Source organism: Coturnix japonica, chromosome 17, assembly GCF_054131305.1.
Source record: "Coturnix japonica strain WE chromosome 17, WE-NBRP24, whole genome shotgun sequence".
Classification (NCBI taxonomy): Eukaryota; Metazoa; Chordata; class Aves; order Galliformes; family Phasianidae; genus Coturnix; species Coturnix japonica.
The window spans coordinates 2155992-2226460 of NC_140679.1; the positions used below are offsets into that span (position 1 = coordinate 2155992).

Sequence of the window (70469 nt, forward strand, 5' to 3'; positions counted from 1 at the left end):
CCATTTCAGACTTGTCCATTATTCCTTTTGAGGCTGTTCTCTAATTTATTTAGTTCAAGATCAGTCCCCGTCCTTTGTTCTCCCTGCTTTTCTGTCCTGTCTGTATTTATTTGTTTTTCTCTTCAGCCTGCTTTCCTTCCAGTGCTGACAGTCATGGGGAACTCCTAGTTGTGTCAAGGAAAATGAATGCCACAGCACACATTCCTTCTTGATGTATAGCGGGTGCTGGTGATAGCAGAGCCCCTGTTCTCTGTGAGCAACTTGTGCTTAGCCTGCATTCGTTGATCTCTGATCTGCTAACCTTGTGAGAAGATGAAACAGAGCATCCAGCTACTTCACTGGGATTGTGGTTTGCACTGCTTTGACTTTAGTCCTGCAGGCCAGTGATGGACAAGGCAGAGGTGTTGGGATACTGAGAGAAGTGTTTGTGTTTGGAACTCTGCATTTTTTTATTTTTATTTTTTTCTTAACCATCACTGGGGACTGCTTCAGTTTAGCAGAGGAGCCTTAGTGGCGTGGTTGCCTCAGGTGTACCTGATCTCATGATGGTATGTGGCCTTTTGGCAGAGTTTGGGAACTGACCCCTCAAAACAGTGTTTAGAACTAGTTGCAGGTGATAGCAAGGCTAATCCAGTAAGGTTTTGATGAATCTGTCACAGAAGAGTTACCTGTCCTTATGAGCATGGCTGGTGTGTGGTGTATGTTGCTGCGACCTTCCTCCTTCTGTGTTTGATGAAGTAGATGCTTTTTGGTAGGGACGTTAAGGCTTTGGATGTGATAAGTTGGAATCCTATTGTGAGCCCAAATTCAGCAAACAGTTACTGCTTAACAGGGGCCTCAGGCATATGTTTTAAGTTTCTCTGTTTCCTGTAGGACTTAAAAACATGTTTATAGCTTTGCGGAGTATATATGGCACAAGGTGTGCTTGAGTATCTTGTGTTCTCTTTGGCAAGGACGTAATAAAAACCAGTCCTGGATGTTTGGTGAGGGAGCAGTGTTGAGAGGGGCGAGCCAAGTGGTGGTAGGAGTCCTGAGCCACCTAGTTTCTGTGCCTCTGTGTGGAGCTTTGTGCTTTGGAAATGTCCAGATTAGCTTTGGCTAAGCCTCTGAGCTTCTGGATGCTTCTCATAACCAGCTCAAACCTCTCAAAAGCTTGAGGATTGTCCATCGCTAATTTTCAAATGAATTGCATGGGGAAATGAAGATAAAAACCAAAACCCTCAAGTAGAAGTACTTGTTATTTTAAGAATAGAAAGGATAATGAATATGCCAGTAGTGTTTGATTGTTATGGAGGAGCACAAAGTAGTGGCCAGGAGATAGGAGAAATAAGGAGGAATGTCTCTTGGTTCTTTTCTCTAGGATCTTCAGGAACTGTTGATAAACGTAAAGATGGGTAATACACACATAAAGAATGATAGTGGTTTTAAGGGTTGGAAAAATATTGTGAAGCACCCGTGTTTCGCCCCAGATTAAAAGATTTGGAACTCTCCCAGAGTAGAGAACAGTTTGTCTGATTTCCATTTTGCTGAGCAGTTCAGGCCATCAGAGAGGACTTGCTGGCCTCTGGACAAAGGGAGAGTGTGAAGGAGAGGAGGAAATAAAGATGTTAAGATCTGTGAAGAAGGATGAATGGCAATGGTTGTTTGTCACCTTACTGCCCTTCTTGTCTCCCTAGAGCCCAGCTGACTTCCTGGGATTGCTGAATAGCTGCCTCTCGCTGCCTTTTGCTGCCTCCTACCTATCAGACTAAAAACCAGTGGTGTAAAACTGAGTGTGAATTTAGTGGGGTAAGTCCTTGAGTAATCGTTATTTCCGTAAAAGGCATTGGATGTCTCAGGATGGAAGTCCAGGTACCTGCCCAAGTGTATTACAGCAGTCATGGAATTTCTATTTCAGAGACTTTTTCAAAGCCCTTCAGATGAAAAGGCAAAGGGATGTGCAACTTTGGAGTAGTAAATGGTGCATATCAAAATGTAAAGAGGGCTAATTAATGTAAACAGACTCCAGTCATGTCGGTGTATAGCTTTCTTTAGGAGAGTACTCAGGAATTCTTTTCTGACAATGAGTGATAGTGTCCCAACTCCAGATGCGTGCTCAGCTTGGAAATGCATGCACATAGCTTTTGCTTGGCCAGCTGCTTTGAATGCATCGCACTACATCATCTTGTCTTGACCTCTTTGCTCCCTCCATCAAAAGTTTTGCTCGGTCTAGACTCGTTGCAGGTGCTCACTGTGTTATCTTGACCCACGTGAGATCAATACAGAGATGAATACAGAAAATTAAGTAGGGTTGTGCAGCACTAATTTGAACGTCGTAGGGGAATGATCGTGCTTAGGATAGGGTATCTTCCACACTGCTGATTGTCATCGTCGCCCACCCTTTGTGGGACTCAGACTTGTAGAACTAGCTCTTTGAAGAGAGGGCTCCCAAGGTATTAACCCATGTAAACTTCAGAGTACCAGGTTGTGTGATGGCATTTATGGGGCAGAGCCCACAGGGAATATGCCTCTGTGTCACTCAGTCTTGTGATGACACAGCGCCCGCTGCAGCCTGGGGTCAGTGGGACTGCAGGCACAGCGGCATGGAAGCTGAGCCAGCCACAGCCTGGTGCGTGCTGTGCAAGTTGCCCTGCCTGGTGCTGGGCTTAGTGCTGCCCTGTGCTGATGAAGGCAGCCTCGGAGTGGTGTGGGGCAGCACTTTTTGCAGCTCCCTGCCAATCAGGACCCCAACCAGCAGCAGGTTACTTGTGTGAGCAGGGGCGTGGGGGGGAGCCCATTTCACTTGCTGTTACAGCCTCAGAGAAATGTGGTTATTTTTAAAATGAAGCTTCTGACTGCCGGAGGACTCGTGTCATTCTCGCATCCCACTTTAGTGGATCCTGTCATGTGACTTGAAAGCACAGGCTGAGAGTGCAGGCTTATTGGATTTCATTTGATCTTTCCTGACGACAGGAACCAATGGGTGGCTTCCAGAATAGTTCAAGATGTCTCTGTTAAGAGCGAGTTTTACTACACGTAACTGGAACACCAAGCTCTTGATATTGTGCTGGTGATTAAAGCATTCTTTCCAATCAGCTGAAGAAATAGGCTTAGGAACACAGAGCATAATTCCTAGCTGCAGTAGATGATAGTGTAGCTTGAAGAAGTGTTCCCGTGGCGGCTCAGGTAGTTTAGATCTTAGTAGCATCTGGTAGTCTAAAGTGTGACTAATTCAGCTGATGTACTTCTCTTTGTATTTTTGGCTCTTCATTGTTGGTGGGTAATTTCAGCAACCAGCCCAGCAAAACTACTGGTTGGCAGATAGGCTTCTGTACTTAGCCTTGGAAGGCAGAAGGATGCAGAGAGTAACATTTTGCAGAGTGCAGAGTGATTATAGAAACTGCAGAAGGTCAGCTTTGATAGGGATCATAGAGTCATAGAATTGCTCAGGTTGGAAAAGACCTTAAAGATGGTCAAGTCCAACCATAACCTGACCAAACGTACCCTAAACCTGACAACCTGCTGCCAAATCATGTCCCTGAGCACCACATCCAAATGGTTCTTAAACACATGCAGGGGTGGTGACTCAACCACCTGCTTGGTTTTTCCTTTGAGGAGCAAGCTGTCAGAGATGTCACTGCAGGAGCTGGTGCGGAAGCTGGACAGAGGTGTGTACTTGGTTTTCAAGAAGTTGCAGGGCCTAAGAATCTGCCTGGAGAAAGTGATTGTGGGGAAGCCAGAGACACTGCAAGTTCCATCACAGCTGCCACAAGGACTGTGGTGTTAAATCTCATAGAATCATAGAATTGCTCAGGTTGGAAAAGGCATTAAGGATCATCAAGTCCACCCACAACCTAACCATACTAGCCTAACTCTAACAGCCCTCCACTACACTTTGTCTCTGAGCACCCCATCAAAATGATTTTGATGATACCTTTTGCATACCCCTTTTACCTTTGCCTTTTCTTCTATGTCACTTACCTTTTGCCTTTCCTCTGTTGAATTTGCCCTCAGGTTTTTGCTTTTCGCACTGCCATTTGCTTTTGCCCTTTGCCTTTGAATTTTGCATTTTGCTTTTGGTGTTTTCCTTTTGTCCTATGTCATTTGCCGTTTTCCTTTACCTTTGGCATTAGCTTTTTCACTTTACCTTTTGCATTTCCCTTTTGCCTTTGTCTTTTGTCCTCTGCAATTTTCCTTTTGCCTTTGCCTTTTGCTTTTTCTTTTGCCTTTGTTGTTATGCACTGTCTTTAGCCATAGCCATTTGCATTGACAAGTTGCCTTTGCATTTTCAGTTTTCCTTTTGGCTTTTGCCTTTGCCTTCTCTCCTGTGCCATTTGCCTTTTTCCTTTGCTTTGTCATTTTGCCATTTTCAGTTCCCTTTTGCCTTTGCCTTTTGTACTAACTGTCCCACTTAGCTTTTGCCTTTGCCTTTTGGAATCTGCCACTTACCTTTTGTCTGTGCATTTTTCTTTTGCCTTTCGCCTTTTCCTTTATGCTTTGTCTTTTGCTCTTTCCATTAGCTTTTACCCGTTGTCTTTGCATTTTCAGTTTTTATTTTGTCATTTCCCGTTGCCTTCTGTCGTATGCAATTTGCCTTTTCCTTTACTCTTTCAATTTTCCTTTTTCATTTCCCTATTGCCTTGGCCTTTTGATCTATGCCACGTACCATTTTCCTTTTGTTTATTGCCTTTTACCTATTGCATTTTACATTTGTCTTTGCCTTTTGCATACATATTACATTTTCCCGTTGGCCTTGGTGGGTGCATCTGCCCTTGTGTTTTGTATTTTCCCTTTGCCTTTTGCCTCAGCCCTTGGCTTTTGACCTTCCGTTTGCCCGTTGCCTTTTTCTTTTGCCCTTGCCTTATAGCTTTGCCGTTGCATTTTGTCTTTTCCCTCTGCCATTTGCTTTGGCCTGTTGCATTTGCCTGTTGCCTTTGCCTTTGGCAGTTTGCTTTTGCTTTTGCCTTTGCCTTTGCCTTGTGTCCTATGCCATTTTGTTTTGCCATTGCCTTTACCGTTGCCTTTTGCCCTTTTTATTTTTCATGTCTTGCTTTGCTGCTCCGTCTATGTTGCCATGGATTGCTTTTGAGTTTTGGTTTTTTTTTTTCATATCTGTGGATTCCTTTATTTTTTTTTCCTTTTCCAGTCTTGGCATTCTTTTATCCTTCACTATGCGGTATTCCTTTTTGTTACTCAGTATTTCAAGCCATTTTGCTTTCTTTACCTTGGCTTCTTAGTTCTTCAGCTTTCATTTCTCTTTTTTGTTTTATCTTTGCTCTTTAGTTTTTCTTTTGAATCTTTACCTGCCCTTGTTTTTGAGTGTTCTTTGTTTCTTTCCAGTGCTCAGCACTGGTGAGCTTTTTTATTGTTTCTTTGATATGGACTCTTTGCTTTGACATGATCTTGTGTTCAGGTGATTTGCTTTACTCTTGCATTTCTAGACCTTGTTTTGCTTTGCTCTGTTTTCCTTCCATGTTTCGTTTTCCCCTGTTTGATTTTTTATAGTGCTCCTTTTACTTTACTTTCCATGGTCCTTGTTTCATTATTGTTGCCTCTTTGTCTTTCCTGTTCCTTTATTTTCCTTAGTGATTTTTGATATTGTTTTTCTTTCGTTTCCTCTTTGTGTGTCCTGCCATTCTGTCTCCTGCCAGTGTGTGTTTCCTGCTATTGCGTGTTTGTCTCCTGCCAGTGTGTTTTTTCTTTCTGTCTTATAATACTTCTCTGTTTACTCTCATGGCTGCTTAAATCCATCCCTTACCTCCTTCTTGGCATGACTGCAGATGCTTTGCATTCCTACAAAGATATGTTTTGTTCTAAATGTCATCCGGAGACCCAATCTGGGCTTGTCACCCTGATGTAGCATCTCTGGTTGAGGCAGCAGCATGCCCTGTAGCTACCCATTCCTCCTCCATGGCATGGATGTATTACTTTTTGTGTCCTCGAGACTCTGTTTGCATGTCTGCATTCTGTCTTTGATACTACTTTTCCCTAGTGCTTTCCCTTCGTACATTTCCTCAGAGTTTTTCCTCATTGATTTTTCTTAGTGTTGTTGCTTATTGTTTTTCCGTACTGTTGTGTTTTTTTTATTTTATTTTTTCTTTTTTTTTTTGTTTGTGTTTGTTACCTGCCAGTGTATGCCTCCGGTCAGTTCGTGTCTCCTGCCAGTGCTTGTGTCCTGCTACTTTATGTTTCCTGCCTGTGTTCCTCTCCTTCCAGTCTGTTTTTTTTTTTTTTCTTTCTTTCTTTCTCTCTTTTCTTTTTCTTTTCCTCTTGTCACTTCTGAGATTCATTTCCCAGTATCTAGCCTTACCTTCTCTGGTGGAGGTAGCAGCATGCCCTGTAGCTACCTATTCCTCTTCCCTTGTATTGTTGGTGATATCTTAGCCTTTTTCTGGCTCTGTTGTCATCTCTGCATCACCATGGGAGTGCATTCTTTTCCTTATCCTTTGTTTGATCTGTATTCCTTTGTTTGTTTCAGTTGTTGTTGAATTGTTATTTTGTTGTTGTTGTTTTTTACTTATGCTGTTTTTTTCATTTCTCTTAATCTCTGAATTTTATCTCATTATCACTTAGCCTAATTTATAGCCTGCAGTTCTTTTCCCCGTGTCACGTTCAGGTTTGGAACCAGTCAGCCTGGGGTTACACCTCCCCATGTTGCATCTTTGTTGTTGCTAGGGAAAAGGAGTGGTTCCTTTTCTACAAGATACTCTGAAAACATCTGTACTAAATGCACGGGGTTTGATTTTGGTTGGGGAAAACAAACTGCTTCCCGTCTTACTCCCCCGTCACTTCCTTGGAGCCTTTCCTACTGCTCGCATTTGCAGTTCGTCTTGTAGACATGTAGTTAGATAAGAGCATCTCTGCTTTCCTCGTCCCTTTCCAGCTTGCCCTGATTCTTCTGCTGCTGTCCTGCCTCTTCTGCTTCTTTCTCTGGTTCTCCTTGTTAAATAAATTGCAGCCCAACCTTCAAAAAGGAAAGAAGAATTTAACTGCAGTGACCCATGTCCTTATCCCACTGTGGTCTGTGCTGAAATGGCTATTGACTGAATTGGGAACAAGGCTGCCTTCCCCCTGCTTTCACATAGCCTCTCTATGGCATACAATAAGTGGGGTTTCACAGGTTGCGTGAGGAGCAGCCAGGTCCAAACCTTCCCTCCTTGTCAATGCAGTGGCTGGGGAGGTTTCAAAGCTCCTTGGAGCCAGGGAGCTCTTTGGTGGAGCTGACGGAGGAAGGTCCCACCTCCATCAGGGGAAATAAGAAGGAACTCTGCCATGCAAAATAAGGAATAACATACCAAGTGGGGATTGTACAGTGAAGCAGGAAACTGATGCTCTGTTGGAATATGGAGTAAAGGGGGACTAAAAGAGGGAAACTTAAAGCTAGTTTATAGAAACAAGTAAAGGATAGTTAAATTTTACAAGTAAAAGAAACAAGGGGCATAGGAGAGCAAAGAGGATGCAGCTAAGGAGTGAGACCTCACGGACGACATCAGGCAAGGAGGAGAATAACTACTTGTAAACTACCAGAAGAGGAGTTTCATCCCCCTGATAAGAACAAGAGGGGGTCTTCATGCTAAAGACCTACTGAATATGTATCAGAATTCCGAGAACTACTGACTATGTATTAGAATTCTGAGAAATCATTGACTATGTATTAGATGTACCTATATCTGTGTCACGATTTTACAAGTTGGTGTGCAAGTTTGGTGGAGCTATCCCCCTTGCACCCGGCACTGGAATAAACATACCTGCTTTATAACCCATCTCTGGATTATAGAGTTTTATTCCGTAAGTCAGGATGAAATGCATTCATTTGGCTATGGCTTTTTGGATGCAGCACTGCTCAGTAGCCCTGGGCTGTGGGAGCACTGACATGATGCAGCGGGATGCCACTGGGATGCAGGGACAATTCCTGCTTTTCCGCAACCCAAACTCAGGTCTTGTGGAGGCCCCGGAAGGAAGAGTGCGGTGCTGTGCAGTGTTACTGGGCTGGGGATGAAGGCTGAGGATGACTCATCCCCACTCAAGGGAAGTGCTGTGTGTGGCTGGTCTCATGCGTGTGCCATGGACTCTTTCCTTACCGGAACACACAGGAGTTTTGAGGCACAGCACTGAATGACTGTGCTGGGTTTTCCAGAGCCCCCAGGGCTTTGGGGACATTACTGCCACCATGTCGCTGTGCCCTGGCTGCTGGTGGGTCTCAGTTCATTGCTGTCCCTTTACCCCCCACCGCTGCCATCCCTAGAATTGATCCCTAGCTTGATGCCTTGTTCCATCCTCTTCCTGGTGACTCTTTAGGACAAATAGGGACAGAGCCACTGGTGTCTCCCTGCCTTGTAGGCCTGGGGATTGTCCTGAGTACCCAGCATCACTCTGCTGATGAGAACCAGTTTCTAGAGTCTGTCCCCTGTCCTCAGCTTGGCTGGGGTCCACCCGTATGGAATCACCTGTAAATAAGGGATAATAGGGACAGCAGCAGGACTGGGGGCTGCTGCAGCACCCATGTGCATCCAACCCCTCAGCATCACATAGGAGACCCCCTCTACTTGCTCAGTGAAGAAATAGCCCCACCCCCCCCCAAAAAAAAATCCCCGAGTGACTCATTTGGGGCTAAAAAGGCAGCAAAAAGCAGAAGCTTGGGAAGTGTGGGAGGGGCATGGGAGGCCTTTGCTCCTGTCCCCATTTGGGGTAAGAAAAGGGGCTAAAGGGTTGCAGAGTGGGACCCCCTCAGCTGTCTGCCCCCAGAAGCTGGAGGGGGAGGAAAGGAGAGGGAGAAGTGGAAGATGAGGGGGGAAATGAGGACACTTTGAGTTTGACAAAAAGCCTTTCATTCCAGGAAAGAAACGCTTGGCTTTGACTCAGCAGCACTCAGAGCAAAAGCCATCCCCGTGCCTGCTGTGACATCCTGCCAAACTTCTGCCCTGCAGCGCTTGGCTCACCTTGTTGCCTCTGTTTCCCCTCGTGCGACGTGCAGTGGTGCCACCCCCAGCCATCCTCAGGACCCACAGTGAGTCTGTTGGTGGCCAGTGTGTCACTGAGTGACAGCATCAGGTGGGAATGCATCAACATAGAGCCAGGGGAGAGCTGAGCAGCGCTGGGGTGGGGGGGAAGTCAGCCCCAAGGGGAAAGTCTCCCCCGTGAAAAAAGTGGGTCATTTAATACCTTGCGTGAGATGCTGGAGAACAGGAAATGAATGAGCTTAATATGTGCCACCTGGGTACTTCCTGAACGTCCTCCAACACCACAAGTGCTGTCCAGAGCTCTCCAGTGTCCGCTCGTGCTCCTTGCAGTTCCCCAGTAAGCTCCCATTGCTTCCCAGTATTGTCTAGACTCTCTTTGTGCAAACTCTGTATCCCCCAGTACTGCCTGGAGCCACCACAGTGCTGTCTGCGTCCTTCAATAGCCTCCCAGTGGCACCAGTACTGCCCAGTGCCCCCAGTTAACACAGCCATTGTACAGTACATGACCATCTCCTTCCACGAGAACAACACAAGGCCACAGAGACGTTGACAGCAACGATGGTGCTGGAGACATTCAGTCTGGAGGAGCTGCAGCTCTTGGTTCACTGCAACCACTCCAGCATCCCCAGAGGTGGGCATGGAGGTCTGGGTGGCCTTTGGTGCTGCAGGAATGACTGCAGGCAGAGATGTACCCAAGTGAGCACCAAACATTTAACACATTAACAGTCTAAACAGTAAAGAAATGACAATATTCCCAACCATTTCCAGGTAAAGGCAGAAATCTTCCTTTTACACTTTGTACCTATTAAACAAAGAAACAAACACGTGCTGAAATCACAAGTGATAACCTTGCTGCCAGTACTGGTTGACCTGAGTGATCTCTCCAGAGGTGCTTTGAAGTGGTTGTTCCCTTGGCAGAGGAGAGAAGTAAGCTTCGTGCTTGGGTACTTAAAATAAAGTTCAGTGTTCTGGGTCTTCCAGTGCGCCTGCCTGGGGAAGCAAGCAATTCTTTGGGAGAAACCATCACATTTCTCTTTCATTTGACAGAACTCGGTGCAGTATCAGCTTAATGTGAACACTGAGGTCCATCTGCAATTATTTTAGAGAGTTTTGTGCCACACAACCCGACTGTTTGTTTCATCTTGCTTCAGATGGAATGGCTGACTTCCTGACTGGCATCCTCACTCGAGCAGAGAGCCACTTGGGCTCCTGTCCCCGTGACCTGGATGCTGAAAAGAAGCTGTGGGACTCAGCCAGGAGGGATCTGTCATTTCATTTGCTGGGAGGAACCAGCAGGCCTACCTTGCCAGTGTCCAGAGTGCCTGCCTCATTTTTGGCCAAAGTCAGCAGTAGATGGACTCAGAGCTCTGTGCATGTGCCTCTTCACTGTCCTGCTTGGCTGGTGGCACTCAGGGGGGATTTTGTGAGGTGAGGTCTCTGCTGGGCGATTCAAGCCCAACACATTTGAAGTTGAGTGGCAGACAGTATGTATTTTGATTTCCAGGCTTGTGACTTGGTCACAGGGACTGGCAAGTAGGATGGAGAGGGCTCTCTGGAGATTTTGCCCTGTTGCTGCACATTGCTGCCAGCACCACAGCAGGAGGCAGATGGCCATACATCAGTGGTGGGATGCACAGAGAATGAACACCTGCCTGCCCATCAATAATTCCCCAGAGACCACAGTCTGCAACTAAGGAGACAGAGTGACAGAAAGCATGCTGTAGGTTTGCAGTCCACTTTATGTCTAGCACTTAGAGGTATGTTTTGTCTGAACTGTCTGATACTTTGGTCAGTTAGTGCTACAGAACAGAAGCAGACAGTGACTTCTGTATGGGCAATTGATTCTAACAAAGAGAAAAGCACTGCAGGAAGCCTTACCTCCACCTGCAGAGAAATCAGTTCCCAGCCCTATGTCAGTTCAGTTAAGCATCACTGCTCCTTCCCCAAGGAGGATCCTCTATGAAATGCAACAGGACAAAATGTGAACCTTTCACAATGTATCAATCCTTTCAAACCAAGGCATCTAGCATCTCAAAATGACTACTGCTCGACTACCAGGTCGTTTCAGATCACATAGGCTTCAACATCTGGGAAGCCTCTGTTATTAAAGGAGAAAAGGGCTCATGCACTTGAATAAGGGCCACAACTTTGGGGACAGCAGCTACTCCCATTCTTTTCCATCTAAAGCTGTAATTTAGCTTTCACTGCATCTACTTCATGCAGCCATTCATTAGTTCTGCAGTGCACTGAATGGTGCAAAGACTGTGGATCAAGGGAACCAATCTAACCAGTCCTTAATTTCCTGATGAGAAATCTCTCTCAGTCTCTTGGAATAGCACTGATCACTTGGAGCACATTAAAGTAAAGCACCCAGGAAAAAGTTCCTCCGGTGGCAAAAGTTGAATCACAGCGCCGCCTGCTGGAGACCGACATCTCGAGGGAAGCAGGATGGATGTTGCAGCCAAATGTGCTCCTCCACCACTGGTTTTCTGAGACGTACCCGTGAGCACCACACATTTGTATGGTCTGTCTGTCCGTAGAGCTACAAAGGCAGAAGCAGAACATCTATATGGTTTGTTGCAGCTGTGGGTTGTGACTGATATCAGTCCTTGGATCTGTTACACTTCACAATTGCGTTCAGAGTTTTTTCAGGTCATCCTGGCTTTCTGGTGCTCCCTGCACAGTGACACCATCTCTTCTGTCACCCCATTTAGTCAAACTGACTGTGATTTGCATGTAGCTCCTCCACGGTGCTTCCAAATTCCTAACAAAGTGGGAAATGAGCCAAGGGACCCATCTGATATCTGATAGATGCTGACACAAAAGCAATCTGTCATAAAGCCCTTTGCACTGATGCGATTCAGTGTAATACCTAGCATGGGTTTGTTTACCTTTCCTTGAGACTGCAGGTCATTTCTAGCAGTAACAATGCTTACTGCAGGTCACTCAACACCACGTTATGACTATGAGTCTTACTTGAAATCCATTCCTAGCCATGAGAGCTGGGCAGTATTTAAATAGCGCTTCTTTGGAGCTCAGGATTGGTTCATCCCTAAAGGTAGGAAATAGGGAAGGGGGGTGTCCTGGAAATGGGTGATGCTGAGATGGTGGAGATGCTGAACGCCTTCTTTACTTTGGTTTTCACTTCAAAGACTGCCCCTTGGGACTCCTGGACCCTGGAGGGAAGAGAGAAAGCCTGGGAAATGGAGAGCTTTCCTCTGGGTGAGGACGGGGTGATCTGGGAGCATCTGGGTGGGATCAGTGTGCACAAATCCATAGACTCTGATGGGATGCATCCACATGTGCGGAGGGAGCTGGCAGAGGTAATTGCCAAACTCTGTCATCTTTGACAGGTCTTGGAGAAGAGAAGTGCCTGAAAGCTGGAGGAGAGCCTGTGACTCTGCAGTCTTCAGAAAGGAGCAGGAGGAGGATCTGGTAAACTGCACGGCAGTCAGTTTCACCTCTGTCCCTGGAAAGGTGCTGGAACAGTTTGGTCTGGATGCCTTCTGCGAGCAATTGGAAAGGAAGAAGTTTATCAGCAGTATGCAGCTTGGATTCACCGAGGAAAAGTCATGCTCAACCAACCCTGCAGCCTTCTATAATGGCATCACAGCACAGAGTCCATTTGGAGACCTGTGGCCTGCAGTGTTCCCCAGGGCTTGGTGCTGTGTCTGATCTTGTTCAGTATCTTCACTGATGACCTTGAGGAGGGGATAGTGTCCATGCTCTGTAAGTACGCCTATGATACAAAGCTGGGAAGAATGGCTGGCACACCTGAAGTCTGTGCTGCCATTCAGCAAGACCTGGACAGACTGGAGAGCTGGGCACCAATAAACGTGAAGAGGTTTAACAAAAGCAAGTGCAGAATCTTCAGCCTGGGAAGGAGTAGCAGCAAGTATCAGTACAAGGGCATGGAATGTTGTGTGGGCACCTGGGTGTGCAAAGGAGGCATGGTGGCACACATAGATGCCCATGCACATGGGTAGACAGAAGGACAGGGTTGCACATCAATGTGTGTGCACAGTGTTATTCAAATGGCTGGGGTCATACAAGTATGAGCAGGCATGTGGCTGTGTGCAAGAGAGGAGCTGCCCATGTTTGTGTGCAGGGCTGTGCAATGGAGTGGGGTTGTACAGCTGTGTGCGGGGGCCAGGTCCTGTGTGCCATGGGGCTCCATGGGAAACCTCTATGAGTGCTAGCAACAGCAGGAGCACTTGGAGCACTGCCTGGAAGAACGGTGCTGGGATGGGCTGTGGTGGGCCGAAGATGCATAGTGGACCGAAGATGCGTAGATGCTACTCTGGACCAAATGTCGGGCAGCTGCTCATGGAATGCCACTGGACAAATCAGGCTGTGCAGTCTTTGTGAATATGTAATTATGATAGTTTATTGATTGAATGCATTAAAGAAAAAAAAAAAAGGAAAAAAAAAATAAAAAAATAAAAATAAATAAATAAATAAATAAATAAAAGAAATCCCAGAATGTAGTAAAACATGGAATGCTGAGTTGGGCTGCAACTGAAATGCTGTGCACTGCAGCCGCTGCCTTGTGACGCTTTTCCTCTCAGTCCTTCATGTGCACCTTCTGCATCATCTCTGCAAGGCTGTTCATCTCTGTGAAGAACTGGAAAGAAACAAAGCAAGCGTAGAAGTAGGACAGAAACAATCTAGGGAGATCTCATGAAGAAAGCCTGACCAGTAAACATCCAGAATGGCCCCGTGTGGAACAGCATGTTCCTTTCATTCAGGTCACTGACACTACTTCCCATGACACGTTGTCTATGGTAAGATTCATGCTCTGTCATGGGAAGGTCGTTTCAAAGGTTGCAGTGCCCAACATGGCAAGCTTCTTTATCACAGCAAAACCTTCTGGCTGTTACCAACCACATTGTTCTCAAGCCAGAGGAAGGCGTCCAAGCTCCCCATGGCAGCTCTCACTGACAGTGTCATTTCCTCAAACACACAATTTTTCTATTCCATCGCTTCTCTCAGGATTTTGCCATCTCTTTTATGTCTGACAGATGTAGGCACTGAGACCAACAAGAGAATGCGTGTCTGTGTTCACCAAGGACTCACCTCTGCACGTGCAGCTCTCAAAGAAGCCTTTCTCATTTCCCTTTTCCTTTCTTTTTGTTGTTGTCTTCTTGCTGGAAAGCAAGAATACCAATGAATTCATTTTGTCTACAGCAAAGCTGCAGAAATATGGGTGCCGAGAAAACAAATGGCAGTCCAAAGACAAAGCAAATGGGACTAGGAAGCCTCTCAGTGAGTAACATTTCCAGGGGGAAATACGGAAGAGCATAATGATGTTAATGGAAAGAGATGCGTTTAGGTATTCTGGCACCTCGCTGCCTTTGGACTTTGTAGCCTTCAACTCCTTTCCCCTCCACAGAGAAGGAAAAGGTAAAGCAAGCCCTAAGCAAACTCAATGTGTTTGATAAGGACAGCACTTCACCGGGACGGTGCCACAGCACCTTCTTACCTCTTTGCTTGGAGCTCCGTGGTGGGGTTGGGGCCGGCACACTGCCGGTGCTCTGGCCCCTGGCTCTTTTGTTAGCAGGCAACTGCGCTGCTGCCTGTTGCTCTTCGTCCAAGCCCTTGCGTTTCCCTCCAGCCAGGGTCTTGGAGACAGAGCGGGGGCACACAGCCAGGGAAGGTCTTCTCCCTGAGCTGGGACCTGCTGTTACTGGAAGCCCTCCAGCCTGGAGATGATCTCTCCCAGAAAGCACTTCCTGCACTGCTTTCACATAGATCATTCCATTTGGCTCACATTGTACATCTGTTATAATCAAGAAAGGAGAAGCAGTTAGACTTCAAGGGAGCCCAAGGCTACTTTCAGTCTGCAGAATGGGCCACAATACTAGGAAATCTCATCTTGAGTGTTCACAGCAGCAGATCTTGGGTGAAGTGTGGGTTTGCATTTCAAATCTGGACAGGGAAGGTACTTGTAAATCCCAGGGACAAAGACCTCAAGCAACATGCAGCAACAACACTCCCAGGAAAGAACAGACAGAAAGCCTGACTAGAACGACATTGAATCAAACCCCGATGCCTGTTGTGCCTCTGTACCTCTCTTGGGTGCCACGTCACAGGCTGCAGTCCTACCCAGACCTGCTGCAAGGCTGCGCTTTGCTGGAAGGCCGCTTGCGTCATCTTCTGGCAGAAAGAAACAAGAAATACTTGAAGAGCATCTCTTGGGAGGAAGATTTGAGCACAGCCAACCACCAACTTCAACTCTCCAAGTGTAGTTCCTACCATTTTCCTTTTTGCTGCTACAGCATGGTGCCATTTCTGCAGTCAGCACAGATCTGCAGTGGGCTTTCTTCACTCTTCCATCACACATGCACCCCTTCATGCAGCCCTATTTAGTGGCAGGTACCCACACCACAGCTCTTACCTGCATGGGCTTTCCGTTTCCCACCTTGCCCAGAACCATTGCATGGACGCACGGGCTCTGTCCCTAAAAGAAGAGATCGTGTGTTGATTTCACAGATGACAGTAGCAGTATTGTCCTGTTAGCCCGTGTCCACCCCCCACTAAAGAAAGACCCTGTTTTACAGACAGAAGAGAAACTCACTTTTGCGTGGCAGTAAAGACAGTCCATCCCCATTGCGTCCCTCTGCGCGCTGAAAGGTGCAGCTGGATGTCTGGCAGCTGCGCCGCCTCTGAAGAGAGAAAGGAAGAAACTCAGGTCGGAACGGGCAGCTGAGAGCTTCCAGATCGTGCCAGAGATGGGATATCAGAGTGCTGAGACATCATTGATCTCTAAGGGAAAATACAGCCTGAGCCCTGCCCGTGCCATTAGCCCAGGCTGTCAGCAGTGAGCTCAGGATCCAACCGCTTACTGAGGTCCCAAAGGACCAGCAGGGCTCCCCCTGCTCCACTCCTTCCCTTTACAAATGGGAACAAAGAAGAAAAGTCAAGCCAAAGGAACCCAGCCATACCTTTCCGCTCACAGAGCAGGCATTGGATCCGCACTTGTCTCCTTGCTGAGACATGATCGCTCAAGTGTCAGAGGAAGCACAAGTTCTCTCACAAGCTCTCTCCACAGGAACTTTCCCTGCTCTTGGAAAGAGCTGGCTTCACTCTTCCTAAGACTGCCTCGATCCTCCAAATCTCCCTGCAAACAGGAACCCTGCAGAAATCATCCACAAGAGAAAAGTCAATGGGAGAAGTATATTCCCAGCTTTGTTCTGCCATGCAATTGAGTCTCTTGTGGAGGAAAAGGTCTGGGAATCAGCTGGCTGCAAGAACGTCCCAACGCTAGCTGCAGCTTGTGTCTGACTGCCATGGCTTGTGTCAGCAAGTGCTCTTCTCCATCTCCTCAGGAGCTCTGCACCCAGCCATCCGTGTGGTAGTGAGGCACAAGTTGCGCTCTGTTTCCTTATGAATGGTGTTTCATCATCCTCACCAAAACACGGGTTGGAATCTCCACAAGAACCTCTTTCCCCTGGGAACAGCCATGTGGAGGGGCACTGCTGGAGCTGGGGACTTCTCCCCGGCCTAGCATTTCATGTCTGTAGAGACACCTCCCAGCAGCCAGCCAGCACCAAACCCAGCTCACCTGTTGGGCCTGTTCAGCCTAAGCTGCGCTCAGCTCACCAACACAGCACAGCAGTCCTTCGGACAGGCTCTGCCAGGGTGATCTGTTCCACGAAATGCACAGAGCTCAGTCTCCGCGTGCAGCACGCTCGCCAGAGCACCAGCTCTGCTCACCACCTGTGGGACACGTGCTCCTCCCACCGTGCCAACCATTGAGACCTCAGCAATGCTCGCATGACTTCTGCGCTTTCATCATAATGGAAGTGGACGCCTCCTAGATCCGAATTTAAGGAAACCAACGCCAGGGTCAGCCCATGGGGTGATCTGAAGTCAAACAACAGGGAAGTGAAGGTGACTCTTGCGCAGCTGTCATGGTTTTGTAATTTTCATTAAAAACCAGTCAAGACTAATGTGGCCTCATAGTGCTCAATGGAGTCCCAGGGGAGATCGTGGGAAGGAATAGGGGTGCACATCTGTATGCCCCGAGGCTGGTGCTCACCTCTCTGATTGTGGCTTTAGGCTCCAGAGCCGATGTTGACTTCCCTTACTGTGGCTTTATGGCCCAGGGCCAGTGCCGGCCTCATGGGCTGGGGTTTGAGGCCCTTGGACCATTGCTGGCCTCACTGAGTGGGGCTTCTGCCAGTTGGATACAGCTGCTGGCTGAACTGGCCAGGATGGAGCCTTCCCTGTGCAGCTTCCCATGTGCATATCCACCCCAAGAATGGAAGTCCTCCTTCTATATGTACCCCTTTCAACCACAATGTGGAAAGCAAACCATTTAGGCACCTGAAATGCTTCTGCTCCTGCAGTCTGGCAGAAAGCAATGCCCTCTGTTTCATGCCACCTCTGCACAAACTGGAAGGGAATGGGGAGACGTATGTCAGAACCAATGGGACAGGACTTCACTGGATGCAGTTTAAAAGCAAATCACCCCAGCTCTTGGTTGGGCTGTTGCCCTCTATTGCTGGGGATCCCTGACCCCTGGCCACTGGCTTTCCACCCATGCATCCTTCCTTGGAGCCAAGTGTGCCTTTCCCAGCAGCAAGCACCAGGCTGGAGTCAGCACCAAAACCAAAACCTCCTTGCACCTTTCCCGTCCTTCTTTCACACATCGTCTTTTAGTTTCAGAAAATAGGGCCAGACCCCAGTGAAACAAGAGCTCTAGGACAAAGCAGCTGCTTTATTTTCCTCTTTCCCTTTCCTCATCTACACCCCACAGAAAGACCATTTGCCAAGTAAGGGATGCAGTGATCAGGTGTATGAGGGGCAAAGCAAATCAAGCTTAATTTCAAAGGCTTGCCTCTTCCATGTGACTTCCCTGAGGTCTGATACAATCATAGACTCATCTGATACAGTCATAGATTCATAGAATAGCCTGGGTTGAAAAGGACCACAGCGTGCAGGGTCATAAACCACCAGACCAGGCTGCTCAGAGTCACATCCTCCCTGGCCTGGTCCTATCACTATCCACCCTCAGGAGTGGGGACAGAGATGGTTTCAGGGCTGGCTCTGGGAACAGGCCTGATTGCTGCTAGTGAGCGAGCCAAAGGCTTGATGGCGAATCTCCTCTTCCTTCCCAACTGCAGTGAGATTTGACATGACTCCAACCTACACCAGAAGCCTGAGCACTGCAAGTGTTGACAGCGGGCAGTTGCGAAGGAGACGGAGCTCTCTGCAGAGGGAGAGCATTGCCTACAGGTGAGGCTGGAGGCTGTGGGCTGGGATGTGCATGGGGGTGACCCAACGAGAGCCCATTCCCTAACGCCAAAGGGTCGCTGCTTGTTTGTGGCTGCCCGAGAGAGGGATGGGGAGGCCAGGAGCCCCCCAGTTCACAGGGCTGGTCCCTCTCCACGTCTCCAGAGAGCCATGGGACAGCCCATCAGCTGTCTGTGGGGAAGGCTGCATTACAGCCCAGGCTCCTGGCTCAGGCTGGCGGGATGCGGCCCCAAAGCCATCAGCCACTCAGGCAGACCCCTCCCGCTCTGTCCTTTCAGTCTTCTGCCACCCATCGGGGCTGTGCTTGAAGCCCCAAAGCAGCCGATGAGCTGCCAGCTGCAAGGCCAGGAGGGAACAGAGAGCCAAGAGCTGGGCCCAACAGGATGGGTGGACGTATCCAATCTGTTCAATCTGTTCAGACGTGTCCAATCTGTTGATGTTGTTGCTGCAGCCCCTTTGCTGTGTCTGCGGCGGTCTGTAGGGAAAAGGGGGATCAGGTCAGATGAAAGCCCCTTTAGGGCTCATGGCGGGGGCAGTCCCGCTTTGGGTTGGGGGTTGTTGTTGATTATGGGACGGGGGTCTGCTCACATCCCCTGTGAGCCCCTCCCCCCCCAACCCCATCCCATAACCCCTGTGACCCCCCCAACCCCATCCCATTCCAGCTCCCTGCAGGTCACACAATGGAGCTGCTGCTGCTGGTCCTGTAGGAGGATGGTCCTATGCCCACATCCCCAACATCCTCAGCTTCACCCCGTGAGGTTTTTGGGGTCCACATCCTCAGCTTCACCCCAAGGTTTTGGGGTCCACATCCCCACCGGGTGTCCCCAATGTGTCCACAAGGATTTGGGGTCTCATGTCCCCATAGAACCCCAAGTGTCCCCCCAAGGTTTTGGGGCTCACAACCCTGTTGGATATTGGGGAGGTGGTGCCTGCATGCAGCAGGGCTGGAGTCAGGGAGGTCACAAGTGTCTGACAGGGGTGGTCACCTGTACCACAATATAGGGTTATACACCCCCCATAACCCCCCACCCTTCTTTTGTGTATATGTTGATGTTATTTAATGGGGGGGTGGGGGTCTTCACTCACCACTCCCCCCCCCACCCCCCCGAGCAGCACTTCCTCCAGCTCCGCTTTGAATCGCACTTTGGCCGCCCGTTTCCCCACACGCTGCAGCCGTTTCCACACCGAAGCCATCGCAAACCCCCCAAAATAAAGCCCCCCCCCCCCCCCTTCAATATATACTCATTAATAACACACACACACACACACCCTTTATATAGAAACCCAGAACGCAGCGTTGGGTGCGGCACAGCCCCGGGGCAGGAAGCGCTGATGATGGGAGGGGGCTGGGCCATATACACTCATATGGGCCCACCCCTAAGCTCTGCCCCCCTGCACGGAAGGACACGAAGTTCCCCTGTCGTGGCTGTGGGTGACCACTAGGGGGAGCCGTAGGCATAAAGATTGCCCCCCACGCCCCTTCCCCTTCAACCCAATTTGGTTCCAAAGAGACCCCCCCGCCCCCCGCATTAAACTGGGGTCTTAGAGTGCCCCCACTGACTCCAAATACCTCCCCCAACCCACCCTATAGACCCCAAACCCACCCCACTGCACCCTAATCCCACCCCACAGCCCCCAAAACCCCCCCCAAGCCCACCTTAAAACCCCCAAAGGCCACCCCATAACCCCCAGATACCCCCCAAACCCACCCTATGGACCCCAAATCCACCCCTCAGCCCCCAAATACACCCAAAACCCACCCTATGGACCCCAAATCCACCCCTTAGCCCCAAAATACCCCCTTAAACCATGCTGGGGCCTTGGGGGCGGCTGTTGGCGGCCCTCAGCCCACAAACCTCTTCCGCTCCCTCTGCCGTTCTCCCCCCTCCGCCCCACGCAACCAGGTCAGGCCTCTCCGGTCTCCACTCCCCCTTCCCCCCATTATCCGCAATGGGTCCGTGCCGTAACCCGCTCCCCCGGAGGGAACGCGTGCTCTGCGGAAATGAGTCCCCTGGGAAACGCGATCTGCTTCACTGGCGTTCCGCCCTCGCTTTGGTTCCTACGGTCTACAGAGCCGGAGGAAGGCGATCCCGGGGAGGGGGGGGGGGTGTCCTCAGAGGGGTGGGGACGTGTCAGCTGTGTCTCCACGGAGGGCTGTGTGTCCCCCCCCTACAGGTGGAGCTGCTGCTGCTGCTGCTCGTGTACCCCCGTGGGCGCCCCCACCACCACCACCCAAAACGAAGGGGGGCTGCGGGGATACCTGAGAGTATTGGCTCGGGCGCCCGGCCCCCCCCGGCCCAAAGCGTGCAGCCGCTACCTGCGGCGTTTGGCCGCCCGGAGCCTGGGGGGGTTACGGGAGGGCTTTGGCACGATGGGGAGCCCTGGAGGGGGGTTACGGCTTTGCCTCCGTTTGGAGCCCGACGACGCGACCCCCCCTCATCGCCTCCACATCCTGGCGCTGCTGCTGCAGGTGGGGGGGGGGGCTCAGGGCTGATCGGTGCGGTTGGAGTCGGGGGGAGCAGAATTAAGGCTCACCCTGCGCCCCTCCCGCTTTCCACCCCCCCCCCCCCCCCCCCCCCCACTCACCATGTGGGAAACGCTGGGGGTGGGACCTGAAAGCCGGTTGGTGTGGGAAGGGGCTCGGCCCCCCACCGCCATCACCCCCTTCGTGTTGGATGAAGGGGAAGGAGATGGGGGGTGGGTGGCGGCCGCCTCGTTGCCCCCCCGCGGTCTGGCCATAGGAAATAATTTAGCTCAATTGTTTTCTTATGGATTCATTTGCTTCCTCGAGGTTGTCCTGACATTCGGCAATTTCCTTCAGTAGCGTTTCGAGCCTTTTCACTTCTGCATCCTTCTGCTGTAGAAATATCACATTCAAAACAGGACGAACCAGATCATTTTAGAAACAATTACAAGCCAAGTTGCATTTTGGTGTTAAAAACAGCCATAGACTCATAGAATAGCCTGGGTTGAAAAGGACCACAGTGTGCAGGGTTTCCAACCAGCAGACCGGGCTGCCCAGAGCCACATCCAGCCTGGCCTGAAATGCCTCCAGGGATGGAGCATCCACAACCTCCCTGGGCAACCTGTTCCAGTGCGTCACCACCCTCTGTGTGAAAAACATCAACCTAATATCCAACCTAAACGTCCCCGTATCACTTTAAAACCATTCCCCTTGTCCTATCACTGTCCACCCTTGTAAACAGCCATTCCCCTGCCTGTTTATATGCTCCTTTCAAATACTAGAAGCCAACAGTGAGGTTTCCCTGGAACCTTCTCTTCTCCAAGCACAAGCCCAGTTCCCTCAACCTGTCCTCATAGGAAAGGTGCTCCAGCCCTCTGATCATCTTACTGGCCCCCCTTAGCAATATTTGCAATTCTCTTTTGCCTTCCTGCAAGCACACCTGCTTCAGGGCACATTTCATCCCACTGTTAGGCCTTGTAAGAAGCACTATGGCAAGTCCATATGCAGAAAACACTGGCATTCCATTCACTATCAGAGAAACTATTCTGCCCTTGCTCCTGACTCTTGTCCCTGCCTCCTCCTGCACTGGGCAGTGTTTGTGGGCAATGAAAGAAATACCCACATTCTGGAAAATACAGACAAAAAAGAAACAGGCAGAAAAGCGGCACTAATACTTTGTCACTGGTGGGAATCTCCACAGAAAGTGCTGTGCTAAAGGTGTGAGGTTAAGGGATCATCACTGTCACGATAAAAGTCATAGCATGGAAGATTTAGCGATGGCGTGCTGACTAGAAGGAAAAAACAACACTTACCTTGGAGCTTGTTCATTTTCTCTCCTATCATCGGATATCTTCTCATCATCTACGTAGCTCTGAGGTTGGCCAAAGCCTGTTGCCATGAGCTTTGCTAAACGCAACAGTGCTGTGGCTCAGAGGTATTACACCAGCACATAGCATAGGAGAACTCTATAACCCAAGTGTCATGGGAAGAAGAAAGGGGAACTGTTACAATTAATTACGTTCACTAAATTGATAATTGTAGGCTTCTTGTCACACACTACTGCCTACAGCAAAACAGCACAGATGTTGACAACTGTGATTTCTGCATACAAGCAACCACTCAAGGCTGAGCACTCTCTCCTGTCTCTTTGCCATGCCTAGAAAGACCCAGAAGAGCTCAGTGTTCTCTTGCTGTTAGTTTACATCCTCCAAGCACTTCCAAAGGCACGCTGCTCTGTAGAAAAAGCTGAGCTGCCCAGAAAGTTTGTGCAGGAAGAAGGCAGCAGTGTCAGTGCACGTCATCCTGGGGGATCTGAATGCATTTGTGAAGAGAACAGGGAAAGAAGAGGGAAGAGAGCAAAACCAACAGGCACTAGCACTGCTGCCCACAGGGGGCGGGGCTTGAGGCAGGGCCTGTGCCAGAGGGGGGCCTGGCACAGTTAGGGCCAGCTCAGGGCCCAGAGCAGAGGGGGAGCAGGCAGAGGCAGGGCCTTGGGGCCCAGGATGGAGGAGGACCAGGCACAGCTGGGGCCAGCTCAGGGCCCAGAGCAGAGGGGGACCAGGCACAGCTGAGGCCACTGCAGGGCCCAGGTGAGAGGGGAACCCAGCACAGTCGGGGCTGCTTTGGGGCCCGGCACAGCCAGGGCCTATCCCCCTTTTTTGCACATATGAAATGCTCCCAGCTGTGCTGCACAGCAGAACATCTTTCAATGGAGATGAAAGCCTGTGAAATGAGAGAATCCTTTCTTATTTCTTTCACATTTGTGTTTGTTGACTGCAGTTCCAACCAGGTGGACTCGCAGTGTCTTGCAAGTGACACCTGGAAGCAGGTACAGACTGGAGACACAGCACCCTCAATGTCCAGGTGAGTAACAGCAGCCAAGGAGGCCTCTGGGCTCTGCAGGGTCCAAGTGTGGAGCATTACACACAGGAACAGCTGAGTAGAAAGACAGTGGCAGAGCTGCAGAGCTTGCCATAGTAGGGAGGCACAGTGGCTCAGCTCATTTCCCACAGTAACACAGGAAATAAGAGCCATGAGGGAAATGCAGATGCCTTCTGCCCCCATCAGAGGGGAGGAATGAGCTGCACTTCCACAGAGACATTCCTCTCACAGCCACTCACACCTCAGGTGTGGAGGGACGAGCTGGGGCTGCTGGTGGCAGCTGTGGAACACTGCCATCTGTGGTGCTCCATCCTACCCTGGAGGTGGGCATGTAGAGCTGAGGACCTTTGACACTGCACAAATGACTGCAAGCAGAGATGTAGCAGAGGGAACATAAAGCATTTAATAACTTATCATACAAAGCAACAAGTAATAGAAATGACAGTATTTCCAACCAAATATCCCCCATCCTAACAGTCATGCCTGATCTCTACAGTCCCACCCAAACAATTTCCCAGCCCCCTCCAATTCCTCCTCACTATCCCACCCCTGAATTTCCCTCCCCCAATTCCCACACAGTAATTGCCCACACTAATTACCAGCATGCAGGGCATGGGGAACACCTGTTCCTTGTGTGCAAACACCTGAAAAAAAGAAGTGGCAGGGAACTGCAGGTCTGTAGTAGGTTGTGGAGGCTCTGCATAGAACATAACCCCAGACCACAACCCCATCAGCTGCTGGGGCAGCATCATCCCTGTCATTGGGGGATGTTGCCAGTGGTGGACAGGGACACAGGGAGAAGCCACACCTTGGTGTAGCTCTGATCTGCTCATGTCCAGTCCAGTCCTCTATAGCACTTTCCATCTTCTGTCCTTTGTTCTTAACCGTATCCTTCCTTCTCTTCTGCTCTTTTTCTTTCTTTTAGGTGTCTTACCTGTATCTGCTTTTCCCCTCTTCTGTTCCTTTACTGCTCTGGTCAGCATCCAGTGTCTGCACCGCAACTCTAGGTTTTGGGATCGAGAAAGGTACACAGGGCATAGATTTGTACAAGAAAAGCTCTCTTGCTATGCCCAACCGGTGACAAAAAGGGGCCCTCAGGACCACAAAGGCAGCTTGTTTCTCCAAAAAAAAACACAACTTAATGCTTTTCTTTATAAGAAGCATTAGAATCTTACAGAGGAGATGAAAATCATCTTCACTATGCTTTTAGACTGTGCATAGACTAGACCAAGATGTGTGGTGTTGCTTTGATACCTTATGAGGAGCACTGGTATCAGTGGATGAAGCTAACATTGTCTCAGAAGCACAATAATGGAGTACTTTTGTTTATAGTTGGCCTGAATGCAGTACAGGAGTGTGTTGCAGTAGTACTTGTTCTGAAATTCTAGGCTCTGACAAAGAAGTTTAGCAGGGTCCAAAGCACTTGTGAAAACAGTAAAATATTATTACTTCCTGTGTTAACAAATGAGTCTGTTACAATAGGATGATGAAAATAATGCTGCTTTAATGTGCTAATCATCAAACAGAGGATCTAGTCAGATTTCTAACTTCCAGCTCTTTAATTTTAGAGGTCTAGTTTGGAGCCTAGGGGACGCATACAAGTTTGCCTGCGTATTAAACCCTTTACGGCATGGGAGAGAGCAAATGGATCGCAGGTAAGGCATTTATTTAATCATAAACAAAAAAACAACCCTTAAAGTATATATGTTTTCTTTCCTGTAAGATGACCTTTTAAAACTTTTTTCATGCCTGCATTACTTGTGCTTCCTTGTAATAGGGATGTGTTTCACTTGAGGACTCAACAAGCATTATACTGAAGTCCCCTAAGAGCTCATTGGGAAGAATGAGCGGTAAAACTTTAGGACAGACAACACAGAAGTTCACCTTTTCACGGGTAAATTAATTGTCTTTAAATGATTTTAAGTTATTTGTGGAAAAAGTTGCTTGTCTTCTGTTACTTCATATAAAGCAAACGAGTTTTTCTTAACTGTCTTTAGAATTATCAACGTGTATCTGACTCCTTACAAGTACCTAAATATTGCTTAAACAAAATAAAGAGATTAACCAGCTTCTTGGTAACATTCAGGTGTTTGGACCTGAAGCAACTCAAGAAGAATTCTTTGAAGGTACTGTGAAGCAACCAGTGAAAGAGTTCTTAGAAGGATGTAATTGCCTTGTTTTTACATATGGCGTTACAAATGCTGGGAAAACTTACACATTCCAAGGTATGAGCAGAAATGCTTTTCTTTGAATTAATTTCTTAAAGTGAGAACTACTTCTAGAAGAGAGAGATGTTATGACTTCTTACCTAGTTACTCAACAGGCCTTGTACGTTGCCTTCTTTTGAATACTAGTAGCCTTGAAAAGTCGTCTTCTTCCATAACAAATATTACTAAATTTACAAGTGTGTAAGACAGCATACACTACAATAACTTTGGTTTTTGTTCCTACTATAAATGCGTGCATCTTAAATGCTGTTCTTTATTTGAAGGCAAAGTATGTCTGAGTTTGTTTGATTTATTGTAGGCAGAAATTAAACATTCTGAAACATTTGATCAAGGTATTTCAATCTTTTTTTCAAATTTCTGATTTTAGTAATAACAGCAGCATAGAAGATTGTGTTCCCTGAGCTTTAGTAGTACAGAAATAATACATCAATCTCCTTTCTGGCTGGGAGCAGTTGTTTTTTATGTTTAATATTGTCATAACAAATGAAACGATTGGGTTCACAGGAAACAAATTCCCCTTATTTCTGTTATTTAGTGTTCTGTTACTATGTATTTCCAATAGTTTTATATGCGTGGAGCTGAAGACTTTTCCATAGTAATACCTTTTTAGGACTTAAATATTAAGAATCAACAGGGTAGTATGTTCAAAAATTATCTTTCTATGCACCTTCCATACAGCACTATAGAAATTCTTCTGCGTATTGTCCTCTCTTGTGTTCATGACTGACTTTAAAACACTGAAGCTTGCTTGGTATTTAGTGACAGTGGAAAAACTAAGGCGTGAAGTAGGCAAGATGTGGAGGTAGTTGTGTGCTCCAAGAAAAGGCAATGGGAAAGGAGCTGAGTTACTTTAACAGTTTTTATGAGACTTGTAGATATTTCTAAATAGGGTTTGTGGGACGAACGGAATGTTGTAGCAGAGACATCACTCTGGTTGTTATTTCAGGGTTGTTTCAGAGCGGGAAGGGAGCCTGGTAAGCAGTTGAAAATCTGCACGTCTGTTAAATGTGGGAGTTTGCTGTGGGTTATTTTTTCTTCTTAAGGCTAAGCTTATGCAGAATATTCTGGCTGTTTTAAAGTGATGCCCTGTAATGTCTAAGGAATGGGATGTGAGCTGTTGCTTAAAGCCAGTATTTTTCAGGGAACAGTCTAGTAACACTGCAAACATTGCTTCAGACTGTAACTGGCCTCTAAATTCTTTGTGTATACTTTGAGATTAGAATCAGTTATCTTTGTCTTCATTTATGTTTATATGTTGCTTACAATAGTAACCTGGCCCTTCTTTTGTGTATTGCTTACAGGGACAGAAGATGATGTTGGTATTTTGCCAAGGACGATGGATATGTTGTTTAAAACTGTTGGAGGAAGGCTATACACAAAAATGGATCTGAAACCTATTCGGTGGAGAGATTACGTAAAACTGACTAATGACGAAGTGAGAGAAGAAATTGCTCTTAAAAATTCATTGCTTCGTCTGACAAAAGAGGTAGGAAACTACTTTATAAAGAAATGATGAGTACATGCATCTTGTGATAGTTCAGTGTTATCCTTTCCATTCTGTAATGAAAGAGGGTTCTGTATTTACACACAGTTTTCTATTTGTCTTTCTGTTCCTGCTGAAAAAGAATGAAGCATCTTATTAGTGGTGTGCTACACCGCACTGGGGTATTTTAGTTGTGGAGTATGTTAACTTGATCTTACTGATGAGTTGGTTAAGTGTGGACTTCACAGTGTGAAAGGCAGGTGGCAGTAAAATTCCTTCTGAATTATTTCAAGAGCACAGCTGAGTATGAAGTCTGGCTCCAATGATATTTAAGTATTTCGGGGAAAAACAACACCTGTCTTCTACATGAACCAAAGATGTGTAAAACTGTTCTAGGTTTAGTGAGTATGTGGAAAGAAAATGCAGTGAACAGCTATATGCTGATCTCATCCTACTCCATTAGAGAGTTAAGATGTGATCGTGCGATATAGGTGCCTCCTCTAGTTTCAAGACCCGTGTTCCTAGGTAAAATACTTGACCTTATAAGCTAAGTAGGTACAAGCTTTGCTGACTATACAAAGCCAGATCTGGGTGAGTGTCATGTAGATGAAAACTTCTATGTTAAAAGTTTTACTTCTAAGCATACTGTATCTGGTAGGTGAGATTCCTCCTCTTCAGTAGATGAGAATTTCTTTCTACTTTTGTGCTCTATAAAAAAGCAACACAACCTGAAGCCTGGGAACTGAGTATACATCTATGAACATCATGAGATCTACATGTTGGGAGCTATTCTGTATTTTCTATGACCAAACTACTTAAAAATAGTATATTTACAAAATTTAGTCATAACTTCATTTGTGTAACACTTTGATAGCCTGAGTTAAGAAATAATAAGCTGCTTATCTACGTTAAGTGATCAAGTATTCTACCTTAACTTCCTTTTCTGAGAGTTGACCTAATAAGCCATAGGATATGGAAGTCCTGAATTAAGAAAATCCCAATAAGAAAAATATTTCAGGAGTCCAAGATTCATGAAGGGTAAAATGCAGATTATAAATGGGCTATTGAAAATCATCTTATTAAATAACTCCTTTTCCTGTTGGGGATTCTCTCCCTATTTGTTCTTTTTCTTTCTGAATCAGGAAGCTGAAATGCATCAGATCTTATAGTAAAGGAATTGTCAGAAATGAGTAGTAAGGTGAAACCAGTCAAAATGTGTAGCCAGGATTTTTGTGTTGGCACCTTGGAACTATACTGTATTGTTTTCTGGTAGAGCAATACAGCTGCTTTTAAAATAAATAAATAAATAAATAAATAAATAAAAGCAACCAGTGGTGTATTGGTGCTGTACATCAATAATAAATCCTAAAGTCTCTGTTTTCTTTCGTAGGTAGACCATCACAACAGCACTAATGACAAATCCCCAGCTGATTCTAAGGGTATGTTTTATATTAAACAGTAGCAATTAGAAAAGCTTCTGTAAGGTCAACGACTGGCTTTTTTGGCTAATGCTGATAATAAAAGGATTATTTAGCTTTTATTTGTAACAGAACGTAATAATGGGCAGGACATCTGGGCAGAAAACAGAAGGAATAAAATGGCTAGGACACTACTGGGACATCTATCATAACCTGGTTTTATGAGGTGAAAGTAAAACAAAGAAAAAGAGTATGATTTCTGATAAGATCCCTAGTGGTTTTCCGACAGGCCTTTAGGGCACTTAAGAACTCACTAAATACTTTTTTTTCCCTAAAAAGTCAGAACGAAGTGTCCTTACTAGTTCAGTTCTCTATATTGTAAAGACTGAAGAGTTCTGAATATTTCTAACCCAACTATAGATGTTAGATTGGGTTTTGGAAGTGAAAAAGCAAGCTTTATAGCAGGCGTGTCTTTGCAAATGTGTAGGGCAAGCGTCTTGACTTCCAGATACTTGGTGTTTGTATGAGAGGTGGGGATTCTCTGTGTTTATGTTCTGGGAAAAGTTTTAAGCTGTAAGCTTAACTATTACTTATTTTTAAATGCAGCTAGTTTTACTGTCTCTACATTGACTTGTAATATTTTCTACTTTGCAGGTGCAGAAAATCTCTCAGAAGGATCAGACCAACTTAGCAGATTATCTATAGATGATTTTGTGAAGTTCTCTGGGTTTCATTTTTTGAGATTTACAATGAATGTTTTTATGATTTACTGGCTCCTTTATCAAATGACAGAAAAAAAAGGACACTTTGCCTTGCTCAAGACATCAAGGGATATTCTTACGTAAAAGGTAACTAGAATACTTTGCAAACTGCCAAGCTTGTCATGGAATAGTGTAACATGTTTCTTCTGAGATAGAAAACTCTTAAATGTGTTCAGTGTAGCTTTAGAAGTGTCTGCGTGAAGGCAACAAGCTACATGTACGTATCTGCATCTTCAACAGTATTCTCCTTATTCCTGTACTTTGCCCATAAAGCCTGTGTGAACTCCACTGCCTTCATCATCCTTGAAAATGAGAGCCATACAGTCGTTGTAATGCAGACAAAATCCAGATAACCCATCCCCAATAAAAACTACAAGCTAAAACAAAAAACTTCTCAAATTGACTTCTGCACCAATGAATACAAACTTTCGGCTTCTGTAGTTTAAGAACTTAGCTTTTGTACTTTCAGTACTAAGGCTGCTTGCTTAATTTGGATGGAACATACTTTAGTATACTGGTAGGATAAACTGTTGTGCTATCCTATACCTTGCCCTTTTCTGTGGGAGGAAGAATCTTAGTCTTATCTGCCATCAGCTTGTCGTATGTTTGAGGCAGAGTTAATGAAGTATTTTATTGTCTTAACTAAATGTTCTTAGTTTGTATACCTTATTTCTTGTTCACTTTCTCTTTTGCTAGCGAAGCTTGCAAAAATCACTTTTCCTTCTTTTGAAAGGTTTGCAGTGGGTTCAGATTTCTGATTCTAAAGAAGCTTTCAGACTTTTTAAACTGGGACAGAAACACCAGAGTTTTGCAAGCACAAAGCTAAATACTTGCTCCAGCTGAAGGTGGGAAACTTTCACTAACATTGGGTGTAACATAGTGTGGGGAAGAGGGATGAATGAAAATATTGTTTATGGCTTTTTTTCGGGGAAGAGGCTTTAAAAAGGCTTGATATCTAGTGTTCCATGTGATATTTTGTGACAGTTTGTGATTCTAGTGCTTTGAACTAGAAGGATTAGTCCTTCAAGCAGATAAGTGCATACAAAAGCTAAGTGTTTTATCAAAAACTCTCAACAAAATAACTAAGCCTTCTTCCATGTAAGTAATGGTGGTTCATAAGGGGGAAGAAAAGCAAAATAAACCAAGATGGAATGTCTCTTTAAAAGGTTTAATGCATCTAGTAGAATTATTGTTAATTGAATCTGGAATAAATCCAGCAGTGTTTTGAACAGATGTTACAGATTTTAGAAAATGTGTGTATTTCTGGCTATTGACCTTGCTTCATTTCTCCTTTTAGCCACAGTATATTTACAATTAAGGTACTAAGAATTGAAGACCTTGAAATGCCACGAGTGACACGAGTCAATGAGTAAGTTCAGAGCAGAGTTCCCTTCTTCTTTTAGGATGAAATTGTCAGTTACTTTCAGTATTGATGTATTGATATTGGGCTACGGACACTAGGTTCCCTGATACAGCCTCCTGTATGAGTGGTGGTTCCCCATTTCCTGTCATTATGCAGTACTAAACCATCAAGTTGTAATGCTGTTCTATATCTTGTGCCCACTGTTCCACACAGTGTTCCTTTATCCTTCTCACTCAACTTCTGAACTAATGTAAATCCTCAGAAGGAAGAATATGGCAGAAAAATGGAAGCTGTGTTGGAAAAGAGTTTGGCAGGAAGTAGTGTGCAACTTCACTAGGAAAGCAACATTAAAAAGCATGAAAGGGTTCAAGAAATTGTTCCTCTAGGAGGAGTGGTTGTGTTGGAAATGATAAATAATCAATGTACATTCAAAGGCAAGAAAACTTAATTTTCCTTATCTGCCTTCAGATTATCACTGTGTGATCTTGCTGGTTCAGAAAGGAATACCAAGACGTGCAATGAAGGTGACAGACTGAAAGAGAGTGGAAATATCAATGCATCTCTCCTAACTCTAAGCAAGTGTATTAGTGCACTCAAGATCAGTCAGCAGTCAAAGTAAGTCCTTGTACAAACTGTAAACTAGTTGTAGATTTCAGATATCATGTACAATGTTTAAACTATTGTTTAAAATGCAGAGTACGAAACTATGTTATGAGTGAAAACTATCTGTAGGCTTCTGCAGATGTGTGAAGACTTAATGATCTAAGAAAGTGATCTATAAACTTGCCTTCTTTTTGTTGTTGTTTTTTGTTTGTTTGTTTGTTTGTTTTTTCAAATAAAACCATTCCAGTTCTAAATTTCTGAATGTGTTATCATAGACTTAAGCAAATTAGCGTTGTGGTTTTTTGGTTTTTTTTCTGGCCTTGCCTTCTCAAACAAGTCCTGGGGCAGATTATAAAATTTGTTTTCACTATTTTCACTTTAAATGTGTGAAATGTTAGACCTTTTCCTCCTTTGTTAGTTAGTTGCATTTATCATTTAGTTCTGCTGTAACAGTTTTCCTCAGGGATATTGCTGTGCTTTGTCCTAGCCAAGAGACATGGTCAGAATATATATATATATATATAATTTGGAAAAGAAAAATAATATATAGATATATATAATTACATATATACATATAGATATATATAATTACATATATACATATATATATATATATATTTTTCCAAACCTTGATGCAACTTCATCATTCTTTCTGATCTAGCTAACCAAATTCAGAGAGAAGAAAGCCTGCTTGCTACTTCTGTCTGAGGTTGTGCTCTAAATGAGTGCAGACAGAGCTTTCTGTATTTTAAACAATGTAGTATTTATTTACAGTCACAGCTGGATATAATTGCAGAAATCTCTGCTGATTCTCATTTGAAGGTGTCTTTCTGTCCCAAAGATTAGGTGAGCTCTGTGTTCATGAAATGCCACACTGTGCCTGGTAGCCTATTCAAATTCTGTTATGCTTAAAAGTAGATGAAAATAGGCCTTGCTACTGGATTAGTCTCTTATCTGTCTGTCCTTTCTAGGGAAGAAGGATTCCTTAAAATTAGCTGCTGCTTAAAGTGCTTTGATTTATTCAGATCTGTTTTATTTGTTGGTCCTGATCACTTGAAATTTTAACAATATGGGGGAAATGTAGTGATGACTTTGATAGTAATTTTCTTTAAAATAAGAACTCATTTACCACTCCTGCACTTAAGCTACTTATGGGTCACGTGTGTGACAGGAGCGTAGCTATGTGAAGCTTTTAGCTCTGTTTGCAGAATTCAGTAGCTGTAGAGAGTCCAGCAGGTAACCTCACTAGAGAACAGTGTGTTTAGTCACGCTTTAGGAGTTCTCTCCTAATTTTCTGTACATCACCAGCTGTTTGATTCAGTGGCTTAACCTTGGTTTAGGAAACACCAGAGATGTTGTGATAAGTATATGCTTCTTTATTTCCAAAGTATTTACTATTGTCCTTTCCTAGAGACAATATACTGAGAGAGTGGTTATCTCTGATTTTGTTGGGTACTGTTTTCTTAGAAGTAGATAGGTCAGTTTGCCAGATGTGGTAAGGGAAAGAGAAAGGTGAGAGAGAATTTAAGCTAACGTGAGGCTGTATGACCTATCTTAGGCTGGATGTTGAATGTACTTTTTGTTTTAAATGTTCTCGTGGGTTGTCTAAGAAGATAATGGCTGCACAGTAGCTGGAACAATCATACAACCTGTCTGCAAACTAGCAAAAAGATTAAATTCAAAACAACCCACAACTCAAAATGATTTAAAGACTAGTGCAGTTATTAATGTGTTGTCTTCCACTTGGATAGCTCTCACATTGAAATGAAGCTGTTAACTTCTGCTAATGGGATTTGTTGTGGTTTTTGTCTTCAAAGGGTGCAGCAGCACATACCGTTTCGTGAAAGTAAGTTAACACACTTTCTTCAGGGATTCTTCAGTGGAAAAGGGAAGATACAAATGTTAGCAAACATTAGCCAGTGTGCTTCAACCTATGAAGAAACACTCAATGTGCTAAGATTCTCAGCTATTGCACAAAAAGTGAGTATGTTGTAGTCTATTTTGTTGATCAGTACTTATGATTTGCATTTAAAGAAAGAATTCTGTTCTTCTAAGAATATGAATCTATTTGTGTAGTATCTGTAGTGAATCTGGGTGTTTGTCTCCATGCAGCAGTCAGGTTTTTTAATTTAGTGTTTTAGTTGAGCTTAATTTTCCTACAGTGTTTTCTAAAAATCTCTACTGGGGTCTTTGTGTTTCTTTGGGGTTTGAGGGCAGAAGCATCTTCTGAGAATCTCATTCCTAAAAAGTATTCAACCTAACAAGAAGCAACTTGTTACATCTGGAGGAGATTTTATGCTATTTACTTAATTTTTCTCTCTTCTCAAAATATGATCCCATGTAGGAAAGCAAATCCAGCTACCCCATATGTTGCTGCTGTTGTAATTTTGAATATTGTCCAGTTCAAGTGTTGACAAAAGAAGTGGAGCAGTAAAGAGTTTGAAAAGCTGTGTTATGGCCATCAGATGCTTCAGTGGGAAAGTGGGGGTTAAGCGGAATGGGTAGGAGTGAGTGCTATGATATAACACTGAAGAAGTTAAGCTGTCAGATCAGTGCTACAGTCTTGATGGAAAACTTTGAAGTGCTGAGAGTTTGTGTTTGAAGCACAATTGATGGATGTGTGCCCTTGGATTGTGGCCTTATCTGAAAGAGGTTAAGTGTGAAAGTAGAGGGAGCAGCCTATGAGGGTGATGTGGCGCTGCAAGACAAAGAACTGAAAAGATGATGATCAGTTGCATTGAATGCAACTGGAAACTCAAAACATAAAAAAAGCAGAAATCTATGGCTGCATGAAGTGGCAGTTCTTGTACATTGTTTGCCTAGTGAAACTCTTGAGGTTAAAAGCAGGATTGGAGTCTGCAATAACTCCTTTGTACTTTCTTGAAAACTGGTTTAAGTAGTGACCAAACATCAAATACTATAAAATATATTAGCTGTTACTAGAATGCCACTTGTCTTCCCCCCATATGAATCACTGTCATGTTGTATGTGAATTTGTGAGGTGGGTTTTGAAGCTGAAATTAAAAACTTCTTGTATGGCTGTCTTCATAGTGGCTATCCAGACTATCTGTAGAAATAACAGCTATTATGTAGTCAGCTATTCACCAGTTTTAACTGATTATAAATTACGTTTCAGGGTGGAGAACATAGCATAGTGCCTGTCACCTGTGTTGATCCTGAGGGCATTCTTGATTCTGTGCATTATGATGTCATGGATATTAAAGAGCAAGCTGAGGCAGCACATAGTTCCATTGTATCCCTGGAGGACCCGAAGGAAGATATTGGCTGGTTTGAAAAGCAGCTGGAGAAAACTAACTTTGAACTGATGGAGACCAAAGAAGAGCTACCAGAGAAAAACACCAAACTACTTAAAACTGAAGAAGAGCTGATGCAGAAGAACAAAGGTGAGTTATGCGATGTGAAAGGTAGAAGACAGAAATAGTTCATTAATCTAAAAGAGAAATAACCAGTTTGAGTAGGAATTAGAGGAGATGTTCTACCTTTAGAACCATAGCCTGTAGATAAGTGATAGTTTGTTCCTTGTGTATATTCAGGTTCAGCAATTCCACGGTTTTTGGTTATTTCTTTTCTTTTTTTCCCCCTCTCCTTTAAACTGCAACTAGCAGCTTTACGCTTTCGTAAGTATGGGGTTAAATGTCTATATCTTGATTTTTACTTTTATATTGCAATCTCTACTCTTCTTTATGTCTTGTTGATGCAATGTTTTCGTTCCAAGAAATATAGAAAACTTTTGAATCACTCCCAATAAGTGAAGACCACACGCAAATTAATTAATCTGTTCAAAAGCTACCTAAACATTAGAATATCTGGAAAAATTGATTACTTAATAAACTATCTATTGGCTACTTATGTAACACAACCTTTTCTGTGTCTTACAGACTTTGAAATGCAGGTGATTAAATTGGATGAGTCTGTTGAGCAACTTAAAGAAGCAACTGAGGTAACTTTATCAAGAAGATGTTGTGTAAAATTGTTTTAATACCAACTTGTGGTAGCTTAAAATGCTATTCCAGTAGGCTCCATTAATAGATTTCTTATCGAGCTTAGCTTAACTGAATTTGCCTTTAATGCACTGTGTAATTCAGCTACTTAACACTACATTAGAAACTGATGACTGATTTTTTTTTATTTTTTATTTCCAAGAAAATGAATGCACAAAATGAAAGGATTCGAGAGCTAATGGACATCGTGGTGCGGAAAGATGACATTATTACAGAGCTACAAGACTTAAAATCTCATTTAGAAGAAAAAGTAAAAGATTATGTGAGCTTTACACATTTCCGTATCCTTATACAAAAAAAGAGTATTGCACTTGTCATTATCTGAAGGTGTACTTGTTCTGTCTGCTATTGAAATTTGTAACTGATGTCTATAGAGTCACTGGGTAAATATTTTAGCTGTATGGTTTTGTGTAAATATTTGCCTACAGAAGATTACTGAGACTTAAGTGCTCCTTTTGTTAAGCTTCAATGTAACTGATCTTATATCAATACAGGAAAAGACTACCTACCATTTAACTACCATTAAAGCAGAACCGGCAGAAGAGAACACTAATAAAGGAACTGAAAGCAGCCAATTTTCAGTGCTTTCAGTTAAAGCACTGAAACAAGAGAAAACTGAGTTGGAAGTGAGAAGAAAGCGCAGTACTGATGAAGATAAGCCTACTGTGGAAGAGCCACCTCCAAAGAAAGGTACAGTTTCTTCCATCGTTGAACAGGGTGTCTTCCAAAACAATAAATTGCTTCCTATTCCGGATAGGAAGCAAAAGGCTATGAAGCGCGTACCTTATGGTATAAGGAGAAAAGCCACTGTGTTAAACTGTAAATAGAAGTAACTGTTATGTAAATATCCCTTTTTCAGAAGGTCCTATGCTGCTCATTTTTGAATGCTTAAGAAAAAAAGTTTTTTGCACTATTTTTTTCCTTTTTGCTGCTTTTTCCTCATCTGTTGATGCACTTGCAGATTTGGTAATAGTTTTAAAGCAGTTTCTTTAGGATTGTTTCAACTGCTGTTGCTGATCTTCTGGGTAGCATCAGCTGTTCAAGTGCTTTTTTTTGTTTGTTTGTTTTGTTTTTCCTGAAGCAACTATCAAAATTGTTGACGACCTGCTAATTGCTCGCTCATGGGCAATATTTGAGCAAAATGGTTTGGATAAGCTCTGATGCATTTAACTTCACTTCTGGGCACAGCTGAGCATCAGTGTTCCTAGAATTACGGAAGGCATATACAATGTAGAAGGGAAAATCTAAAACTTAGCTGTAGTCCCTTCCTTTCTTGTATTCCTCTTGCAAAATATGTGCAAGGGAGAAAGTCAAGGCCTTCTTCGGATGAGATGCTGTTCTTGGATGATTTGTCCCTGCTGCCTTTATTTGGCATAAATATTGAATCCTAATGTGACTACTGAATGGCATCACATATAAGCATCTTACCAGAGACTGAGGGAGGGATGTGGACTCCTCCATACTCCAAATAGTAGTGGGTTTGTTCTAATCATATGACCAAAGCTCTCATTTAAAAATTAATGACAGCAATGCTCCACATAGGAATTAAAATGGGTAGCTGATAGTCACAATGTCAGCATGAAGTTTTCTGTTAAGAAGTACTGAGTATTCAATCATGTTAAAATTTTCTTCTATTTGTGAGTATTAATAGCATCCAATTTCAAAAACCGCATAATATATATTCTTTAGCTATGTTAATATACACAGTAGAACAATGAGCACAGGTATGTTGTGCTGGTTCTTTTGTAGAATTAGTTATATAAGTAGCACGAGCAAAAGTGTTTTAGGAGATGCTAGGTTATCTCAGCTTCAAGTTCAGGGTATTTACACCATTCTCTGAGCTTTTAGGTCTTGTTTCCTATGCTCTGTAATAATGCTTTTTCCCTACTTCTTGTGTAAGGAGTTTCTAGACTGAACATTACACATCTTCTCCCTAGTCTTATTTATCTTGCTTTAGTGCTTGCTTGTTGTTTTCAGCATAAAGTGTTTAGATTACTTATAAATCGTATTCCCCTCACTAGTGTTGCTGGGAGCAGCAATCAAAACCCAAAACCTGGTTTGGGGTGGAATATGCCACTGCTGTTTCTTCAGTATGACTTTTAAATCAGTTGAGGGCTGTATATAAAACTCCTTAGATGAGTTAAGAGGCTGTTTCCATGCAGTACATATGAATCTGTATGTAATGCAGGCTGCACATGGGCGCTATAAAATTCTGCATTTCTGTGGTTGTAGTAATAAAAGAACTGTACAAGAATCACCATGGAATATATTGTTGTGGTGACACAATCCCTAGTAAGTCTTGACTTACATTTATTTTTCTAATACTTAAAGTATGCATATTATGGAATGGACGTAGCTGGATTCTAAAGCAGTGATGAAATACAGCAGAAGTCACTTTTGATAGAAAGAAAATGCATGTGATTTTAGCTAATTGCTCACCAGTTAAAGAAAAAAACAGCCCCAAGCTAATGGAATATTTATGGAAACTTGAATCTGCAAATTTGTACAACTTTATGAGTGAACTTTATATGCAAAAGAGTAAGTGTGGACAGAAGTAGGAATCCTCATATTTTGTTTAGAGATCAACTGAATAAGAGAGACAGATATCAACACTTAAGTGATCAACTTGTCCAGGGTTTTATCTTTCTTTTGAAAGTAAGAGGACTGTGAGTTGGAATGAAATTTCTTAGAGAACTGTTTATCTACCATTTAGATGTAGATGGAGTGATTCCTGGCTGCCTTATAGGGATTGCTGAAGCACGGAAGATAGAAAGAATATAGCTGTGAATTATCTATCTCGTTCCCATGTTTCTTAAATCTAATTAGATTTTCTACTGGTGTGGAGTGGAAGGTTTGAGTAGTGCCATGGTAAAAGTGTTCTTCCAGACTGAAAACCTTTTGCTGTTAATTCTGTATAGAAATCTGAGGCACCTGATTACATGTTCAGAGGACTTTAATTCCTTCACTAGTATCAAATACTATGTGATGTGAGGGCATGGCTTGCATATTACGACAGTTTTTCACTTAGAAGTTGCTACTTGGTGTTGTGAACTGCTATGTAATAATGATTTTAATCAATCTGAGCTACATTCCTTTTCCCTTTTTTTTTTTTTGTTTCTTTGTTTTCCAGTAGTTGTAAATGAGAGAAAGAAAAAGAACACTGTAGATCAAAAGACAATTGAACACATGAAACAAAAGTGCTCCGCGTACCGAAAGGAAGTACTAGCACTGAGGGAAAGAACTGAAATCTTGGAACATCATTTAGCTGTGCTTGAAGAACAATGCGGAAGAGAAAAAAATAAAAAAGAAGATTTCAGTAAGCAGGTAACAAGCCTGCGTATTCAGCTTTCTTTTTCTGAAGAAACAGCTGATGTCCTCCGTGAACAAATTCTGCAGGGTCAAGCTGACTATCGGGAAATTGCTTCTGAACTGGATGAACAGAAATCTATAAATATGACACTAGAAGACAAAAATGCCCAACTAACTAACAACATAGAAGTTGCCAAAGAATGTATAATTGATAAAGTGTCACAAGTAAAAGAAATGCGGACCAAATTAGATGAATTATACAAATGTCACATACTGCACCAACCGTGCCCCTGTGCCAAGGAACTGACCCAATCAATTGACCCAGTGCAGCCTTCAGCCGCTGCAGCGTGCACAGGCATGATGTTGCAGGTGTGAGGCAACACCTGGAATCGCATCATCGCCCTCTGAAAGGCAGCAGGGCTGAGCTCCGCAGACCGAGTGCAGCACTGACCTGTAGTGAGGAGCGGGCAGCTGCTGGATGGCGTCCTTCATTCTCTGCACCCTCTCCTCCTCTGCAGCAGCGCAAACAGCGTCCTGGAAAAAGGCAGGAAGGGATTCAGACACCAGTCAGGCTGGAGAGCTGCCACAGGTTTGGGAACAATGGGGACAGCGCGCTGGTGGTCAGCACCGAGGCAGACTAAATGCCTTCCAAGAGGCATCAGGGGAACACAGCAGCACGCAGCCTGTGCCATCAAGGCCAAGCAGTGCAAGCTCTGGGGGGCTTTACAGCCTGATTACACAGGCAGCAGGCATTTGCCTCCAAGATGCTATTAACCCCATTCTACCAATAGCTGGGGAACAGCAAAGGAAAGGGAATTCTCACAGCCATTGTGAATAGCTTAAATAAGCACCTCCTGGCACCACAAGTGCCATCAGTGAGAGGTAGGATGTGGCAAAGACATGCCTCATGGGGCTAACAGAAAGAAGACCTCAGAGCTGGGGCACTGCTGCAACCACTAGCCAGGACGCCCAGGGAACAGGTACGTGTCATTTCCAAGACATTGCCCTGAGCTTACCAAGAACTTGTCATACAGCTGGTCGGTCAGCAGAGGGTTTGGGAGCCCCCTGAAATACATCTTACACAGGGAGCTCACGCTGTGAATGTCTCGGACGCTGAGCTCTGGCACCTGCTCCGTATCGAATTCATGGCTGCAGAGAAGGACACAGAATTGGGCAGAGGGCTTTGAGAAAGACGAAAACAAGTCCACAGCCACACAAAATACAGTCAGGAAAAGGAAGGGGTTCCTCTGAATGCCCGCAGCATGGCATTGGCTCCTACTGCCAGCTGTGTCAGTCGCAGCAGTCTTACCGCAGTTGCTGGATCTTGGACAGGACACCGGACAGGCGGTATATCCCGCGCACTACGCTATGCTGCTCAATGAATTCCGAGCAGGTCTGGAGGACCTGGGGGACTACAGAACAAGAGCCAGCGGTTAGCTCAGCTTCTTACTCAAGTCCTGGTTCAGGCCGTGCCCTTCTCACATCCCATCCACTAAGTCCAGCCAGGCTACCGCTTGCTTCCTCCTTAGAGGAGAAAGCTGGCAGAGACAGCTGTGAGGAAACCGCACAGAGATGTGTTCTTGGCTTTCCAGAAATGCCATGATGTCACGGAGTTCTCTCTAGAGCTCACTCCGGGACAGTGGGCACAAACCCGGGGCAGCAGGAACAAAAGCCCCCCCCCCTTTTCTCTATCGGCACAGCGCGGCGCAGCCCGGCCTGGCCATGTGCGTTTCGGGAGAGGGGAAGGGAAGGGAGATTGCGATTAGGTCTAACAAAAAATAAGGGAGAAAAAAGGTGATCTGAGAACGAATGGCAGTTTAATAACCTAATAACACTAAACAACAACAAGAGAGTTTCAACAAAGAGAATACCAAGTCCCCAATCTCACTGATGGAGCTGTGGAAGGCAGGAAGCTCTGACCACGTTGTCTCCTCGCAGGGAGCCGGGCCAGCAATCCCGTCCCCTTCCTCACTTCCCTTCCGGTGCCCCACCCCACATGCCCATCAAGGCAGCCCACAGAAAAAAAAACTTGTCCCCTTTACTCCCATTATGAGGCATGGTGTTCTGATGTGGAATACCAACACCAACCAAATTGCAAAACCATAACACATGACCTATTAACAGCCTGGAGAAAGTAATTCTGGCAAAGCCACAGACACTTCAAGTCCCATCACAGCTCCCTAGAAAATCTAAAGACTAGAAAAGCTAGGAAAAGAATCCAGGATGTTCTCTGTTGCCAGAAGGCTTCCTGCAATTTCAGGCTGAAACAATTGCTAAATATGATCTCCCTTTCTCATTTAGATACACAACAGAGGAAGATCTCAGGAATGGGCTGTTCCTTACCATCACGGCCAGAGCGGAGAAGGTGCTCCCCCAGGTCACACCCAAACACCCCTTCCTACTTTGGCTCCGGCTCCGTCGCTCTCCTGGGGCGGGCCTTCACCAAGGAGCAAAGGAAGGGGAGGAGCTTGCCCCGTCTCCTTGGCACTGCGCAACAAAACAAAGAAACCAGTTCATTTCAGGCTTGGCTAAGTTGGACGAGGCCAAACATAATGCATTCGACAAAGCATGTAATAACGGGAAGAACATTCCCAACAAGGACACGCAAGAACAGATTTTCCCTATCCCTGGAGGTGCCCAAGGAGCTTAATGCAGTCAGCTTGCTAAGCTTGCTGAACTTAGGCATTAACGAACCCCCTTAAAGCCACATTCTGACCCCATTTTACTAACCCGCATTATCAAATGTAACATATGTACCTGGCTTTGGCAAGGAATTCAGGAGGGACTCAGGAACTTTTCCACTGATGAGTTCCACGCACTCACCAGGGAAGAATCCAACCTGTAATAAGAACAAAAAGACAGGTGGGAATTAGCTCGAGCCCAGAGCCAAAGGGAAGGTCCTCTGACACCGACACAGGGCAACTGTTTGCATCCAGAAGCCATCCTGTGCAAGCAGAGCAGCTCCAACCAGAGATTCCCGACTCTACTCAAGTTGTGCTCTCTAGTCGGAAACGTGTGCCTACCTCAAAGCCACGCTTGCCTCTCCAACAGGGGCTCAGCTCCTTTGGTGGCATATCAACAATGCTCACCAGATCTCCGACCTGCAAGAGATTGAAACGTCAATCCCACATTCAGCAAATCTGGTTGGAAAACACAGCTCAAACGACTGCCTTCTTCTATGCACGACAACAAGGAACGCCTGTAACTGCTTACCTCAAGGGAGAGCTCATCTGGCCCCTGGGCGACGTGGCTCTTAATAACATGGGCCGCCGCAATCGCTGGAACGTTGAGAGATGACACAGCACGCTCCAGCTGCGGCTTCCGCATGTTATGAGTATGCAAAACAGAGCACAGGCCATGGTCAAGATCTGAGGACAAACCAGGAGGATTTCAAGGTGAGGAGCACATCTTCTGAGAAAGGTGCAGCAAATGCGCTCCGTTCTTATCAGGAGCACTTCAGAAGGAGCTGCATGTCTCATAACAATCGTTTCTCTTCCTGGTGTGCATTGCCAGGCCATGCAAAGATGCATCTCTCTCTACCCAGACTAATCAGCAATGGCACTGGCGCAGACAGCTGGCCAGGCCCTTTTTGGCCCATTCTTTCCTGCAGGAGAGTACATCTGCAGCTCCCTCTGCTGGCTCAACACAGGGAACAAAGACCAGCCAGAGCTTCATACTGTACCTCCGTCGCCGCCACCTCAGGCTCACGGCTGATCCCACTGCATGCGACACCCATCATAGCAAGTGTGAAGTGCTGGAACAGAGCAGAAACACACTTCTGTTTTCTCTATTCACACAGCACAGTATGGACAGACTTCTTCAGAGCTACCCGCGCATACCCTACGGCAAAACCATGTGGGGGGACAAAACATGGCACGTACCTGGCAGTGAGATCACCTCAAGCTATCTGCAGCAGTTCCTTGTCGCTTTGCTCAGATGGAATGAGAGCAAAAGCTGCACCGAGGCAGCGGGTGGAGGGTGAGGAGAGGAGAGAGAAAGAGCAGGTCAGTGAGCAGGGCTAAGACAGTCATGGAATAACACACACAGCACAACCGTTCCATCCACTTCCTGCAAGACATGCTGAGTCTCAGGCTACGTGATGCCTGTTCACCTAGCAACTTTACAATGCTTCCACAACTGAGCAAAGAAGACAACGGAAGAAGCACGGGACGGGTGCCACCTTTACAGATATCCCCTTCGGAACATGTGTACCGGGGGAAAATTACATCTGATGGTCAAGAGTAAGCAATACAGTGCTGTGAGCTCCGACAGCCAGCAGTTCCCAACACCTCACTGCCCACCCATCCATCCCACGCTGGTTCAGCTTACCTACAAGCTGCTGCGCACGACGGTGTGAAGAAAAAGGCACTAAATGCACTAAAGGCACAAGAACAACAAAACAACCAACCACTCTGACCACTAGCTCACCCACAAAGGAACACAGAACGCACCGCTCCTCCCCTCATTCCAGCCGCTTCTGACATCGCCAACGGCCAACAGCCTGGTCCACCATGACCCCCCACAAGGCGGGGAGGCAAGACCACGTGGTCACATCTGATTCCAACACGGCTGATTCCACAACATTCCAGAACTCAGTGTGGGCTTGGAATTCTATCCTGGTGTGGCAGCGCAATGGGAGGTGTTAGGGCACAGCTGAAGAGCTGACAGACACAGGTTTCCAAAGGAGGGTGCCAGATTAACTCTGAGCATTCTTTTGCAGGGCTCTTCGGGATTCATCAAACAGATTTCACAGCCTAGGTTATTTCTAGAAAGTCCAGTTGACAAATGCTCACTTTGTCTGGGTAACGCCTTTATGCATCATGAATTAAAAATAAAATAAAATGAGCACGTGACCCTATGAAACTTACCTCTCTGCTCTTGTTGTCAGCCAGACACCTACGATGAGCGCTACATTTCCCTGCTCCTGATTGAATTCTGTGTTCCACTCTGCTCCATCTCAGGGTCTAAAAGAAACACAGACAGAAATGATGAGAAGATCCTTTTCGCAGACGAAAGCAGAGGCTGCACGCATATTCTCTTTAGCAAGAAACACTACTTGAGAATGCACAGATAGTTTTTTGAGAGGTAATGTGAAAGATAACAGAAAGCAAATAGATTACAGAATCACAGAATCACACAGAATGACCCGGGTTGGAAGGGACCTCAAGGATCATGTAGTTCCAACCCCCCTGCCTGGCAGGGCCACCAAACATACGCCTTTACTAGATCAGGTTGCCCAGGGCCCCGTCCAACCTGGTCTTGAACACCTCCAAGGACGGGGCATCCACAACCTCCCTGGGCAGCCTGTTCCAGGACCTAACCACTCTCCTAGTGAAGAACTTCCCCCTAACATCCAACCTAAATCTTCCCTCTTTTAACTTAAAACCATTTCCCCTAATTCTTCTATTGTCAGCCCTTTAGAAGAGTTTACTCCCCTCCTGGGAGTAAGTTCCCTTCAGGTATTGAAAGGCTGCAATGAGGTCACCCCGCAACCTTCTCTTCTCCAGGCTGAACAAACCCAACTCCCTCAGCCTGTCCTCATAGGGGAGGTGCTCCAGCCCCCTGATCATCTTCGTGGCCCTCCTCTGGACCCTTTCCAAAATCTCCATGTCTTTTTTGTACTGAGGGCTCCACACCTGGACACAATACTCCAGATGGGGCCTCACAAGAGCAGAGTGGAGAGAGGGACAATCACCTCCCTATCCCTGCTGACCACCCCTCTCCTGATGGAGCCCAGGATCCCTTTTGCTTCCCGGGCAGCCAGAGCGCACTGCTGGCTCATGTTGAGTCTCTCGTCCATCAGGATCCCCAGGTCCTTCTCTGCCGAGCTGCTCTCAAGGACCACTCCTCCCAGCCTGTACAGGTGCCTGGGGTTCCCCTGGACCAAGTGCAAAATCTTGCACTTTGCCGTGTTGAACCTCATTAGGTTCACGTGAGCCAGCTTTCCAGCCTGTCGAGGTCCTCCTAAATGGCATCCCTTCCTTCCACCGTATCGACTGCACCACTCAGCATGGTATTGTCAGCAAACTTGCTGACGGTGCACAAGAAGTTGATCAGATCCAACCCCAAGCAAGCACCAAGCCTCCTCAGGAAACACTTTGCCATCAGCTCTGTCATCACCTTTCCTTTCCTCCACACCTCAATCCCAAAGTGGTTTCCACATCTGCCAGCAAGAGTTACATCCCAACTTCTCATCTCACAGTGCTTCAACAGCACCAAATGTTGTTTGTGAATCACCAAATGTGAATCATGGTGCTCATGATTCAAATTACACAGAAATCCTAGCAGAAGTTCTCAGTGAGAACTGCACCTAACATTCCTCCTTCTACAAGCAAACAGGCCCAACACGTGGTCATGAAAATGCTTTCATCAAAAAGAAGCAGAGATGGCACGGCAGGACAGACGTACTCGGTGTGCATGTCTGAAGCCATTTGAGAACCTAGTCGTTCTTGCTGCAGGACCCCTGTCTTCTGTTAAAAGCTGAACGGTCCCCAGAGCACCTGTTTCCATCAGCTACCACCATCCAAAGCAGCCAGCCTTCTTACAGTCACCTGGCCCAAACATCCCTTTTGCTCTACACTTGATTCCTGCAAGAGATGGGAGCTTGGCACGCAGACCATCCTTCCAACACCCCATCCCTGCAGCAAGGGATCACAGCGCTGGCACAGCTGAAACAAAAAGGGTGTGTGAGTTTCCTGTTAGCACTCAGTGTGAACCAATCTACCACTGAGCAACACCGTGAGCCCCCACTCACCTCAGCACAGGTCAACCTGTAACCCCAGCCTTCCCCTATCCACGTGCACACGCATACTCATGCGCCACCCTCCCTGCTCAGCACACCCCCACGCACGCACCGCATCGTGTGCCCTCCTTTGCATTCACAGACGTGTTGGAACCACCCCTGGGAACACGTACGTGCCTACACCTTCCAGAAACTAAGAAGCTGAAGGCATTGCAAACTACACCTTGCCAGGGCACAGAAGCTGCTAGAAAATAACCAAAGAATAATGGAAAAGACTACTGACCATCAAGAGGCAGGAAAACCAATCCTCAGCAACAACCTGTGACACCAGCAACAACCTGTGCAGCAGCAAGAATGACTGGAATTTATGCAGGAGATGGGAATTGTATAAATACAGAGGCAATCCTTTGTTCAAATCCCAACCTTGGTGGAGTGTAGACTCCCCTCAGGCGCCCAGCGCTGTTTTGCTCACTTTACTGCCTTGCTTAATTAAATAAAGCTCTCCCTTTATGTATCACACTGGACTTTGTCTGGTTTTGTCATGAGAATCTATAACAGTAACCTCCTGGGCAGTGGTCCCTCTGAGCAGGGACAGCACAGAGCCTTCTCCACGTGCCTCCCTCATCTGGCTGTGGTCTCCCTGTTTCTCAGCACTGTCCTTTATGCCTACCGGAAGCCCCCCACAAGCAATAGCTTTCCTTTCTCACAACTAAATTTATTTTCATCCTTTTATATTTCACAACAGCTGTAGGAAACTGCAAAGCTCCTCAGCACAGCTCTCCCCTTTCTGAGTCAGGCATGCCTTACAGCACCTCAGCACCTCTAATGAGGGGAGCAATGTAGATTGGGCTGAACCAGGGCAGCCACAGCCACTACTGGAGAACTGAGACATGGTCCGATTGTTTGTCCTTAGTGGGCTGATTGGAACAATTTGGGTTTCCGTCCGTGTCATCATAGGAATTCCATGTTGTAGATGTCAGGAATGTATTCACAACAATCACTGCTGATGATGGCACAGGTACCCTCCTGGATAGCTGTCCATTTTTCCAGTGCTACATGATTCTCCAAGACAACTTTTCTCATGAGTGGTGCTATCATTCAGTGGAGAGATGTGCAGCTTGTGGCGAGAAGACAGCCATAGCACAGAACCACCAAGCAGTCCATTTATATCGATGTCTGGTGAGAAAAGTACGGCAGTCAGTTGATGTCTGTGGCTATTTGGAATGTATTGCACTGGGTACGTAGGGTCATCCCCAAGTACACTGCCTGGCACTGCCATACCCCAGGCGGGACCTTGGTCCCAGCTCCAGCTCCTGCCCAGTGCAGCAGGTTTACTGGGCCAGACGGGCTGCAACCAGGGGAGCAGCGGTTCCCAGGCGTGTTGCAGCCCGGGTTGGGCTCCGAGGGGCACAGGAAGGGGTTGCAGCTGGGACAGCGAGGAAGGGAGTAGAGGTTAGCATTCTCTGCTGCCCGGTTGGCTCTCTGTTTTAGAGTGCAGCTGGGACTGCTTTACTTGCTCTGGGCCACGGGAGACACGAGATGACCTCACTCCGCAGCTCTACATACATGGACTGTATTGTAGCTTTAAACTCCCCAATGCCTCCTTTTGAGTGTCTTAATGTGAAGTCTCCAAGGGGGGAATTTTCACTCCCCTGCCCACCCCCCGCCCCAGCAGCTCCCAGTTTCCCCTTGGGGACCCCGTGGGCAACATCTGCATTTGTAATCCGCATTAGCCAGAGTGTTATCAGTGTTGCTGCTCATTGTGTTCCTGTGCAGGGCCTGCTGTGCCACCCCCTGCAGAAGGGCTGGGGAGGGCTGGGCTGGCACATTGACTGCTGTGTTCCCTCACAGCTTCCCTGCCATTTCTCTTGTCCCTGCAGGCTCCAGTTCACCTTCTGCCTTCCAGCCATGATCATCCCAGCCTTCAGGAGAGCAGAAAAATCAAACAAAATGAGAGAGAGAAGAGTACCCAAAGTAGGAGTCAAACCATGATAGTGCGAGAGCAGCACGTGCTTTTCTCTGTGGGGAGCTGAGAAGGCCACAGGCAGAGAGCAGCTGAGGTCTAGTCCGGAGTCTCACCCCACTTCCTTTTAACGCCAAGTCCTCTGGGGATGATCCCCCCCCCTCCCTCCCTGACTATGGGAACCCAAAATGCCGAAAATGGTGGTAACACGGAATGAGAACATGAACTCTTTAACTTCCACTGGTCTGTATGATGTTCTGATGTGGAATACAGACAACAGAAATCATAAACCCACAACACAGAGGCACTGACAGATGTGAGCCTGAAAGCACAGATGCCAGCCAGGAGCCCAGGGATGGTCCATAAGCTGCTGCAGGCTGTAGTCACTGCACAATCTGATGAACAGCTGTGTGCTTCCTGCTGGACTGTAAGTTTCTGAGAACATCTGACCCCAACAGCTCCAGAAATGTCTCAGAAGATGCAGGACAGACAGAGTCACTGCATGTTCTTTATTTTGTTAAGGTTCACGGAGAGGCTAGTTCATAATGTACAGTGTGGCTACGCTACAAAGGTGCAAGCTGAAAAGGAATAGATTTCAATCCTAAGGTTTTAGTGAAAAACATTACAGTATTAAAAAAAATGAATAAGATTTAATAAATTACACTTATAAAATTGCACAAAACATACAAAAAGGAGAGTTTGATTCAGTAAAAAGCTCAATACAAGTCATGAATTCAAAGAGACGTGCAGTTCACTGCTTGTGAAACATTTAATAATCACTTTCCTCACTGCATCCTTGACCTCCATGTTCCTCATGCTGTAGATGAGGGGGTTCACTGCTGGAGGCACCACTGAGTACAGAACTGCCACCATCAGGTCCATAGATGGAGAGGAGATGGAGGGGGGCTTCAGGTAGGCATAAAGGCAGAAGGCCCCACTGTCCAATAGCACTGAAGGTCACTGCCCCGCCCTCCATTATGAGCTGGGCCAGCACACAGCACAGAAGGTGCTGGCGCAGCACCCCCAAGGCATTCACTGTCTGCACACCCTTGCGACAGGGACGAGAGGCAGTGGGCGCTACGGGGTCAGGGGCATCTGTCCTTGCAGATCCCACGAGTGAGAGTGAGAGTGATTGTTGGTGGCCTTTGGCTACAGCTTTTGGAAGCCGAAGGTCTATTCAGATTCCCATGGCCATGCTGCGAGGCAGTGCTGGACGGGGACAAGCCAAGTGCAGCCGGCCCTCTCCCCGCCGGGGCTCGGCACAGCCCCCAGCCTGCGCTGTGCAGCAGGAGGAGAACAGCTGGGAGCTGGAGGTGCTGCAGGCCCAGCTGGAGGGCGAGCGGCTCCACTGCCAGGAGCTGCAGCGCCGCTGGGCTGCCGAGAGATGTGAACTGCAGAAAGCGGCAGAGCGGGAGCGGCAGCTGCTGACCGACCAACTGCGCTGTGCCTGGGAGAAGCAGCAGGCCCAGGAAGAGCAGCAGCTGAAGGAGTGGGTGCAGCGGCAGCGGGCGACAGGGACCCGGCAGCTGCTGCTCTGGAAGGAGGCCGAGCTGCGCGCGACAAAGGAGCAGCTGCAGCGTGATTGCGATGCAGCCCTGCGCCAGGCTCGGGAGCTGCAGCAGCAGCTGGCCAAGGTGCTGAGGAACCCCCCCAGCAGCGAGGCGGCCCATGCCCAGCTGCAGTACGTCCTCAGCAAGCTGCGATGGGAGATGGATGGTGAGCAGCCCGCCTGCATCCGCCACCTCCAGCGTCAGCTGGAGCTGGAGAGGAGGCTCTTCATCTTTTACATCGTGGGGAGCTGGGCAGACGTGCTTCGTAACACAATGTCCTGCTCCCAGGAAAAAGAGGGAGCTCTGCACCGCCACCGTGCAGAGCAGGGCTCCAGTTAACCGGCCGTGAAGGATGCTCAGGTCCAGGTAAGATGACACACTGAGAGAGTGGGGATTGTTCAGCCTGGGGAGGGGAGGCTCTGGGGACACCACAGAGCGGCCCTCCAGTGCCTGAAGGAGAACTGGGGAAAGCTGGAGATGTACTGGTTGTAAGGGAGGGTAGTGATACAACAAAAGACAACACCCTGAAAGTAGAAGAGGGGAGATCTGGATGAGATATAAGAAGACAGGACACCATGAGGGGGCAGAGGTGCTGGCACAGGCTGCCCAGAGAGGCTGTGGTTGCCACACGCCTGGCAGTGCCCCAGGCCAGGCTGGACGCACCTTTGGGACACCTGACCAAGTGGAAGTTGTCCCTGCCCTTGGCATGGGCTTGGAACGGGAGAGTCTTGAAGGCCCCTTCCTACACAAACCATTCTGTTATTCTATGATTTTCTGGTTCTAGGTTCCAGAGACAGCCAAGGAAGACCTGGGGGTCCCGGGCAGCCGGCCCTCTCCCCGCCGGGGTCCGGCACAGCCCCCCACCTGCCCTGCGCAGCGGGAGGAGAAGAGGCAGGAGCTGAAGGCACTGCAGGCCCAGCTGGAGGGCGAGCGGCTCCGCTCCCAGGAGCTGCAGCGCCGCTGCGCTGCTGAGAGACATGAGCGGCAGGAGGCGGCAGAGCGGGAGCGGCAGCTGCTGGCCGACAAACTGCGCTCCAAGTGGGAGCGGGTGCGGGTGTCAAAGCTGCAGCGCCTGTGGGAGCAGAGCCTGAGGCAGTGGCAAGCAGAGATCTGCCAACTGCTGCAGGAGAAGGAGGCCCAGCTGTGCCAGATGCAGGAGCTGCTGCAGAAGCGGCGCAACGACACCATCCGCCAGGCATGGCAACTGCAGCGGCAGCTGGTGGAGGCGCTGCTGAGGAGCGACAGCAGCAGAGCGGACCGCAGAATGCAGCAGGAAGTCCAGCGGCAGCTCTGCTGGAAGTCCCGTGCAGAGCAGGCCGTGGAGAGCAAGCGCCTCCAGTGTGAGCTGCAGGAGCAGAGAAGACGCTTCCTGCAGTACATCCTGGAGCACGTGGAGGGGCAGCCACGCGTCTTCTTCAACAGGGCCAGGGCCTGCCATCGGGCTGTAGCAGAGGTGGGTGTTCAGGCTACAGAGCAAGAAGAGGCCTGCCCACCTGAGCGCAGGGAGCAGCAGGAGCAGAACACCCATCTGCTGAGTAAGCTGAAGGAGCTGCAGAGACGGTGCAGCCTCCTTGAAGAGAAGAGCAGAAGCTCTCAGCAGATGTGGGAGGAGGTGGAGTGGCTCAAGGACAAGATGCGTACGCTCTGCCTCCGTACCCAGCAGCTGCTGGAAATAGTCCAGCAGCTCAAGGAGGCCTCTTCTGCATCCAAAGAGGCCACAGAGAAGGCAGAGAAGGTCAACCAGCTGCAGGGACAGCATCTGGAAAAGGAGAATGAGATGGCCAAGGAAGACCCGGGGTTCCCAGGCAGCACCAGCAGCAAGCTGCTGGAGCAGTGCAGCTACCTCCAACAAGCCCTGAGGAACCTGGAGAAGCAGTGCCAGGCCCTGAAGGCCCAGAACCACCTGCTGAGAGAGGGACGCTCTCCAGAAGCGTGCCAGAAGCTGCAGAGTCTCCAGCAGGCTGACATCAAGCTTGGAGCGCTCAGCAAGCGTCTGGAGGAAAAATGCACACAGCTCCAGGAGATGGGGAAGAAGCTGAGGCCACACAGAAATCCCAAACAGGAATGCCCCAATCCCCAGGAAAAGCCAGGGGAGTCAGAAGAGTGGCCAGTGGCAGTCTGCATCTACATTTTCGCAGACCATCACCACCAAAACGAAGATTCTTAGCTCGTCACAGCTACAAAATCCTTATGAGGGCCCTAATGAGGACCCAGAAAACGAGCTTCCACTGACAGCTGGACAATACGTTTACATCTGTGGAGACATGGATGAGGATGGCTGGTTTCTGGGAGAGCTGACGGACGGCACAAGAGGACTGGTCCCTTCCAATCTGGTGGAAGAAGTTTCAGATGATGACCTGGATACCACCGTGCCTCCAGGGCTTCGTGATCTCCTGCTGGATACCGATGACGAAGAGAGACCAGGCAGCAGGAGCAGGGGCAGAAAGTGATGGTCACCATCCAGAAATCTGTGTCCGTGTGTTGGCTCAGCCTGGGGGATGCCGAGATTCCTCTCCATAAGACAGCAACATCCCATCAAGATTCCACCTTTCTGGATGAAGGCTACCTCATGCTCCACTTGATGTTCAAGTGGAGTGTGGTCCATCAGCAGGAAGGCCTTAAAAATTCATCCCTTGTAAGACTGAGAATTTATTACATTGGACTGGACTAAAACAACAAAAAACAACAAAAAAACCCAAAAACACCAAAACAACTTTACAAAATTTATATATTATATATTATTTATATATTATATATATTATAATATATAATTATAAAATATATATATTATAATATACATAATATACATTAAATACATAATATATATAATATAATAAATACAATAATAGTATTATATTATATTATATATATTATAATATTAAAAAAATACTAATAAAAATAACCAAACCCAAAATGTGTGTCCAGTCTTCTTGTTTTTAGACAGTCTGCTTTTGTAAAGGTACAAGGAAAGGTAGAGGCTGAGGAAAGCCTCCAAAGTCTTTCTCAAGCGCTCTACCTACAAGTATTGGAATCAAGAGAGAAAGGAATCATCACTGCTTGCCTCTGTTCTTTGGGACACCTGAAGTACCTTGGAAGGCCACACTTCCTGAGCCCTACAGACAGTCTGTCCCAAAGCAGCTGTTTGATCATTTCCATTGGGTGACAATGCATAGCGCTTGCATCGTCTGTGGGCACGGACTCAGATGCAAATCCACATCCTTAACTGTAGGTCCGTACATCCTTTATATACATGCTCCAGCTCCCCCTTGAAATTTTCTTTCTGTCCCTACATGTCAGCAGAGCACTTAACAAGTCTCCTTCACGTCTAGACACCAACTGCCCATACAAGTGTGTGTGATAATGCACACGACTGCGGCCAGCACTCTGTGTAAAGAGAAACTGTCAGAGAGCTGCACATCAGGGAGGGGTTTCTTGGTCTCTGCCTCTGCTTGCTTTTCTGGTTGGCTATGAGGGACGCTCACGACCAGGTGAGATGGCACACAGAGGGCGTGGATCTCTGGGAGATAGGAGAGTTACATTCCTTGGAGCCAGATGTGCGTTCTTCATTCTCGAGTGTTGAAATCTCTTCTGGTGACAAAGCTGGTGAGGCTCAGACAGAGGGATGAGAAGGCCAAAAAGACAGCAAGAGCTGGAACAGTGCCTGTGGGAGCTGCTGATGAGCATGGACTTGATCAGCCTGGTTCTCCAGGGAAGGTTTTGGAGAAGGCAAGGGGCAAGAGATGGGAGCGCAGGGAGACAGCGAGATGCTCTCAGCCAGCATTTGTGTGCCGGGGACAGAAAAGCCACTGGCACTGGAGTTTCTTGCTTGCTTGCAGGAGACTCGAGCTTTGTGGAGGTGGCCGTGTATTTCAGCAGGGAGGAGCAGGCGCAGTGAGTGCTCTGCTGAGATGTGATGCCGTAGACATACGATTCCATGGCCCTGCTGGCAGAGGGCTTTGCTGCCTTTCCTTCTCATGAAGGCATCTTGGGCACTGCAGAGTGAGCCTGCACAAGCAGCAGAATAAGTGCAGTGCATTTCCTTCCTGATGAATGCAACAGCAACTACAAAAGAAACACGAATGAGTGTGAGTATCAGAAGAGATTAATGTGCTCTGGACTCTGAGGAAAGACCCACAGTCACCGCTGGCAAGCAGGTGTCAGTCAGCCTTTCAATGAGGTCAGGGAGGGATGAAACAAGGCTCCAAGTATTTGTTGCACAGTTGAGTTACTTCCTGCTGTGCTTCACAGCACAACGTGTTTTTATAAAGATGAATGCCTGGGAAACGGAAAGACTACTTTCATACATCTTGTTTGTGTTAGTTGACTGCAGTTCCAACCAGCTGGACATACAGGGTCTGGCAAATGACAACTGGAAGGAGGTACAGGCAGGAGGCCCAGCACCCTGCAACCTCCAGGTGAGGGAGAGCAGCCAAGGATTCCTTTGGGACCTGCAGGTTCACTGTGTGCAGCATTACATGCAGGAGCATCTGAGTATAGAGATGATGGCAGAGGTACAGAGCTAAGCATCACAGAGAGGGAGAGTTGCTCATCTTGTTTCCCACGGTAAGACAGGAACTAGGAGCCACGAGGAAAATGTGGCCGCATTCTGCTTTCCTCTTCTGTCCCACACCAGCCCCGTCAGAGGGGAGGAACAGCCACGCTTCCACTGAGACGTTCCTCTTCATGCACAAATGAGCGTGCACGGAGCTGTGGGCAGTGCTGGGGCTGCACACACGTGGGTGTGCACAGGTGTGTCCATGCACTGCAGAGATTTGTGCACGCATGTGGGAGGGTGTGCAAGGACGAGGTGGTACGTGTGTGTGTGTTTGTGTGTGTGTGTGCAGGGATGGGGTGGTACGTGTGTGTGTGTGTGTGTGTGTGTGTGTGCAGGGATGGGGTGGTACGTGTGTGTGTGTGTGTGTGTGTGTGTGTGCGTGTGTGCAGGGATGGGGTGGTACGTGTGTGTGTGTGTGTGTGTGTGTGTGCGTGTGTGCAGGGATGGGGTGGTACGTGTGTGTGTGTGTGTGTGTGTGTGTGTGTGCAGGGATGGGGTGGTACGTATGTGTGTGTGTGTGTGTGTGTGTGTGTGTGTGTGCAAGGATGAGGTGGTGTGTGTGTGTGTGTGTGTGTGTGTGCAGGGATGGGGTGGTACGTGTGTGTGTGTGTGTGTGTGCAGGGATGGGGTGGTGGCCATTTGCACGAGCACAGAGGTGTGCAAAGCGGTGGGCGATTGCTCCGTTGAAGCAAGAAGCAAGCGTGACAGTGCTCCAGTTGTAAGGAAGTGCATTGCTGGAACAGGGCAGAGCTGAGCCTGCAACTGCAGCCTCCTTTGCACAGCCCAGCTCTCAGAGGGTGAGACAGTTGTGCTTCCTGAGCAGCTCAGGGACGTTGTGGACAGAAGCAGCCGAGTCCAAAGTTCCTGGTGTGAAGTGGTCCGAACATCGGGCTCTCTGGGCGAGCTCCCGGCTGACAGCACTCCTCCCCTCTGCCCTCGCCCGGGCCTGCTGGGAGCTGCAGGGCCTGCTGGGAGCTGCAGGCCCCGCAGGAACTACCACTCCCAGGATGCTGTGCGGCAGCACCGGGCGCCGCCATGACAGTGCTGTGTGCAGTGCTGTGCAGGGCTGGGCCTGTGGGCTCAGGGCACCGGGTGCTCCTTCCCTGAGCCTGCCAGGAGGTAAGGCACCGTGAGGGTGGTTTGGGGGAGACCAAAAGACGTAGAGAGGACGTAGGTGGGACATGGAGGTGAGATAGATGGGGCATGAACTGGATCTAGAGAGAGGGGTGAGAAGGCAAGGTGGATATCCGACAGGTGGGGACAGGGGCCTGTACAGGTCAAGGGCCAAGTCCAGCTCTGCAAGCACAGCAACATGTCGGGGACGCCGGGCTGCGGCTGGGGATGGAGCAGAGCAAGATGGAGAAAGGGGGGAACATTCAGGGAGCGAAGAAATCTCCAAGTGGGGCTTTCTCCATAGCTCAGCCTGCAGCGCAGCCACACGACCTAGGCAGGCCTCGGACTGGGATCCTGCTGCTGGGTGCTGCAGGGTGCAGCCTGGCTCAGTCCTCTCTGCACCTGGGGACTGATGGCTGTGTCTGGGATGGCAGTGAGCCTCCTCCACTCCAGGCTGAGCCACTCAGCTCTCCCAGAATTCCCGTCCATCCCCCTTTCTCATCCCTCCATTCCCACGCAGAACTGACTGAGGAGGGGAGGGATGGGTCCAATGGTGGTGGCAGATCTGGGACACTGCCCTTTCTGCTGCCCTTTCACATTGACCTGAAGGTGGGCCCGGGGGCCTGGGGAGGTGGGCTTTGTAACTGAAGGAACGGCCGCAGGCAGGCAGAAATATGGCAAAGACATGTAATCATTGAACGTAGCAAACAGTCAAGAAGTGACAGTATTCCCAACCATTTCCCATCCTAACAATCCTTTCTGATCCCACCCCCTCAAACTCCCACCCCCAATCAACTTCCCTCCCTCTGCCAAAAAACTCCCAGCCCCCTGTTGTAATCCAAGAAGAATGGCAGCAGCCATGGATCAAGAGAAGGACTTGACAGAGCAGCAGCTGTGGAGCAGGATAAACAGCAAACCGTGTTGGTGGTGGATGCGGCAGGCAGTGCCAGCAGGGCGTCCCCTGCTTCAAAGTGCACCTTTCCTCTCTCACCCACCACACATTCTCTCCTGCATTCAGGGTCTGAGGGATTTCTTCCAGTTGTACTCCATATCCGCATGGCCAGTGCGTGATACAGAGCCCAAGTGGAACACCTGCTTGGAAAATGAAATCAACTCTCCCATTCAGTTCTATGAGCGTGCGCCTTCCTCTCAAGTGATGCGTGGTCATATTTGAAAAATCCAAATTAGTTGGATATAAGAGAGGTAATAGCATCATAACCGAGCATTACTAATACATTCAATGATTATTCCCGCAGATTCCAGCACCATTGGTAACATCAGACCCCATTGGATTCACATCCAATCTATTAACATAGTAGAAGCACAAGATAACCTGGATAATGCCTAATAACTCTGGTTACTGAGACAGTAGTTGGCAAACCTGAAGGCAAAAGGTCAGCGTGCTAGGACAAACAGACAGACAGCAGTATGGTTAAATATGGCTGCATCCATCAACTGCCCAAAAAGCCATGCTTTTATAGCAGACAGACGAGGGCATTTAAAAACCACACACACTAATTGAAGGAAAGCTATTGCAATAACAACCCTAAAACCCCCGTTGAAAGCCCCGAGCTACTCATTCTTTTCCTAGAGGTGTCCTTGGTTCTCATGCTGTTTCTCCTTCCACAGCTGCTGCTCTGTGAAGCCCTTCTCTTGATGCATGGCTGCTGCTCTGTAAAATTCTTCTGGTATTACAACGGCCCCCCAGATTCCCACCCCAATAATTCCTTCCTCCAAATTGCAACACTGAATTTCAGAGTGTAACATTATCAGAGTACAATTTCTCCCCCAGAATTGCCACCCCACCAAGTTCCCTCCTCATCTCCCTTTCTGCTCTTCTCGTCTGCGCGTCTTCCTTACTTTCACCCTGTCCTTTTTCTTCTGGTGATGGATATCTTCAGGCTGGAGGAGCTCTTGTCTTGCTGCAGCCACCCCAGCATCCCTTGCCAGCTGTGCTGTGCCCAAACTCATCCTCGCTGATCCATGCCAGCCGATCATTGATGTCTGCCATGTCCTCCGGGCTGCCTGCGCTTGTTGTCACTGCTGGAACAGCAGTCTGGAAAAGGCAATCTGGAAAAGTAAGTTCTTTGTACTTGATAACTTCTCAGTTCCTTCTGATCTCGATATACAAAGTAGTTCCAAGTCCCTGTAGCTTTTGTGTTTTCTTTTGCAGAAGGATTCTGTGATTCTGTGTGATTCTGTGATCTTTGAGATCCTTTTCAACCCAGGCCATTCTATGACTGTACAGTTCCATACTGGAACAAATATAAAATGCTAACTATGTAAAACATGGAGTTAAACCTGTGTGATTTGTCCACACCAGGAGGTGATTAGAAAACAATTTGTAAGCTACAAAGTTGCTTGCTGGAAAGGAAAAGAAAATAAAACTACAAGAATAAGGGAAAACATTTCTTCCTGAAAATAGGAAGAATAATGGACCTGACATGAAATTTGGGTGAAGCTGCCTGATTTTATGAAGCTATTCACATTATTTTCTTGGTGCTGTGTTTCCCAAATGAGTGGTTTCTGGCTCTGCTGCAGCACCAGTCTGCATGTGAACATCAACTCTATTCACCATCTGGGAAGATTAGTACTTCTCCCGCCAGCACCACTGAATTACAGTTACTCAGTGGTTAAACAAAGGAATCCTTAAAGAAGGGTTTACAGCTGTCATGTTATCTGAAGTGCTTGGGGCATTCTGATGCTATTAAGCTCTATGTATTAACAAGTTAAAAAAGAAAAGGTAGGCATCTGATTGTTGTGACAGTTTCTAAGTGATTTGGAAAGCTGTACCACCCAACCACTCCTTCTATTTGATGGAGGTGACAAAGCTCAGTTTAATTTTTGACTGCTGTTTAAATTCTGAAGCTCGAGCTGGTTCCTGGAGCAGAAAAAGCTCGGAAGCTGTCCCTCCTACAAGCAGGCACCTCTGAGCAAAATATGACATCTCAGTTTCTGATGGTAAGGTCAGGAGATCTGATTCCAGCGTCTAGCTTTCGGCTTCATGCTATGTTAGTGGGACCTTTGGCATCTAGCACTGACCAACAGCAACTGACAGGCTGGTAACAGTGCACCCCAAAGCAGTTATGTGTCTCTTTATGTTATGAGGGAAAATTGTATTGCATTGAGATTTCCTATTTTTACTCTTTGCAGATCTAACTAGCTGCTGGAAGAATCCTGTACGCCATGTTCACACCATTTTCAATTAGCTGGATGAGTCTGTTGTTGGCGTTTTAATACCATTTACCAGGCAGGCAATATGTATGGAGTATTTGGCTCTCTCTACAGTCATGAATGTTTGAGTATCTTCAACATGTGGCTCTTTGCTTCGATTTCAGGCTGCCCAGAGAAGCTGTGGATACCTGTCCTTGGTGTTGAAGGCGAGGCTGGATGGGTGATGGGCAGCCTGAGCTGGTTAGTGGGCAGCCAGCCCATGGCAGGGTGTTTAGAACTTGATGATCGTTAAGTTTTCTTCCAACCCAAGCCCTCCTGTGATCCTATGATTCTGTGATTTCATTCAGGTTTATTAAGATGAGATGAGTTCTCCTAAATGCGCTCTTCTCCATGTGATTATAATTGGAGTCTAGATGGGTGACTTAAACCAGACACCAAACTTTCTGATGGCCAAAATGAAATGAAATCAATCCTTTAATGTGTCAGTAGTCTGTAACTAGAGCCCATCAAGTAATTCCCAGCCTCCTGCCTGTATCAGTGGCTGCACACAGTGAAAAAGTCTGATGGGATTTTAACCTCTAAAATGTTCCAAAGCAACCAGAGGGTGAATATATTCACTATGCAAATACCTGCAGGAATAAGCTTGTCATGTATGTCCTCAGGTACCACAGTAGTTAATGGTGGGACTCAGTAGGTCATGCTGCAAGTTGAGTCTGCTGATCTTGAAGGTCTTTTCCAGCCTACATGACCTTATGCTAATATTTCTGAAATTTCTTTCTGATCAGCTCCCAGAAAACCTCCCACCCAGCCCCCAGCTGACCCTGTGATGAAAAATAAAACAGAAACCTCAGTGACGCTGGCATGGTCCCCTCCGAAGATGCACCGCCCCATTCCAATCGATGGCTACATTGTGGAACGCAAGAAACTAACTGGCTTCACCTGGGTGAGGTGCCACAAGTCTCATGTCCCCGTCCCAGAGTTCACAGTGAGCAATCTGTCTGAAGAGGCTGATGATCAGTTCTGAGTGTCTGCAGTCAATGCACATGGACAGAGCCTGTATCTGGAATTCCCAGGGAGGGTGCACCTTGGTAAGCACAAAAACCCCAATGGAAATGGGTCAGTGTGTGCTGAGCAGCTGTGTTGGTTCCCTAAAGATGCTTCCTTTGACTTTAAGGACAGTAGTGCATTAACACACCAAAGGCTTTCCCTTATTCCTAGTTCTCCTATCTCATATCAACCTCCAGCTACCACTAAAGTGATACAAGTTATGTTTCTGTGACAGAGACATGAATATCCTTATCTTTTGATATCTCACATGTGCAAGAGGCAGAACTTTCTGTAACAGATCTTAAGCACAGAAGTGCTTCTTCCAGCACTCATGCAGAGGGAGAAGTAGAAATGTCCCTATGATTTAATCTTCCATCTCTAAATGAGATACCAGACTTGCATCTAAAGAGCATTAAGACATCCATGTTGTTCTTCCTCAGACCCAGTCCTGGCTGTGAAATCCTCCCTAACAACTGGTGAAGCTGTACCTGGAGGGGATGCCATGTTTACATTGACCTTACAACAACGTGTTGCGGCACTTGGTACCTCAGTGGTAAAGTCTTACAGGAAAGCGAGAGCTGCATCATCAAGAGAACCCAGACTACTCACAGCCTAATCATAAAGTAGGTCACCAAGAACGATGATGGAGCAGAAGTGAAATTTGTTGCCAAAAATGTTGATGTCAGCAGCAAGATGAGAGTGAGAGGTATTTGCTTTGATCCTTCTCCTTTCCTCTTACAGTCAAGGCATAGTTGCTGTGATGTGATGATTAGAACTGGGGCTGCAGGCATTCACTGACTGTACCAAATACCTGAAATTGCATCCCATGGACTGACGTGAGTCCTGGTAATGACCTAAACATGATAGCACTGAGTGTAGGGTAAGCCAATCTACCCAGCTGCTTGGTATCTGAACCAGATTGCTTCATGCCAGCTGATGAATGTCTGCAGTTCACAGCTATTGGCCAGTGCATTCAGTCACCATGTTTACCACTGCATCACCATAGAGCAGTACTTTCAGCTCCAGGTTCAGACAGCCTTTCTGATTGCACTGGAATAGTTTAGAAGTAGGGGAGCAATCATTCCAATAATATCTCTATCAATCAGCTTTGCATGACAAAATATTACAAATAAACATTCATTATGGGAGGACTTGTTTGTCATTGGGTGGAAACCTCTGCAGAGGCATGTTTAGAGCATTATTAATCAGTAGAATGAGATGTTTGGTTGATTTTTACTTAGTAAATCCGGCAAGAAGACCAAATGAAATATCTTGAATTGCTCAGCACTGACACAATGATGAGTGCAGGAACAGAAGGTGATACTTTTTCAGAGATCTTGCAGCAAACATTGACCACGTTAGCCTGATATAAATTGAAATAACGCGGCCTTTGCTCGTGACAGGTGCTGCAGTGAGATTTACCAAGAAGAGCAAAGATGTAGAAAATATCTCCGCTCGGCTGCGTGAGGAAGCCAAACTGCAGGCTGAGCTTTCAGACACAGGTGCCACTGTGGAGTGGATGAAGGATGGGAAGGAGCTCAAGGCCAGTGAAAATTATGAACTGCAAATTGTGGGGAAGAAACACACCCTGAAAATTCACAATGACTCAATGATGCTGCAAGTTATCAGTGCATCTGTGAGGGGGATAAAATGCTCTATCAGCTTTCACTGAAAGGTATGTGACAGTCTGGGCTGTGCTCCTCCTGCCCAGGGCCAGCAGACTGCATTCACCTGACTCCCCGACAGTCCAGCTGTTGTCAGACAGCATCTGGGGTGTTTTCAGTGGCTGTTTTGACTTGAACTGGCCAATCTGCTTTATAGAGCCATTTGATTTCTGTGTTCTGTCCTGTGATTCGTCCCTAAAATATAGAGGAAATCAAGGGAAAGATAGGAAAAAGAGCATCCCAGCCTTCCTGCTCTTCTCTCAGGGTGGCCACGAGAGATGATGCAAACAGCTCTTTTTGTAGCAGTGATCCCAAATGTAGAAGAGACCTGTGAAGAGTCACAGGGATGTTTACTTAGCTGTCATTCCATGGTGGGCTTTTTCTTACACAGATGTAGAGAGAAACTGAACTTTCCCACGCAGGTCTCTGTTTTGCTGCAGGGTGTAGGTCTGATCTCTGAGATCCACACGCTGGGCCTTGATTGCAATAAATGAGAGCCCTTTGTTTGCTCCAGTGGAAGACTTTCCATTTCTGCAGTACCCTCTGCAGATGACACAAATGCAAATGCACCTTCTTCCCAGCAACAATTGCCTTTTTTTTTTTACTCTGAGTATGCATGAGGCTCTTTATCATATTCTGCTGGCTTGTCACCCTTGTTGGTCCATGGAGAAACAACAAATCCCTAGAGTAGTGTATGCACTTTGGCATTGGAGAGCTTACTTAATTGCTTCTTCTCAAAGAACAAACTCCAGAGAGGCATGGAGACAGCTCCAAACAGAATTGAATAATGGGACTAAATTGATGGAGAGCAGAACTTCCTGCCAAGGCTTGTCAGCTAGTCTTAATTTTGCTTTTCCTCTCTCAGTCATGTTAGCATAATATTTCATACTGGCAGGTCTGCCCCCAGAATTAATTGAATTAACTGATGGACGTTTCCATGTGCTTTGCACTGTAATGTGACTATCAATGAGTAATCAGTGCTGTTATTTTAAAACCTGTGTTGGCAAGCTGTAAGACAAACAACTGCTGTTGGTAGCTTGGTTACTGCAGAATCAGCTTTCGTGTATCTCATATATAGGGAAGAGACCCTTAAGGGTCAGCTAGTTGGACTCCCCCCGCAATGAACAGGGGCACCGCAGCTTCATCAGGTGCTCTGAGCCCTGTCCAGCCTGACTTTGAACATCCTCAGGCTCACCAATCTTATACCCATGCCACACACTCGCAGTATTTCACCATTCAGCATCGCCACTTGTATCTTCTCTTGCTGTAAACCAGAGCTAGCTGGTAAATCATCTGCTGTGCGGGTCAGCTGTGTCTCTCCCATGGGCATCACGTGGCTGCTGGGAGGCTCTGAAGAGCTGCAGCCAGAGGTGTGTCACCCGCTGGGCCTCGTGCCCAAAGGAGCCCACAGGAAAGTGTTGTTGCAGTTTGTCATGCACTGCACTGCCATGAGACTTGACGTGCCAGACATCCTCTGACACGTGAGCTCCTGCATCCAGGCAGGACATCTGAGACGTCTCCTTCAGCCTGACGTGGCTGCAGTTTCACACTGGTTTTACTAAGGAAGGAGAAGGCACGTGGATGAAACTCTTTTCCTGCTCTTCCTGGCATTAGCTCATAGTACAAGTCAAGCACTGTCAGGTCAAGCCTGGAGGAGTAATGCTTGTCACTGACATGTTCCTGTTCAAGGTGGAGCTGGAGGGTAAAATAACACAAGAAATTGTCATTGAAATTCAATATCTGTGAAATTCAGCTGGCTGCATTCACAGAACCTGGCGTTAAGATCTGTTTTCTGGTTTCTATCTTGAGCCTATTTTCCATAACCCAGTCCTCATTTATGAACTGAAGCTCTACTGAAAGCCTTTCGCTGTGTATGCTCATGCTGCAGTGCAGCGCTTGTGACCTTTAACAGCACATTCACGTTCCTCTGATCACAGGATCCTTAAGGTTGATTAAGACCCTCTAGTCTGACTGCTCACCCATCACCACCATGATGCTCACCATCAGCTAGCTAAAAACTCAGCAGAGATGATAGATCAAGCACAACACTGGATTTGGGGTGGCTAGAGATTCCTAAGATATTGAAGGATTGCTTGCAGGTGGTGTTGGCTCAGGTATTCACCCTGCATCCCACCTCCCGTTCTGTTTGGTTGAGAATCATGCATTCTGCAATTTCACTTTGTAATTCAAGGACCCTGGCTTTATCTGTTGAAAAACTGATCTAAAACAAGCCAAGAAGACTCCGTTGGAACTGGTTGATGCAGAACAAAGGCATCCCCAAAGGACAAGTTGCACTGTTTGATGAACTTTATCGGATGAGAGCTAAGCTAAGATTTAAAAAGTTCTGGGGCTGTCTCTGAGCATCAAATACAGAGGAAGCCTGCATGATTCCCTGAGAATGGATACCTCCTACTTTGGTGTTGGGTTAAGGGAACACTAGCAGTAACTCCTATCACAAAATGTCACATGGCTCAGACAAAATGCCATCAAGAGGGCTTAATTAGGAGCACCAAATGGTCACAAGACGGTCTTAGGGCAGGGAAGTAATCTATCTATGTGATATTGGTTGATGCTATTAGTTCTTCACAGCTTGACTCTAGAGGGACTGTTCTTCTTTGGTCACCTAGTTTTAAAAGAATAGATGTCTCCTGTCTATTACAATTTTTAACGAGTTATTTGTTCACTGACGCCATAAATGTGCCTGGCATATCAATTGGCCTTGTTATATTCAGTGAATGAAAGCAACAGCTGTTGCTCTAAGAAATGCAATACTAAGCTAGGTCTGCCTGTAGCTGACAGCCATCAGCTTGCTCCTCAGGCAGGTTCTGTCTGGATGGAATGAAGGGCATGAAATACTGATGTGCTCATCAAACGCTGCTTGTTAGCTTAGAGACAAGGTGTTGAATAGGTTTGTTCATGTATTGCAAACATGTTACTTAGCTGCCTTCATTTTAGCTTCAGAAGAAAATGTGCAGAATACAGAATTGATTAAAAGAAATAAGAACTGTCTGCATAGAACTTACTCTTTCCTTACACAGCAGAATCAAGCACACATTTGTATGTGAGTACCTCCAGAGGTGAAACTCAATCACCCAAATGTAATGAGCAGAGACATTACAATCAGTTCTAACTGTATCTTAATGCTGTGCTGAATAAGCCTGAGTCAGGATGTAAACCACTTTCTCTTTTTTTCTTCAGATGAAGCCATTAATTTTGTCAACAAGCCCAAAACAACTCCAGAAATATCAGTCAGTCCTTCTGAAGACCTGGAGCTGGTGTGTGAGGTGTCAGCTGCAAGCAGAGCTGTCGCATGGAAGAAAGATCAAACAGAGGTGAAGCAGGACCAGAGGACAACCATCATCTCCCAGGGGATGCACCTCAAGCTCATGGTCAAAAATGTGACCCTGAAAGACCAAGGGAGCTACAGCTGTGAAACAAAAGATGCAAAGCAACATTTCAGGTGAAAGTCAGAGGTGAGAAAATGCTTGGAATCCCAGAGATAAAGGAACGCTTCATTTGGTGTGTCTTGCATTTGGAGGATCAACTTTCAGCCTCTCTGGTGCAAAACATTTTGGCTATAGGACTTTCTTTGTCATCTAGTGTCATAGCAACACTTTTCTACATGTGCTTTTCCATCCAAGAATGAATTACTGCAACAAACCATAGGCAAGGAGGGTAACTTGTGCAGCTCTTGTAGTCAGCTGTTGTGTGCAGGGTTACAGTGCAAGAGCACACCAGGCATGCAAGGAGTGAGAAAAGGGGAGGTGTTTGAAGAGATCTGGTTACCAAATTTGAATGACACAATTAGGTGGAAAATGCCAATAATCAGACTCATAAATGGCCTGGGTTGCAAAGGCCCACAGTGCTCATCCAGTTCCAACCCCCTCCTTCCTATGTGCAGGGTTGCCAAGCAGCAGCCCAGGCTGCCCAGAACCACATCCAGCCTGGCCTTGAATGCCTGCAGGGATGGAGCATCCACAGTCTCCTTGGGCAACCTGTTCTAGAGGGCCATTCCCTTCTGATTTACTGGAAATGTAGAGAGACATGAGAAGAAAAAAAGAGAAGGGAGGAGGTTCAGCAGTGCATGCAGGTGTTCTAAATCTCATGTCCAGATCTGCTATCAGACTGTGAAATGTTTAGCTTTGTGATATGATATGAAATGAAATTATGATATGATATGATATGATATGATATGGCTATAATTTCCCAAGGCAAAATAGAGGGGAAAGTATTTTCCTGTCTTAATGAGGCATCACGATGCTCCCTGTGAAGGGCAAGAATAGTGAAAATGGGGAACTGGAGTAATCTCTGCAGCAGACTACAGCAAAACGGTGTGACTGTTGTGATGTCCCTGCAGAGAAAGAAGACGTGTTTACAAACAAGGACAAGGTACAAAAGGAGGTGAAGGCTGTACTGACTCAAAATGCCACGCTGAGCTGCGAGGTGGCCCAGGAGAAGACAGAGGTGAAGTGGTACAAGGAGGGGAAACTGATCACCTCGAGCAAGAAGTTCAAGGTGGAGTCAGAGGGCAAACAGCGTCAGCTAGTGGTGAGCCAGGTGGAGAAGAAAGATGCAGGGGAGTACAGCTGCGAGGCTGCTGGCCAGAAACTCACCTTCAAGATTCATGTAACTGGTAGGAAACACATTTTGGTTGATATTCTTTGATTATTCCATAGTCTGGCTGTGGAAACGTCTGTGTGAATGTGTCCTCTTGATTCTGTCATGAAACTGTTTTGGGGAGGATGAAAAGAAATGCTTACAAACGTGCAGCTAAAATGATTATTTGTTTTTAACAGTGTTTCATCCAGCTCTTCCCCTACGACTACTTTTATCATCAGCTGTCCATGGATGTCCAACTGTGATTTGTACAATGTGCAACACTGCTCTACCAGTTGATATTTCAACAGTAGTAGTTACAGATCTCTACTGTTGCTGCACTGAGAAGGTTTGGTTGTCGGTGTCCTAAGAACTTTTAGTCAGAGGCATTGCACTTGCCTTTGGCTTGTTGAATCCCACGTTGACGACCATTCATTCCATGTTCTGTAAATGTAATGACTAGTTATGAATCCATTGATACCTTTCTAATTGTACGTTTCTCATTAGTCTGAGGGTTTAGAACAGAGGCAGATCTCTCACTCCAGCTGCAGTAGAGATTGCTCTGGTGTCAGTATATTTTGCACAAGATCCGGTAAATTTTAACTTAGACTCCAGATAGCCATGGGCACATCAGCTGCATTCTGAGTGACCATTAGTGAGCTGGCTGATGACGAGGGTTTGTCTTCTGTTTTATTTGTAGCTGCACTCTACTGGTTTTTGCTCGTAAGTCAGTTTGTTCTCTGTTAACTTTACAGTTCTCGTCTTGTATTCTGAGCTGATCAGGACAGGGAATCTGTTTTCTCCTCTTCTTTCTTATGGCAGTGAACACATTGGAGCTTAATCCTGGTCAAGGTTTGGCATTTGATCAACTATGTGGAGGAGCAACTGTACTGGGAGTCTACTGCCTTTCTGCTCACACAGACCTGGTGTCCTTGCAGGGCATAGCTTGCGTTCTGTTCCCTTGTAAAGGTTGCAGTCTTTGCTCTCTCCATCTTGGGGCATTCTGCTCCTTCAGTCCCTGGTGTGCAATGTATCTCTGCTCCTATAGTAGACAGTTTTGCTGCTGCCTGTGGTGTAGACTCTAAACCATCAGCTCTTACTGTTCCCACACCCCGTGGATGTGATTCTGGGGCCTTTGGATCTGTTCCGTGAGTTGTGTAGCTCATGCTTTTGGCTCAGGAAACTGGCAGTTTCAGCAAAGAGTGGATTACAGACAGGGTAGATTTGGGAGGTATCTGTCAGAGAAAATGAAATATGAACAATGACAGAAAGACTATGGCAACAGCTGGAATCAACCAAGTTAATCCTCAGCAGCCAAAGCCAGCCCACGTCTTATTGCAGAGGTGTAGGGAGAAAACACAGCAGTGTAGTGCTTTTACACTTGAATTTTGCTAGCTGAGGGCTATTATTAGCTGTTTGCCTCAGAAACCAAAGGTTTTCTGTTCTCTTTCAGACCGGATGAGCTCATGGCTTCACAGGGTAATGTAATACCTCCTCCTCTGCCATACGTGGAGAGTGCTTGCCTAGCTACCGTTGCTGTATTTCTCATGTGTAACACTGTAACATGACATGCAAGTCCAGCCCTCACTGCAGAATGATGTGGTGTGAAAGTCAGGAGGGATTATGAGTACTCTTGGAGTGGTTGGCTCTTTCACTACAGAAATCCTCATCTTACTAGCTTCTCCCAAAGTGCAATGGCTTTCTGAGTCTTAATTTCTTCTCTTACCATTGCACTCAGAAAGTTTTTCAGGGTTCCTCTACCCCAGGGTACCACTGGTAGCACAGAACAATCCCATTTTAAGGACATGTTGAATGTTAGGTGCTGAGTGTTGAGCATTACGGGATGCAGATTAGACCTTCTTGCTTAAAAGAAACAAGTGCTGCACACCTTGGGAACCTATAGAAAACTAGAGTAAAAAGGGCTGATTCTGCCATCTCATTATCTCAGTATTTGTGGTGCATGCTGAAATCCTTCTTTGAAGTGGGCCAAAGCTCCATTGCATCTGTGAGAAGTTTTGCATCACCTGGTTGGTCTAGGCCATGTTTGTTGTCTTGCTAATAAGCAAGCCTTCTGATCTTCATGGAGTAACTTAAGTAAGGATGGGAGAATGAAGGTGTTGGGGAAGACATCCAGGCTTTAGCTACAGGGCATGCATGCAGAATCACAAAACAAAGGCCAGTCAGAGAAATCAGAGCTTCATGAGAATTAATGGGGTTGTTTCTACATGCCCACCCTATCTGCCAGTGTAAAACCTTCCAGTGAAAAAAAGGAAAGCTACATACAGGTGGGGAGAATTGCTGGTGAAATTATTTGTGGTATTTTTGCTAATAATATGCTCAAAATCCTGGGGCAAGACTTCAAGTTAAGCAACGCACTCTATGTAAGTAGACTTACAGAAGGGAACCATAAAGCTTATGGAAGGGAACTGTCAAGCTAATCCACAGCTAAAACAGAGTAGAGACAAATTGCAGGAGCTTGTTTACTTTGCAGAAGTGTGAGCTTTAACCACTGCTGAGCTCCTAGTACAAAAGTCTGAACCAATGCAACAAACTAACCCGTCCATGTGGTACGAAAGAATGTGCTGACACCACCAGAACACAAAATTCTATGGCTGAAAATACCTGCAAAAATCATCCATTGCTCCTGGACATGCTCAGCTCTTTGTGCCCCAGATATTTCACTAACCTTTTCTGAAACCCACCGTGAAGGCTTCAAAGCCCCTCCAAATGACTTACCCAGTCATCCAGCCATTAAAAAGCTTTTCTGTTGTGTAACTTGCATCTTTGTCATTGCAGTTTAAGTTCATTATTTCTGCACAGAGAACAGATTGTTTGCTTCCACTTTCTAAGAGCCTTTTATGTACTCAAAGCCTGCTATCAAGCCTTTCAGTACCTGTTTATGACCTACACAGCAGCAATTGGTGGCAGGGACTTTGTAGACAAAAATCAGATAGACCTTAAATTCTGTCCTTGTCCATTCCGTAGCAAACACGACAAAAGGATGCAGGAAATAGGACAGAAGTACCGGGCTACAGCTGAGGCACCATTAGCTTACTTGAAAGGAAAGCATCCATAGATAGATGCACTGTTGTGTTTTTATTTTTATTTTTTCTTTTAACTCTGACTGATTATAAAGAGATGCTTTGAAAGACGTGCTTTGTAGAGAAGAACAGATGGTAAGCAGGGAATAGGTTGCTAATGGCCTTACAGATGAAGAAAAACAGACTGCACCAGAGTGAGAAATTCCAGAGGAGAATCAGCTAAGAGCTTATGTCAATGACATGGCTGAGGGCTGCTGGGAAGACTGCCCTCTCTTTCACCTTATTTCAAGCATTACAATGGTGTCCAAGCCCAGGGCTGTATCTCCCTGCCCCCATGGCAAGTAGGGCTGGCAGTAGCCACTGTGATCATAGAGAAGACCTGAATCCAAGTTCAAATCACACCCAGTGTCTTTACAGACCTTGCAATCATTCAACTTACTTTCCACATTGATCTTGGCTCGGGTCTTGTCGTCAGGACTCTCGCAGCAGTAAAAGCCCCTGTCTGCAAAGGAGATGTCCTTAACTATCAACATATGCATTGGGCTTCAATACAATGCTGTTCCTCATCCACTTGACTTCTGCAGGCTTGGTCAGCTCTACCTCCAGGGTCACTGTGTCTCTCTCTTCAACAGTTTTAGGCTCCAGTTTCTTCTTGAATGAGATTGAGGCCTCTGAAAAAATGAGAAGAAATAATAGTAAGAACACAGAGAATCCACAAAACAGTTTTTTTTAGAAAGAATTTAAATGGTGGTTCTAGTCCCAGTGCATTCAGGGGAACCCTATTTAAGGAAGCAAAATTCCATCTCGTCACCATAATCAGAGAAAAGGCAACATGAAATCCACAAACCACAGCACCAGTGACAGCCTATCAATGGGTCATTACAGCCCTTTACCTCGGACTCTGAGATTGGCTGTGCTTTCTACGCCCTCAGCATTGGCAGAGATTTCAGCTGCATCTTCCAGTGTCAGATCGGTGATGGTGAGGCTGTGGTTGGTGTCCTTCTGTGAGATCACGTATTTCTTACTGGCTTCAATCTTGACGCCATTCCTGAACCAGGTGACCACAGCATCACTGGGAGAAACAGTGCACTTGAACACAGCCTCTTTGCCTTCTTCAGAAATCACGTTGTTGAGGCTCGTAACAAATTTCACCACCCTGGGAGCTGATGGAGAAGAAGAAACCACTTAGGAGCACATAAACGATGTGTCCCTAAGTGTATGAGCTCCTTTACATATGAGCACCTTCAAAGAGCCAACAGAGTCAATGATTTTATTGGAAGCATCAGATTTTATGACTCGCAGTAAGTGATCACCATAACTCACACTCACATCTCCTGCCTGTAGGTTGTATCTACAAAGATGCAAGAAGAAAAGAGGCAAAGAAGGGGTAAAAAAAAATCCCATCTTACATTTGGGATGCTTAATTCCAGCCTTGAAGGCTGATTTAACAGCTGTGCTCTTCAGAAGCAGTTGTTCCACAGCTATTTAGAGAGAAAGACAAGTTTTGTACTTGGTTGTTAACACAGAGAACAGCATAAACACAAATAAACTCAGCTTTGCAGTGTTGTAATGGATGATGAGGGAAGCCAAGGATCCTTCCACACTGTCAGCCTTCATTTCCAGAGACATACCTTTGGGGGTGATGGTAATGCTGCTCTTGTCATCTCTGGACTCACAGAAGTACTCTCCCTCATCCTCAGCCCGGATCCCTGTTATTGTCAGGGTTCTTCTGACCCCTTCCTCATGAATCTGGAAACGTTTGCTGGGTTTGATCTCAACTGCTTTCCTGCGCCACACCACCTTCCCTTTGGCATGGCTCACTTCACCGGTTAAAGTGACACTGCCCTCACAGCAGGAGAAAGAGAGGAAAGGAGAAAGTATTTTAAATGCTATAAATCACAGAGAGATGCAGAATGATTTATAATCAATAAAACAAACAATTATCCTGTCATTGCCCAATATGCTGTCACGATGGCTTCAAGCACTGGAAAGCAAAATATTTATAATAATAACATGCATGAAAAGGAACAAATCAGAAGCCTTCCCAGTGCCTGTTAAGTGTGCAGTCCAGCAAAGTAGGGCTCCATTAAATCTAAGCTGAGGTCAGGGCTCTTGTTACACTCATCTCTGTGCAATACGAGAGACAATCCCTGCTCTGGCACGTTTCAGCTTCAGCAGAAGCAACAACAGGGACTGTATTTTATTCAGTATGGCAGGTACTGGTGGTTGAGGACTATGATTAGCATCTGTTTCCACTGAATGCACAGGCTTAGGGTGAGATGCTCCCTTTTTTGGTTCAGGAAAGAAAATCCATGGACATCTGTTGAAGTATCTGTACCAAATTCAAACTGGTAGCAAAACTTCCACTGCTTTCACATAGAGCAGCTCTGATTTGCTATTTTATAGGCACTGCTTGAACCAACATAATTCAGAACAGAAATACAGAACCCTTTTGATGCAAGCATCACTGGGGAGTGCCAAGTGACAGCTCTGTCCCAGGACAAGCTCTCCCAAATCATTAAATGGCCTGGGTTGAAAAGAACCTCAGAGACCATCACGTTTCCATCCTGGCAGTGCAGAGCTTCTGCCTCTTCCCCAGCCCTTACCTTGTGCTTCAGTGGAGTCTTGCCCACTTCCAGCTGCCCAAGTAGCTGACTAAAGGAAATATCCCCAAAAGGACATAATGCATCAATGAGAAGTTTAGAATGGCCTTGAGGTGGAGTCATACCGAGCTGTCGCAGCACCAGTCCTTACGCCTGCAATTAGGATGCAGATACACCAGTGACAATCTCCT

General features: G+C 46.5%; 2 protein-coding genes, 2 long non-coding RNA genes and 1 pseudogene across 6 annotated transcripts in view; 2 read left to right on the top strand and 3 right to left on the bottom strand.

Moving 5' to 3' along the window:
* LOC146757997 (uncharacterized) overlaps nucleotides 1-8870 on the top strand; it is an 11946-nt gene extending 3076 nt beyond the window's left edge. For 2 of the 3 annotated variants that reach the window (XR_014935117.1, XR_014935118.1), the window contains one exon: nucleotides 1677-2029. This is a non-coding gene — a long non-coding RNA (uncharacterized LOC146757997). Of the gene's footprint in view, nucleotides 1-1676; nucleotides 2030-8815 lie in introns of those variants that run through there. The other variant, XR_014935119.1, reaches the window with a different exon arrangement.
* A 9697-nt stretch (nucleotides 8871-18567) lies between these two features.
* On the bottom strand, nucleotides 18568-22566 carry LOC146757998 (uncharacterized). The gene is made up of 3 exons (XR_014935232.1): nucleotides 21975-22566; nucleotides 20784-21054; nucleotides 18568-18672 (listed from the first exon to the last, which is right to left on the bottom strand). It is a non-coding gene; the product is annotated as an uncharacterized LOC146757998 (long non-coding RNA).
* A 1709-nt stretch (nucleotides 22567-24275) lies between these two features.
* Nucleotides 24276-34899, top strand: LOC146757999 (kinesin-like protein KIF20B; annotated as a pseudogene).
* Nucleotides 34900-38563: 3664 nt separating this feature from the next.
* On the bottom strand, nucleotides 38564-46702 carry LOC146758000 (rho GTPase-activating protein 33-like). The gene is made up of 6 exons (XM_085518639.1): nucleotides 46539-46702; nucleotides 46308-46398; nucleotides 40574-40628; nucleotides 39540-39642; nucleotides 39247-39379; nucleotides 38564-38764 (listed from the first exon to the last, which is right to left on the bottom strand). The coding sequence occupies exons 1-6, from the start codon at nucleotides 46700-46702 to the stop codon at nucleotides 38564-38566; spliced, it is 747 nt and encodes a 248-aa protein (XP_085374765.1).
* A 21441-nt stretch (nucleotides 46703-68143) lies between these two features.
* Nucleotides 68144-70401, bottom strand: LOC146758001 (obscurin-like). The gene is made up of 4 exons (XM_085518640.1): nucleotides 70282-70401; nucleotides 69307-69520; nucleotides 68569-68838; nucleotides 68144-68346 (listed from the first exon to the last, which is right to left on the bottom strand). Exons 1-4 carry the CDS (start codon nucleotides 70399-70401, stop codon nucleotides 68195-68197), a joined length of 756 nt encoding a protein of 251 aa, XP_085374766.1. The 3' UTR covers nucleotides 68144-68194.
* Nucleotides 70402-70469: the final 68 nt, after the last annotated feature.

Bases quoted from the DNA above. Each gene is read 5' to 3' on its own strand.
- LOC146758000 (XM_085518639.1), bottom strand. From the start codon at position 46,702: ATGCGGATTACAAATGCAGATGTTGCCCACGGGGTCCCCAAGGGGAAA. The intron at 46,399-46,538 runs GTATGTAGAGCT...TCGCTGTCCCAG, and splicing joins AAAGCTACAATACAGTCCAT to CTGCAACCCCTTCCTGTGCC. The intron at 39,643-40,573 runs GTAAGGAACAGC...CTTGTTCTGTAG, and splicing joins TCTCCGCTCTGGCCGTGATG to TCCCCCAGGTCCTCCAGACC.
- LOC146758001 (XM_085518640.1), bottom strand. From the start codon at position 70,401: ATGACTCCACCTCAAGGCCATTCTAAACTTCTCATTGATGCATTATGT. The intron at 68,839-69,306 runs GTATGTCTCTGG...CTTCTCCATCAG, and splicing joins CATTACCATCACCCCCAAAG to CTCCCAGGGTGGTGAAATTT. The intron at 68,347-68,568 runs GTAAAGGGCTGT...TCATTTTTTCAG, and splicing joins AGCCAATCTCAGAGTCCGAG to AGGCCTCAATCTCATTCAAG.